Source organism: Miscanthus floridulus, chromosome 2, assembly GCF_019320115.1.
Source record: "Miscanthus floridulus cultivar M001 chromosome 2, ASM1932011v1, whole genome shotgun sequence".
In the NCBI taxonomy this organism is placed as follows: Eukaryota; Viridiplantae; Streptophyta; class Magnoliopsida; order Poales; family Poaceae; genus Miscanthus; species Miscanthus floridulus.
In genome coordinates this window covers 38,972,870-39,044,274 of record NC_089581.1, presented here as the reverse complement: position 1 = coordinate 39,044,274, position 71,405 = coordinate 38,972,870, and the positions used below count along the sequence as shown (strand labels likewise).

Sequence of the window (71,405 nt, the reverse complement as noted above, 5' to 3'; positions counted from 1 at the left end):
AGCAGTTCCATAAAAAAAATGGCAGGCAGCTGCTAGCCATGGCAGGATGAGGCAGCAGGCAGCAGGCAGCCACGGCCAGACGGACGCAGCCAGGGCGCTCGTGAACCCGGCTGTCTGCCGCTCTGATCAGATCGCGGGCACAGGCCAGAGGGAAAAGCCCCGGTCTAGAGTACTCGACTCTGATCGGATCGCTGGGTGCTGCTCTCCGCGAAGGCCAGGCCGTCTACGCCTCCACCGGCCTCCATGACAAGACCCCGGCGGCCAATCCCGGCGGCGGCAGCATGGATAACCCTACGAACGGCAAACCACCTGAATGCAGAAGTAGATCGATGGAGTTTACCTCTTGGTCGACGGCGGCGAAGATCCTCTGCCCTCGACGAACGTAGCAGTAGATCGATGGAGCCTGTGCTATGGCGCCATGGAGACGGTGCGGGAATTTATCGCGGAAAGCACGAGAAGGAGCGGGAACAAGGATATGCGTGCGACGGAGCAGCGCGTATTTTTACGCGCGGTCACGGTGATTTTGTGAAGTGCGGAAAGACGGGGAAAAGATTTGGGGAACTCTAGGAGACTAGTTTTTCTCTTTTTTCCTAAATTCCAAGAATAGAGAAGGGACGTGGGGCACTCTTGGAGATGCTCTTATTAAGTATCTAGCGTACCAAATTGGCTGTGTTTAGTTCGTGAATTTTAGAAATTTGGCTACTGTAGCACTTTCGTTTTTATTTGGCAATTAGTGTTCAATCATGGACTAATTAGGCTCAAAACGTTCTCCTCGCAATTTCCAACCAAACTGTGCAATTAGTTTTTTTTCGTCTACATTTAATGCTCCATACACGTATCGCAACATTCGATGTAATGACTACTATGGTACTTTTTGGAAATTTGGTTGGGAACTAAACACTAAACAGATAGGAGCAGCCGGCCGCACGCGGGATTGCCAATTCCGGAAACCGGCTGGAGGATCGCCCACTGCTCACCAGACCGGACAAGAAAACCACCCCCACCACCACCACTAGTACTGGACTAGAAGTAGCACTACTATTGTATTGTACTGGTACGGAGCATAGGAAGACTACTATATACTCCATATATATAATTCCACGTAGTGTGTGTTTCTTCGATCGGGCCATGAATCCAGTCGACTTACCGACTTGGTACATGTATTATTCATTCTGATGAGCGGCGGCCGGGCCGATAGCGAAATGTGTATTGTCGTTGCTTCCGTTTTCCAAGCAAAAGCTCAGGTCGATAGCGAAATGCCACGCTAGATAGCTACGTATATACTACTATTATTACTCTGCCTGCCAAATCCAGTCGGGTTTCATGGTGAACGTACGCAAAGCAGCAGATATATATATAACTACTACTCTATAGCTGGCTACAAAATAATTTATTTTGTAGCCACTCTGAGTTACGATAATTACTATATTAATTTATAAGATTATAGTAACTCCTTACTAATTAGTTTACTATAACGTTATAATAAATATCCCCATGTGTTATAGTAACCCAACTATCGTAAATATGTATTGACATTATCGTAAATTAGTATATATAAAATTGTCGTAAATAGAGGTGGCTACAAAATAAGTTATTTTGTAACTGGCCACTGAATATACTCTCCCTATATATACACTACTAGATTCAGGTTCTTTGCGAAGTGCCTGAGGCACTCGGCAAAGGCCAAATTCCACTTGGCAAAGCCTTTGTCGAGTGCGGCACTCAACAAAGAACACACGACAAAAAATTGATCGGCAAAGTCCTCTTTGTCGAGTGTCTTTTATCGGGCACTCGGCACAGGCTTTGCCGAGAGCCCCGGGGGCACTCGGCAAAGAAAAATGATCGTCACGGCGCCGGCTCCGTTGACGGTCGCTTTGCTGAGTGCCAACCCTGTAGGCACTCGGCAAAGATTTTTTATTTTTTTTAAAAAAAATTCTTTGCCGAGTGCCCTCTGTTCGGCCCTCAGCAAAGATGTTTTATTTTTTTTCTAAAAATTCTTTGCCGAGTGCCCCCTGGCCGGCGCTCGACAAAGTTTGAATTTTTTTAAAAAAATTCTTTGCCGAGTGCCATCTGGTCGACACTCGGCAAAGTTTGAATTTTTTTTTAAAAAAAATTCTTTGTCGAGTACCATGGTCATGGCACTCGGCAAAGCTAGAAAAATGATTTTCTGAGCGCCCATTTTTCCAGCTTTGCCGAGTGCTGTGACCATGCCACTCGGCAATGGGGTCCTTTGCCGAGTGCAACACTCGGCAAAGTGACCCAAAACGACAATTTTTATTTTTATTTTACATTCCATCATGACAAATAAATTCATACAAACATATATCACATATATATCTCATTCATCACATATATATCTCATCCATCCACACATCCATCATAATATATCACATATATAATAATAAGTGCTCAAGTCCATCCAAATAAATCCACAAGTCCATCAAAGTCCATAAGTGCATCACAAGTATATCACAAGTCCATCACCAAGTGAACAACAAATGAAAAAAATACAACGTGCACTCATCTCGGCCACTGCGACTGTGGTGAAGACCTATCTCCATCATTTGGAGGTGCATGAGGTGGATTATTCGAACCACCGTCAGATGGAGACTGCACAAAGGAGAAAAGATTGCATGTGAGACAAGATTATTTGGATAGCTAATCTAGTAAGGTAGAGACCATACAAGCAAAGCACAAGCGAAAGTAAAAAACTTTCATACTCACAGGAGCAGCTGCAGCTGCAGGACGCGAAGGCGGAGGTAGAACCAACAGCCCAGCTGGCAGAGAGAAGCCCACACGTTGCCCAAGCCCTTGTAGGAACTCCGTAATGTCCGTCAGCCTCTGCGCCTGGGCCTACCGCTTGGCCCGCTCGGCCTCCAACTGGGCCGCCATCCTCTGCTACCCAGTCTCTAGCTCCTGACGTTGTCTCATTTCTTGTTCCAGCTGGGCCTATAATATTTTACTCCAATGTTTCAGTAATGCAAAGCTAATTAAGGTGTGTAAAGATCAATGTATGACGAGTAAAAATAGAAATAACCTCGAGTGCGTCGACCTGGTGTTGTGCAGCGGTCGGCCGTGTGTGAATGGTCGGGCTCTCACTCGTGCTCCGTGCTCGGATCTAGGATAACAAAGACGGGCCAACATGTGTATGGGGCAGCCATCAGTCTATAAGGATTGAACCCATCTGTTGCTAGTGCGACACGTATATTACGAGCCTCATCTACTTTGTCACGATGTTTGTCATTAAAGCGGATCCAAGCTTCACCATCAGATGGATGTACCATCTTGTCAGGATTGTACCGTTTACCATTTTTGTGCCATGTCATCTATTTCGCGGATTTCTTGGTCATGTATAGTCATTGGATCCTCGGTAGGAACGGAAGGTACCATAGGATTTTCACGGGGATCGTAAGTTGCCTCTTCTAGCCATCATCAGAGTCTACCTCCAGGTACCTAGGGGGATTTACACTTTAGACAGAACTTTGTATGCTCGTGTTCTTTCCTAAATAGGACGCACCCATTCAGATAAGCATGTATCTGCTCATACGGCATCTTAAGTGCACGAAGGAGTTTCTGTGACTCGTATATGCCCTTTGGCAGAATGTGGCCCTCCGGAAGCAGGATGCCAATCACGGCCAACATCTTATCGAAGCCTTCTCGACTCAAGTTTAACTCGGACTTCAACCCCATCAAGCGTCCAATGGCATCCAGTTGAGACACTGTTGACCGATCGTGAAGGGGTTTCTATGCCGAGTCCATCATGTCATAGAACGCCTGTGCGGCTGCCTCCATCTCCTCCTTCTCACGTCCCTCATCGAACTGTCCTTGGTGAAAGTCATCTAACATGTCTGCTACCCCCACATCAGTATCAAAAGCCTCCACCCGTGGTCTCACCACCTCCTTTCTCATCTGATGGGCTTCACCATGGTGGACCCACCGGGTGTAGTCCGGCGTAAATCCAGTCTTCACAAGATGTTTACCCATTTCCATCTTGTTTACCCTTCTCCTGTTTCCACATTTGCTGCAGGGACACAAAACTAGGCAATGTCCTTAAGCAGCCTTGCCAAATGCACTATTTAAGAAAGCATCGGTCTTGTTCATTCATTCTATGGTGTAATCACTCTAACTTCTCCAACCCGTGTACATCCACTGACGGTTATCCATCCTCTAACATATGTATCAGCGAGTAATGTAACCATCAATTGCATCTACATGGTGTTTCTACTGTCTAATAGGTGAGGATAGGTCCTAATCCCACTCGCGGATGCGTAGATAAGGTTAGTTTCCATGCTCTACTCCTATCCGAGATAGAATTTCAGCAGCACCTTCCCGCTGTTCTTCAGATACACGTCTTGCCGAAGAAGAGTGCGTATCCGAAGAACAACAGGGAGGTGATGCCAAAACTCTGTCTCGGACCGAAGCAGACCATGGAAACTAACCCATCTACGCATCCGCGGGCTGTCCAAAAAACATGAACAATCCAAAACAGATACGGTCATAGATATGTAAAGATCTGCATACCTCCAACCGTATCTCTTTCGAACGGGAGACGCCTAACTGGGTTACGCGATTTACGACCATGATACGGAAAGAGGGGTTATACCAAGGGTGGCGGCGGAGTCAGGCTAGCGGGGCCGTGGCGGGTCGGTGCAGTGGCGAGGCAACGCGGTGTAGGTAGACCGGCACGGCGACGGAAACTCCAACTCGGCTCCGACGGGCTCTTCTCTACAAAAATGAAACAAAATACTGTCATTTAAAAAAAATTCGGCAGAACCTCCCGTGCACGGTGAGGTTTCCAAAACCTGCAAAAAACAACGGCACGATGGCCGACAAGCACATATGTCTCAAGAGAAGCCATGTAGTTTGGATATCAATCCATGTAGAAGAATATATCCAAGTAGTACCACTACTTCTACTACTACTTCCACTATTGCTACTACTACTACCACTAGTTCTACTACTACTACCACTACCACTATTGCTACTACTACTACCACTAGTTCTACTACTACTACTACCACTACTTCTACTACTACTATCACTAGTTCTACTACTACTACCACTACTTCTAATACTACTACTACCACTAGCACTACTACTACAACTAATACTACTACAACTATCACTACCACGACAACAAGAGAGAGGGCATACCTGACGGGCGTCGGGGGTAGGGGCAGGCGGCGTCGGGGTCGGGGTCGGGGTCGCCGGAGTCAGGAACGGGGTCAGGCACGGGAGGCGTCAGGGCGGGCGGTCCACGGGGCGTGGCCGGGGGCAGGGCCGGCTCCTACTCCTCCTCCTTCTCCTCCTTCTCCTCCTCCTCCTCGCCTCCTCCTCCCCCTCCTCCTCCTCCTCCCCTCCTCCACCCGCCGGCGTTGGTGGGCCGGCGTGGGCGAGCTGGCCACGCTCGGCCACACGCGGGCATGGGGGCGGGGGCTAGCGGGGGCGGGGGCAGGCGCTGGCGCGCGGCGCGGGGAAGGGCGGCGGCGCGCGGTGGCGGGCGCGGGGGCGGCCGCGGGCGTGGCGCACAGGGAGGGGAGGGCGGCGCGCGGCGCGGGGGCGGGCCGACGTTGGCGGGCGGCGGCGTTGGCCGGGAGCGGTGCGTATGGGGGCTGTCTGTCTGTATGGCTTGGACTGCCTGACCGAATTCGCCTAAGTGCCCCCACCCGCCCCTTTGCCGAGCGCCGGATCAGGGAGGCACTCGGCAAAGAAGGCAACTTTGCCGAGTGCCCCGATGCGGCCGTCAGCATAGATTTTTTTTTGAAATGTGCCCCTATGAAGGCACTCGGCAAAGAGAAAATTTCTAAAAAAAATTCAAAAAACCTCTTTGCCGAGCGCCTTATTCTTGGCACTCGGCAAAGACCCCTTTGTCGAGTGCCATGCCTCGGCGCTCGGCAAAGTTTTTTTTTGTTTTTTGCCTCCAAATTTTTTGTGCAGCCCTTTTTAAGTACTAGGAACTCCTCGTTAGAATTTGGGGATTTTTTGTGTCTTTTTTATATATTTAGTTACTTTATTTCGTTTACTTGAATTTTTTTGAAAAATATAAATTTGAACTGCACGTGGTACGAATAATGGAATTTAATGATTCAAAAAATGATAGTCATGTTACTGAGTGTAGTGTGAGGCCGTATCCAGGAACGGACCCGAAATTTCAGACATCTTGTTCACGAAATATGACCGTGAACTTGCGTGCGAAGTGTTTTTAAATTCTATAAAAAGTAAACGAAGTCCGAAAATCATGAAACTTGTTGAGATGTCGTGATATCGTATGTGGAGGCTATGATAAAAATTTCAGAAGATTTCGTTTACGTTGTCACATACGATGCTTACAAACCAGGGCATCTCTGCATGTGACACGCTGCATGTGACACATACGATACACGAGAGAAAAGAGAAAAGGAGCGTGCAACACAAGACGCAAGCAAGAAAGAAAAGAGAGAAGGAGCGTGCAACACAAGATGCAGTCCACGGCTCCGTGAGCGCTCCGCGTGCTGCGCTCAGCCGCTCGGCCGTTCGGCGTGCGGTGGGTGTCAGCAGCCGGTCCAGCGAGAAGTGCGTGCCCAGACGGTGGCGGTGGCGGATGAGGAGAGGCCCTCGTGCGACCTCCTGCGCGCCGCGCTGGAGTGGCCCGCCGGCCGGCTTGCGGACGAGGTTGAGGAGTCGGCACCGGGCTCAGTCGGGAGAAGACGTGCGGGGGCAGAGAAAGGCGGCGGCATCGCCACCGGGAAGGACGACGGTGGGTGCACAGGATCCAGTGGGAATAGATGGAAACGATGGTGCTATCTTCAGCGCGGACTCGGAGACTCGTATCGGTAGGGATTGGGCGCGCGGAATTTGACAGAGGCGATGGGGACTCCGTGATGAAACCGGGCGGGCGATCAGCGAGGGCGCGCGCACAACGCCCGTAGGACGAAACCCGTCGATATTCAAATCCAGTCAGGTTTCGTGGTGAACGTACGCAAAGCAGCAGTCATATATGGAGAGTATATTCAGTAGCCAGCTACAAAATAAGTTATTTTATAGCCATCTCCATTTACGATAATTTTATATACTAATTTACGATAATGTCAATACATATTTACGATAGTGGGGTTACTATAACACATGGCGATATTTATCGTAACGTTATAATAAATCACTTGGTAAAGAGTTACTATAATCTCATAAATTAACATAGTAATTATCGTAACTCAAAGTGGCTACAGAATAAGTTATTCTATAGCCAGATGTAGAGTAGTAGTTCTATATATATATATATATATATATATATATATATATATATATATATATATATATATATATATATATATATATATATATATATATATGGAGAGGCTATTCAGTAGCCGGCTACAAAATAAGTTATTCTGTAGCCACCTCCATTTACTATAATTTTATATACTAATTTACCATAATATAAATACATATTTACGATAGTTGGGTTACTATAACACATGGGGATATTTACCATAACGTTATATTAAACCACTTAGTAAGGAGTTACTATAATCTCGTAAAATATATATATATATATATATATATATATATATATATATATATATATATATATATATATATATATATATATATATATATATATATATATATATATATATAGAACAACTACTCTATAGCTGGCTACAAAATAACCTATTCTGTAGCCACCTTGAGTTACTATAATTACTATGTTAATTTATGAGATTATAGTAACTCCTTACTAAGTGGTTTACTATAACGTTATGGTAAATATCCCTATGTGTTATAGTAACCCAACTATAGTAAATATATATTGACATTATCGTAAATTAGTATATAAAATTATGGTAAATGGAGGTGGCTACAGAATAACTTATTCTGTAGCTGGCTACTGAATAGCCTCTCCCTATATATATATATATATATATATATATATATATATATATATATATATATATAGTGAAGAGCGTCGTTTGCGTACGAATACACATTTCGCTATCTAGCGTGGAATATATATGTCGACGCTCTTCACTTGTACAATTCAGAGTGGAAAACGGATACATCAGAGTTGGTTCCTTTAACTGTTCGGCCTTCGGAGGACTTCAGCGTTGCGAGCATGGTTCAATGTAATAGGGCATAGTCTTTATCCTTAGATTTGCTTATGCCTCGTCCATGCATGCATGTCTCATGTCTGCCACCGCCCACCGTTATCGACATAGACAGAATTATGCATGTCGATCAGCGACATTATTCCCTCAAATCCGGCCGCCACCACCTCTCATGACCACATCTAAAGCCTTAGAAGAGGTATCCAGTGCAGAGAGGACCGATAGAGACCGGCCACGGACTGCGCCATGAACCGGATCAACGATAAAAGGAAAACGAGTGCTGGTGGACACGCACTCTGAATTCTGAAACGTACACTCGTGTATCCATTAGCTCGTCCGCTGTCGGTCGACCCGGACATGACATTTGCACACGCCACACATCTTCCCAACAGCTAGCTGCACGGAGGGACATTTTGCAGTTTTGAACACGCTACACATGCATGCATGCATCTGTGCTGCATATATGTACATCACTAACTACTAGTATCTCTCATGGTCCCTGCTGCCAAGAGTCAACTGAAGGCCGCTTCTTCCACAGGATCGGAGGGCCCCTATACGGCACCTCGTACATCTGCAGCTCCTTGGGCTTGCGCGTCTCCAGCAGCCACCCCAGACGCGGCTTCTGCTCATCATCCGTGGCAGCAGGGACGACGTCGCCGTCCCCGGCGGCCTCATCTGCGCTCGAAAGATGCATACATATAAATAACCGAGGTTATAATATATGTACTATATATATGCATGTTAGCGAATCGGTTCAAATCTCTATAGTTCAGATTGATTATGATGTTTGTGATGATATCAGGTAGGAGCAGCAGCAGGAAGTAGTTGCATTATATTACTACCTGCATCGTCGTCGCGATGATGATGGCGGTATGGCAAGTCCTGGTAGTAGGTGCAGTCCCGGTCCCCGGAGTAGGGCGGGCCGAGGACGTCGAGGACCGCGCACACCGTGGCGGCGGCGAACCGGTGCATGTTCCCGCCGGACTCGGGGAACAGCACCAGGGCGTCGCACGGCGCGCTCAGGTCGGCGTCCACCACCCGCTTCGCCAGCCTCAGTACTACGGGCATATGCAGCCAGTAGCTAGGCAGTCAGTAACTCAGTATATATACAGCACAACCAACTGATCAGGCCTGGTAGACAGAAGAAATTAAACTTACGGCGATCGCCGCCGCCGCCGACGGCGGCGGGAGGGCCGTCTTCTGCGTCGACCCAGTCGTACGACGTGACGTTCAGCGAGCCGAGGAGAAGCTTGCTGAACACCGTCATCCCGGGGTGGTCGTGCAGAGGGATCACCGCGCCTGGGGGCAGCAAGAAGACGACGATCTGCATGCAGATATCACAAGCATGATGGCCAAGAAATACTCCTGTTTATCAGTAGGCTCGTGAAGTTAACGCATGCATTTCAGTTCAGCTGGATGATCGTATCCCGTACCGAGAAGTTTTTGCATTTGTAAATGGTGGTTCGTGTGATGATAGGATTAGGATGTGTTCGAGGGAAGGAAGCCGCGGCGGCCTTGGTGACAGCTCTCAGGTGCACATCTTCTGCTCCCATCTTGTCTGCAAAGGAAAGGACATGCATGATGATTGGCAAACTGAACAAGGCAGACTCATATTGATTGTTGGTAATTTGGTATTCCTATATAGAAGCCCGATCGAAATGCACAATACAGGCCGGCCGAAGCCGAATTGAAGGCTGATGACGAGGGCGTCGATAAGATCGATGTTCCTTTCGAGTAAGAACAAGATTACTAGCCGTGTCGGCTGATAATAAGGTTTACACATCTCGCATGCACAGATCAGAGATTTCACACCTTTCAATCTGCACAGCTTTTAGCTTGAAGTGCCAGAGACTGCTACTGATGGCAATTACAGCTTATACCGAGCATCATGCAATGCGATGGCTAATGATGAGGGCGGGGCGGCGTACGTACCGAGGATGTCTCTGATGAGGGCGACGTCGTCGTGCGCCGGCACGGTCCCGGGGCCTCCGAACGCGCGGCGGCACGCGGCAAGCAGCCTCTGGAGCGGCGCTGGCGCGGTCGTCGTGTCCACCTGCACGCGCCGCCGCACGCTCACGCCGCCGCTCCGGCGCCTGCCAGGTGCATCCCTCCGCCGCCTCTTGACCGTGGCCGGCGGGGCGCCGCCGTTCCCTTCCACTGTCGTCTTCATCAACACGTTCGTACGTACAAGCCCCCAACAGCGAACAGCTTGTAGCAGCGGCAGCAAGAACCGATCAAGATCAAGATCTGCCTTTCCAGCAAATTAAATCCGGTGTTGCGGTGGCCGGTGGGGTTTAAATTGACGGCCGAGAGCTCCCTTTCCGTTGTCCACAGATCCCTCGCACCGACGAAAGCATTCAAGAACCGCGGCGCGGCCGGGAATGATCAGGAGCATGCGTGGGGTGGGGAGCAGAACCAGCACGTTAGTATAAAGGCAGCTAGTTCGGACTCGGGCAATCCCAGCGGGTGCCTGGGTGGGTGGTGTGGTGAAAAACCGCGGGCGATGGACATGCAGCCTGTTCGCTGGGTCGTAAACGATCATAAATTTTCTGTTAGAATAGTATTTTTCTCTCACACCAAACTAGTTAACAGTAATAATCCACGATTGTATACTATTATTTTAGCCCCAGGCGAACGGGCTGATGACGGAGGCGGGGCGGGGCTCGGCTGGAGGTCCACGACGACGCGGCGCGGTGATACCACCGGTGGATTTTCGAGGAACCGTGGACGTGGCCTCGGATTCCAGGTTCCAGGTTCCAGGACGGGCGACTGGACGATGGACGGAAGCTTTGGTTGGTTGTAAGGATGAAAACGGTACGGAAATATCCCGTACCGAGCCGTATCGTTTTTTACATTTAATCCGATCGAATTCGTATTTTCAGACAAATTCGAATTCGGTTCGAAATTCGGAACATCAAATTCAAAATCGGAACGAAAATGGTTTAGACATTTTTTTTTACCGTTTTCTACTTTTCTACTTTTAATTCGGAATATCCCGAATTCGAAATTCGGTTTGAACCAAATTTGGCCCACGACAAGTCCAACCTTAGAAAAATCATATCTTTTTCATACAATCTCGGATGAAGATGATTTTTGTATGAAAATTGTAGCTCTCGACGAGATCTACAACTTTTTAGTTCTTAGTTTTTTCATTTGATGTCTTGAAGATGTTCAAAAAAAATTAAACAAACTCAGCGATATATTAATCACGCACAAGCGCTTGTTGCTTTAAAAAAAATCATATCTTCCTTACATCGTGTCGAATGGAGATACTTTTTAAGAAAGTTATAGGACTTGTAAATTATTATGTACTTGTTAATTGTTATGCACTTGGTCCTACGGGTCAATATTCCGTATTAATTTTTCGTATACCGACCGTGTTCGATATAATTTCGCTCGAATTAGTTCGTTTTTGAAATTTTTGATATTCCGTAAATTCGTGTTCGTTTTTGTGTCCAGCTTTACCGCTTTCGTTTTCGTTTTCGTATTCAAATGTAGAAGTAGAAAACGGTTAAGAGGTTTTCCGACCGTTTCCGACGGTTTTCATCCCTATGGTTGTGCTGCGCTCTGCTCGCCCGGGCGGCCGCCTCGTTTTCGCGGGGAAACCGCTCAAGCGGCTTGGTGGACCCGATGACTGGATCGACGGTCAGGATGCGCTCAGCTGGTGCGATGTGGAGACTGTAGTGAGGGACCGACGAGCGGCGGAAGCAATGAGTCTGTCGTCTTGACATGTGAACGCTACCGACCAACTTTGTTTTTTTTTTACACAGCGGTAGGAGCTCTGTCCATTAAATAAAATAATAAAATTATTTTAGTTTACAAAGTCTAAAAACTTTAGAGTCGCATAATTTATTAAAGGGAAAACTAATAAAAAATTTAAACACGACAATACAGACGATTAACTCTAAGCAACCCATCACTTACACACAAGATGACACACAACCAACGAAGTTCACTGCATATCACCGGTGTCGAGCTTATCACAAGTTCAAGTGATAAACAATTCCGACTTCCTATGTCAAATATCAGCCAAAGCCTCTAACACGCTGCTAATCACTTGCAACAAGCCACGACCTCTAGAGAAGGAAAACACAATATGTCATCGTTGTCTAACTTTGTTGCACTACGCAACCAAAGCAGGAGAACCAAAGATGTGCCGCAAGCCCACAACAAAGTAGCGAACTAGAGAGAGCCTGGCCACGTCAAAAACTCAATCAAGTCTTACTTACGAGCATTAACGTCCCACGCGGACCAACAAAACCATCAATGCAGTGCAGGATCTTCTAGGTGACACCAGAAAGGACACGATGTTGAGCGTCGTCGTCGCCTGTCTAAGAACCTAGATGGAGTTTCCTCAGGGGCTGTCTAGTTCCCCTCTAAAACGCTAAATTTTTCAAGATTCCCCGTCACATCGAATCTTTAGACACATGCACGAAGCATTAAATATAAATAAAAAATAAAACTAATTACACAATTTAGACGAAATCAACGAGACGAATCTTTTAAGCCTAATTAGACTATGATGGGACACTAATTGCCAAATAACAACGAAAATGCTACAGTGTCATTTTGCCAAAATTTTCGGCAACTAAACTGGGCCTCAGAAGAACCCACAGGACTAGTAGAGGTGCCTCGACGATACAAAAAAAAAAGGAATGGCAACCAATATACATCCTATTCGATTGTCTTATAAGTCATATTTTTTAGCCAATGAACAATATTTTTTTCATAATAAATCAGCCAACAACACATTTAGTCATGGTTTATCAGCCAAGCGAACATAGCAATAATGTGTTGCCATCATCGGCTCTGGATAACTCTACAAGTGGCTCCATCAATACAATTGTTGTTTGTTTTGCAAATGATTACGGAGAAAATGTACTCAAAGTTGTATTTAAAAAAATGTGACAGCAATAAATATTTCACTTACATGTGTACTCCCTCTGTCCCAAAATAGATGTCATTCTCCTTTCTCGAGAAGTCAATTTTTTAAAACTTTGACCTATTATATATAAAAGAATATTAATATTTATAATGCATAATTAGTATCATTAGATAGATCGTTGAATATATTTTCATAATAAACTTATTTAAATATATAAATATTGCACATATTTTTTACAAACCTAGTTAAAGTTGAGAAAGTTTGATATGCACGCATCCCATAACATCATCTATTCTGGGACAGATGGAGTATTGTAACATGGTGGATGCTAAGACCATTCTTAGTAGAGTGTTTTATAGCATTGTTTACAAGAATACCATATAAGATAGAATGTAACAAAATATGGATAAAAGCAACTACTCTCAATGCATGGTTTTATTATGTAGTTTCACAGATATATATTTTTTCATGAGTCATCTAGAGTTCAAAACTGAGCCAAGAGAGTTTCATCTACACGAAACCCAATTTTTCTCTCTTTTTTAAAATGTTATCATATCATCATAAATGCTTATGTGGTAACCTACTATTAAATATTAATGAAAGTCGGAACTCCAATAGCCTAATTCCCTTACTTTTTTCTCGGACAATGCTCAACGAACCTCATTTCTATTACAGTCATAACAAGTCCATTTCTTACTAACTACTATTGTCGAGTCCAATTCAGGCTATATATCAAACTCGAAAACCAAATATACATGACCATCCAACTAACAAATCCAGTACCTTGCTTTTTAAAATGTAATTATCTAGTTATTTATTCTTATTATTTCTTCTTGTTTGTAGTTTTTTATTACTAGTAGTCTTAATCATTATTTAATTGAATTATGATTTTAAGCTTTTACTTTATTTTTAATTCCATTACATTTGAGATTCTGTTTTGTATGAAACCTATTACCCAATCAATCCATCAAAGTAAAGTGCTAACCATATAATAACTACTCTCTTTGTCCTAAAATATTTGACGTGTTTGATTTAGACATGGAAATTGCAACACCCTCGGTGTTACACCTTAAATCATCTACTAAAACATGTCATGAGCATCATGTTTATGTGTTAATGCATGTGATAGAATGTGTAGATAAATTTCTTATAACTTCAAATGACTAATAAAAATGTTAAACGAAAGTTGATTCAATAGTTCATGTATATCAAGTAGGGTTTAAAACTAATTTTTATTAAGCGAAAATGCTATAGAACATGTGTGTGATACTTAAATAAAGTTTGAAGTACAAACTTTGTAGATGACAGTTAAATACTTGCTATCGAAAAATAATATTACTAGCTAATATTTCTACTAGCCTACAAATTACAAATTGAAATCAAGTTCAGCTAAAAGACTTAGAAAATTTCCAAGTCTGTCAACAGCTAAACATTGCTATGCTTAGTAAATTATTTTGAGAGATTGGGTTAAGGGATGGTGTAGTGTTATGGCTTTGATTTGGTAGTCTCATATGCCATCTTGAGCATGGTGAAGAGGGTTTGGCTCCTGAAGCAACCGTTTAGTTGTTTTAGGCGCTTTAAAATTCGTGCACGACTCAGTCTTGGACTAGTTGGCCGCGTGGGCGTGGTCACCACGCTCGAGCCCTCGGCGTCGCCGCGTTGGTCGCGCGTGCGCGCGCTGCCACGCGCAGTCGGCCGTGGCTGCCTTTAGCCTGGCTGTGGATCGGCTGCCACTAGCCCACCGCGCAAAGCTGCTGTCGTCCGCCCCGCACCACGACGAAGCCACTACCGGTACTATCACCATGTTGTCACGTCCGTGCACTGCTGCCTCGTCGCGCTGCCAACCCGCCTCGCACCGCGACGCTCCCGCTGCCGTCACATCGTCGTCACGTCCGTGCCTATCCGATGTACCCTCTGCGCCGCTGCCGGTCAGTGCGATGCCGCCTCTGCCGCGCGCACGTGGCCAAGCTCGCTGTCGCCTTGTCATTTAAGACACTGCGGCCGCGCAGGCCATGCCGGTCGAGGACGCGTGCGCTTGTCCATAGCGTCTGCGCGCGTGCCTCCACGTTCACGCCGACCGAATCCCACCAAGGCAAGGACGAGCCAAGCCCACTTGTCGTGCCCCGTCTCCCTCTCTTTCTCTTTCTCCCTCTATTGTCGCCATGAGCCATGCCATTCAGTTTACCCAGTGAACGATCATCTCCATTCAATTCAGTGTATCCACGGCTTCGCCATCATGTCCTCTGGTTACCTGACCCCGCCCAGCCTTGAACCGTGCCCGGCCGAGCTCCAATTTGGAGTTTTGCTCGCCGCCGTGCCAATAAGGCCGCGTTAGGCCGTGGACGAGGGAATTCCTCCTACCGTCCCTCCTGAACCAAGTCACTTCCACCACTAACTTGCCTTTGCCTCCCTTTCCACCCTGCGCACCTTAGCCAAACCGCTACTGCCTTCTCGTCGTCGCTGACGCGACCGTGCCGCCGTGGTGCGCTGCCGCACGTCTCGAGCGCAGTGGCTAGCCCTTCTCTATCATCCTCCACCCTAACCGTCACTTCGGCTAGGTCCACAGTAGTATACAAATGCTCCCTCGCTAGCTAGTAAGGTTCTTAGGTGCTCTAGATCGTCGGGGCAGCTGCGCCGCCGTAGCGGACGATCACGCGTCGCTACAGCTCGCTCCAGCGCATCCCGCCACTCCTCGCCGCCGCTTAGCGTAGCCACTCAGGTCAGAGATAGTGATCGACCTGTTAGGTGGGCCCGCGTAGGTCCTAGGTGGCCGGCGTAGGCGCTCAGTGCCACCGCTCCCCATGGCGCCGTGCACTGAGTTACCGGGATGCGCGCGGGTGAATTAGGGAAAAATCAGGGGTTAAGTGAGAAGGTTTGAGAGAGGGGGAAATATTGTTAGTACTTAGTTGTAATTCAGGAGAAGTTCGAGGTCTCTTTTGCAAAGTCGTCGACGCGCGCGGGATTTCCCCGCTGCGGGCTGGCCTCGCGTGGGCCGCGCCTACGGGCCGTCGTGCGCGCTGTGTCACGTGGGCCGCGCGGGAGAATCCATTTTTCTTTTTCATAAGGAATTAGAAATAGTTTTCTAATTTAATTTTTAAGCTGATCTTTGGTAAATCATATAAAATCATGTATGTGTCCAAAAATTATAAAACAAATTTGGTTAGGTTCCTAAAATTGTGTTATATCTGTTAGTGTATTTAGTTCATATATATACATATTGATACTAGGAGCTATTAAATCATTTGAGAGTGCTCAATATTATTAAGTTAATTATTATAGGAATTTTTGCGGTAAATTGGTGATAGCTTTAGCCCTAAAAATTTATAGCAGCATCATGGTATTATTATATGCTCACTATAATTTTTGTAGCTTTAGAATAGACTAAACATTAGGGTAGTTAAATGCTCTTTGTTTCAATATACATTAAATCATTAGTACAAATAAAGATATATTCTTCATTGTAAAGCTAGGTGTTTGTTAGTTGAATCCAACACCTTACTTGATGAAAATGATAGTTAGCTTAGAACCTTAGTCATTAGAGCTAGCTTAGTAGCTTAGTATACGTATTCTTATTTTAAGAGTTGTTGTTGTATAAAGGCTAAGTGTTGCATCATCATCGCATGCATGTAGAGAACGAGTTGACGGAGATCATGACCACCGGCGATCACAAGTTCGAGGAGATCGTCGAGGAGTACGAGAAGCAGATTCTCGTGCAGGAGGAGGTCTCGGAGCCGCCACTGACTAACTCAGCTGACACCGTGCCTGCCCAAGGCAAGCACCGGTGCATAACCCTTATTTTTTATAATCACTGAATATATATATATATATGTGTGTGTGTGTGTGTGATATGCATTTATGTTACAGGAATTTTATGAAAACCACATGCATAGATATAACTGTCCTATGAGTCCTACTAATACAGGTTTGAGTAGCTGCTATGCTTAGGTTTTCAATAGCGTGAGTAACCTACCGTTACTCACAATAGGTGATTATTATAATTACCCTCATGATAAAAAGAGTGAAAGGAAAAATGGAGACAACGCAGGGATATGGTATGGATATTGGTGGGTGTAACAGGTTGTGTCCCGCGGCCAACGGGGCTTAGCTTGGTTACACTGTTTTTCCAGTTCGTGTCGATTAAGGATCGTCTGTTGCTGTGGATGGTAGTCAGGTCACAAACTTATTATCCTGAGCACATACTTGCTTATAGGAGTGGGAAGGCTTATTACGCTCTTGTCGTGGGTCTGGTTCTTTCCAGACCGACTGATTGGAGGCGGGGAAAGGTGGAGGTCTAAGCACCATACTGAGATCGGGTCTCCAGTGTGGGGGCTTGGAGTCTAAGTTTGGACGGAGACCTGGACCCCTCGACAGGAGTGGAATGGGTTGGTCTTGTTTGTGCCTGGGGTACAAACGGGACGTGTGTTTCGAGGTACCTAGCTGGGATACAATGGTTTGTGAATCGCCGTTTCCGTGAGACGGTACGACTTGGCTATGGTCTAGCATCGTTGTAAGAACTGGAAGATGAAAGATGGTGAAATGGTTCTGATTGCTTAACCCTTGTTTGAAAGTAGAACCGGTGCTTGCCTAGAATGGTTAGCTAACGAAGTAATCATTACTGCTAATAAAACTTGACTGTAAGGATTAACTATTAGTAATGTTTTTCGTAAACAAAAAGAAAACATCAAATCCATATTTCCTATCATATTGCTTGGAGTCAGAAAACTATTCCCACTAGTCGGGTAAGTCTTGCGAGTACATTGTTTACTCAGGGTTTATTTTACCCCTATTGTAGGTGCAGCTTGAGGAGTAGCTCTTGTGTGGAGGATTCTTCTGGTGGGCACAGACGGATCCTTGTATCGTTTTCGCTAGATGCTTATTTTTATTCCGTTGTTTAATTATCGCACTCTGAACTCTTGTATTATAATAAATAATTTCTAAGAACTCTTGTTATATGAAATAGACTAAGCATTATAAGCTCGTACTCATTATTGGATCCTGGCGGTAAAACGTGGATTGTTTCGAGTTCTTCCCTGAGGGCGGGCTCGACGGACCTGTCCGATGTAGCTAACTTTCGGGGTGCTTAGTGTCTAGTGAAAAACAAGCGTCTCCGAAAGCGTGTTATTTCGGACGGTTGTGCCATAGAAATTAAGAATGGGTGAAAATGTGTGGTGCACAGAAAGTAAGAGTAGAGAGACAGAGAGACATAGATGTATTGAAAAAAGAAAAAAAAGTGTATTGAGAGAAGAGAATGGTGCATTGAAAAATGAGAATGACAACTATTTTTTGACAAAATTTGATTGTTACAGTTTTGGGATGGAGGGGGTACCTATGATCTCTATATGGAAGAGCATGGCACAATGTAAGATTAGTGTCACCTTCAACATTTTCCATATACCCGGCCTGTTCGCTGGTTGGTTTCTGGGCTGGTTTGGGCTGGCTGGTGCTGGTTTTTTGTGAGAGGAAAACACTGTTGGCTGGCTGGTTTGGGCTGGCTGAAACCAACAAGCCTGCATCCTGCTGATCAGAACCTTGGACCGTAGTCATTGTCATTGATCATTCAAGAAAGGTGGCAACCATCTCCTAGATGAGATCAACCGTTGTTTCTCAATGAATCCTCTTACAGTGATGTTCGTATACATAACTAAAACAATAAGGGCTTGGATTTCAACCATGAGTCAGCCCAGAAGAAAAAAGTGGACTGGCCGCTTTTTTAACCTAATAACCTCAACATGTCACCCTTTTGGTGGTGAAAGACTAAAAAACCGTCGTCCCTAACGAGGAACATATGCTAGACACAAATATTTTCTCAGTTACATCTGAAACTTCAGGTCTCACAGGTTTGCGGTATTTTTGTGTTATTCAACTGCAGGCTTGGTAGGGTTATGCTATTGAGATGCTATTTCATTCCTGTAGTTCACATGTATTCAGATGAGCACGTTCCCATTCGTGTGCTACGAATACAATATTTCGTACAGAAATAATACAGCGCCATTTCTCTTCTGTATCCGGCAAAAGCTTGTGTACTTACATGAAAGTCGTAGCAATAGACTACACAGCGGCAAGCATACAAAGGAATTTGAATATTTAACCCACTTGGGGGCCGGCATTGGTTTTGTAAAGATGCCGTGAAGAATCTGCTTTTACATATGAGGCCATCAACTATGCTAGCGAAGGACCGGCGAGGCAAACCTGAACTGGTCCACGACCAGCGAAAAATCTGCACCGTGTGAATCTGCCCCGTTTCCCACATTTGCACATTGTACATATCATATCTCGTATAGAAATATGTAACAAACACAGCCCGGCACTAATGCGTTAACCGCCAAAATGCAATCATCACCACTATGGTGATGATCATACCAGCATACGCGATCCACTTGTCCACACGGTGCCGCCTCTCGATAAGCTTCAAAACAGAGTTTGATAGACCAACAGTGTTCAGGACATCCAAAGCTTTCCTTTGAGCACTCTGCAATGCAGTGAAGATGGCTATTAGCAGGCACAAGTTATTAGACCATTATGAGCCATTAGGATTGATCATATTCAGTAATCCTCTGTCCACAGTTCAACTTCAAACTGATGCTTTATCGTGAATGAACAATATGCGTTACCTTCAGTCGATCCCTCTGGTCAGCGTACTTGTGAAGGATAGCCACTCCTGTCTCATAAGCTTCTTCAAGCATTCGTGAGGAGTTACGAGCTGATTGCTTTGCTTGGGCTTCGTCGTCAAATATTCGGAGAACATGTGAAGATTCACCATTCTGCGTCAACAAATTTTCAGTTCTTTAACTAAACAATGAAATCATATCGGGGAAAGAAAAAGACCATATTATTGCTCAAAGGAATTATTACAGCTCTCTCAAATAGCTCAGCCCTTTCTTTTGCTTCCAGAATTCGTTTTTTCTGACGCAAACAATGCTTATCAAGGGTTTCCTTCAATGAATCAACCTCTTCAGACAGTTGCTCCACTTTTCTGCAAAGACACAAAAAATAATGTGTCATAAACTCCTATTCCTAGCCCACACAAACTATGGACTTTCTACATTGAAGTGGAACTCACAGCCTAATGCATATACAAAAACATTTCTCTCATATCCACCACGTGAAATGGCTACCTCTAAAAAAAGATCACATGTCCACACAGCAAACAGCATGATGCGTGCCAGCAGCCAGCCTGCTGACGCTTGAGCTTTTTGGTTTTGAGGAAGTGCACAGGTTGCACTAGAGAGTGCCGAGATCATGTTCTCCCACAAGAATGTTAATGGGTTATGGAGAACTTTCATGACAATAACACTGTTTTTTACTAATTTCAGGGCCAACGTTATGAACAATTTGGACGATCCATGCAGCATTGCAAAGCACGAGTCTTACAGACCTAAGCATGCCAGTTTCATATAAATCCTTGAAGTTACTAGTGCTATTCGAACTAAACGACAGAGAGACAGAAACTGCTATCTATATCTATGCCCGTGGAACCAGAAATTGTTAACCTAAAAGGTAAGAGTCAGGCTTCAAGAAACAGATACAAGAAAGAACAGATTCCTGTGATTCAATGTGTACAAGTCATACGCCAAATTATTTAAAGTACTACTCGCTCCATTCCAAATTGTAAGATGCTTTGGCTTTTCTAGATACATAGTTTTTGCTATGCACTTAGATATACACTATGTCTAGATACATAGTAAAAGCAATGTGTCTTAAAAAGCCAAAACGTCTTACAGTTTGGAATGGAGGGAGTACAAGATCTGGTAAAGGGACAATCACCCACATGCAATTCAAGGTCAATTGGTTCTATTTGCAATCAAGGGCTAAATGGTTAATTCAACATCTCCAGGGACTCAATGATGTATTTGTGCATGGTTACAGCATTTGATTGCACCCTGAAGGTGAATAAGTGAATACACAAAGATAAGAACTGCTAATCAATTAGAAATAATGAGTAGGAAATGAAGATCGTAAGTGCATGTTTGCATAGTTGCTTGTTCCAATTCTTGTGAGAACTCCTTCCATCTCAAAAAAAATTCTTGTGAGAATTGCTAACTTTACTAGTAAATCGAAGTGCATCAAAATATTTTCGCTTACTGATTAATCTGTGAAAGAATCAAACTAAGAACACATAATTTTCTATACGGCCATGCACGCCTGTACTGCAGAGTTAAATTGCTAGTCCTAGACTCCTAGTTAATTCTAAGTGAAGCTTCAGTTTGCACTATTCATACTAGCGTTAAATGCAAAATAGCTGACTTTATATCCTTAATTTCACACATATCTACTTCTTACTCAGTATTTAGAATGAGACCCAATAAAAGTTCTGCACGGAAACAAATAGCATGTTCTTGGAATGTGGCTCTCTCTTGCTCTGGATCCGCGCTATAGTAACCGGAGGAGACACAAACCGTGGCCTTACTGGCTCCCCATTGTTTTGAGGAGAGAGGAAAACAGCTTCATGAACAGTGCAGCTACAATGGCACATCAGCCAGAGCCAGAGCCATGAAGACTCGTACCAAACGGGCCTAAATACTCACAAAGCAAGTCCACTTCAACTTTTTGGCTCATGAATAAAGAAGACTACGGCGCTCGGAGGTTCAATGAGAGTACATGTACCTCATCAATACTACTAGTTAGTTCATATTGTCCACTGCCCAGCCCCTATTATCGACCACATGTGCGAAACCAAAATTGAGACTGATCATAATGGCAAAACTAACTAGTTAATGGTCAGTCAATGAAAGCAGTAAACTTGACATGCTAAAAATGTATTCAACATGCGAATTGTTTCATTGATGCTTATCCATGCATGCCAAAACCTTATAAGCTGCACGAAAGTCTAACAGCAGAAAACCGAGAAATACTCTACCAGTCACAGATTCACAGAAGCAAATTCCCAATGCTATAGTAAATTCAGTTCGGTTACTCCTTGGCTCCTTGACACAAAATTCACGTCCTACCAACTGAACTGGCAAATATCACCAAGTTCACGACAAAGCTGGCTAAGATAGTAAGATAAAGCTATGGTCTGCGGCGCAAGCGGTGCGAGATCTCTGACCTCTCATCTCATTACCAACTCAAGATCGGCATAATCAATTGTAACCGAGCAGCTAAAAGGAATCAGAGATCTAAGGAGGATCCTCACCTCTTCCAGAGGTCCCGCTGGCCCTTGGCGGGGATAGATCGCCATAGTCGGTCCATCTGTGCGCACAGCCCCTGGATCTGCGCCACCTCTCGCCGCACCTCCTCAGCGACCGCGGGGTCCCCCGCAGCGCCGCCCCCTACGAGCGGCGCCGAGGAGTAGGAGGACGAAGTGGGCGCCGAGGCGAGGCGCTCGACGCGGGCCACGCCGTCGCGCGCCGAGAGTAGCAGCCGCCGCGCGCTCTGGTACATCTCCGACAGCGTCGCACCGCCGCCTGAGTACTCCATCGCCGCGGCGCTCGGCGTCGTCGGGATCGAAGAGGAAGGAAAGGGGGTTTCTACCTTTTTTTTTCTCGTTGCCCCCTCTATTGTTTTGTTTTTCACAAAATGAATTTCAATTTTGAAGGATGGGAAAGTAAAGTAGCGATCTTGAGGTGGGACCCCCAGCGGGACTGTGACGTGGACGGTAACATGTGGCAGGTTACTATTGGACAGCCGCTGGGATGGTGATTTTGGCACTGCCTGCCTTCCTCTCGAAGGCATGGGCTGGGCTGGGTTGCCATTAGGTGCGGGTAAAGAGGTGCTTCTTAAAAATTAAAATTAAAACTTTGCAGCGGTTATTATTAGATGGCTAGGCATCACTTGGTGAGCTTCCTAGGTTGTCAAAAGCCATAAAAAATTTGTGAGGGTTTCGATCTTGCCTCCAAGAAGAAAAGAGATCAAACTAGTGAAATAGAGAAATTTGTTGTAAGACACTTAACTATAGCTTTGACATTCAGTGATTGCTCATGGCTTCCTCAACGAAGGTGCACTTAATCTTCGTTGAGAAAGCCATGAGCAACTACTGAATGTCAAAGCTATAGTTAAGTGTCTTCCAACGAATTTCCCTATTTCACTAGTTTGATCTCTTTTCTTCTTAGAGGCAAGATCGAAACTCTCACAAACTTTCCTATGGCTTTTGACAACATAGGAAGCTTACCAGATGATGCCTAGCCATCTAGGAGGCTTGAGATCTAAGAAGATTTTGGCTTGCATTCTTTTGATCAGTAAATTAGTCTCTTTTAACCCAATACTTGGGTATAGAAAGAATCACACAATCTCATGTAGAGTGGGTTGAGGAGATTTCTCACAAGGATTAGAATGATTCTAAGTATGTTAGGAACCAGCAATCCTTTAAAGAGAGGCCGAGAGGTATAAATACCCACTCAAGAAAAACTAGTTGTTACATGTATCGGTTAAAACTTGGTAACTTGGTTTTACAAGCCAAGTCACTTGATTTCTAGACCTACTAGCCGTTAGAGACAAAGCCTTCTTAGGCCTTCGAAATTCTGAGCATCCCAAAAATTCCAATCCAAAACGATAAAGATTCTTACTTAGAGAACATCTCAAAATTTCCAGAAAATCAAGCTCGGCGGTGCTTTGCGACCATGGCGGCGACGGCGACGACGCAATATGGCCTCACTTGAGCTCGAGGAGCGCTACTAGCGGTCGATGATGTAGCACACGAAGCAGCAGAGCTAGGGGCGCGACGAATCAAATGGTGGGGCTACGATGGTGGCGTGCTCGACCGACGAAGGCACAACGGCGACGCTTCTGCTGGCTCTAGCGCGCGTGAGGGAGAGAGGATGAGAGTAAGGGCGAGAGTGAGCATGGTGAGGTCATGCCGGCTCGTTCTTCCTCTAGACACGACGACGCGGGGACATGGCGAGCGCGCGATGCCATGTGGCGGCGACGGCTTGTGGCCGGCCCCAACTAGTGCCTCTTCGACCTCCCTCTCCCTCGGTTTGTCTTCGCCGTAGGTCCTAGAAGCTAGTGCCGCTACCATTTTGTTGGCACCAAAACATGTGTTCATGCCGTGCGCGCCCGCCATAGCTATGAGCATGAGCTCACCACGACCAAACCTAATCGGTCCCTCTTCTCTCCCTCTTGTGCTCGTTTCCACACCGACTTGAGCCCTAGTACCTTAACCCTAAGATGAATGCATGTCGTAGGTAGTCATCTCGTCCGAACGACAAGCACCGTCACCGTGCACTGGGCCCGTCCAGCTCCGCGCATGCGGCCGGACCTCACCGCCGCTCCACCGTAGCCCTGTGCCCTAACCCTAGCTTCCTTAGGATTCACTGGAGCCTCAACCGAGCTCAGGCGAGCTCGGCATTGCCGGAGACGGCAATGACGTCGTAGCGCACCTCCACTGTCCGCCGTGGCCATCATCGAGCTAGCTCTGAAGAGCCCCTGGCCGACCGACCCTTCAGTAGATGCGCACGGAGGTGGACAGCAAGATGGTGATGACCATGTCGTCGGAGACCTCGCCGTCGGCAAGCTACGGCCGGTCAACCGCCGCCTCTGCTCCGTGTGTGTATGACATGTGGGGTCCATTGACCCCGGGTCCTAGCTGTCAACACCTCTGGGTGCATTGCACTGGGTGCGCGCATCGATTTCGGATTTGAATGTTTTTCTTTATTTGTTTTTAAGAATTGAATACAAAATTCAAAAATTCATATCTAGAGCTAGGAGTGTCCAAGTTAAGTGAACCAAATTTTGTTGGATTCATCTTGATGAGTACTACCTATTAAAAATATGAAACTTGGTATGTGCTATAGTTTATACCCTGTTTAAATTATTTTGTTTATTCTTATTAATCTTAAAAAATACATAACTTGAGTTTTGGAGATGCTAAAAATGTGATTTCAATTTTGTTAGTCTTATTTTGTCATGCTAGAGCTAGGAAAATTGTTAAACTTACAGTTGACATGCTTGGAAAATAAATTCTTATTTTGGCTTAATTAAATGCTAGTTCTTGTGAAATTAATTATGGTAGATTTATGTAACTTATGGGCATGAAATAATTTCTACAGTGTTCTGGTAGTATAGGGAATGTAAGAAAAATAGTAAATCTGTTGTTTGACACTTTTTACTATGCTAAGTATATTTAAGCGGCTATAAAGCATGTAACTTATCATTTTTGTAGAGGTTGTTATACTTGTCCAAATGACATGAAATTTTAACAAAAGTATCTTGTGAGCATGTATGAGCTGCTGTAATTTTTCCAAAATTTTCTGTGTACTATAAGTAGCAGTTCCAATTTTCATCTAAATTAAATAAAATAATAAAGACTTATATACAATTGATTTAGGTCCAACCATTATACTTTTCAATATGTTGTTGATGTATATAATATGTTGGTATAATTGGTTGTGATGCATTTTGATTGGGTGTATGCAATTATATATTTATTGCTCTATAATTCAATTGTATCTAGTTCTTGAATTGTTTGCTTTGTATGAGCATGATGCTTGTTGAATTAGATGATTAGGCTAATTAAGAGAAGTTGCTAGCTGCAGGTGATAGACATCTTAATGATGATGAGCAACTCTATCTTAAGTTGCTAAAACAAGGTGAGTATATGTTACTTTACTAGAGAAGAGATATGTACCTACTTAGTAAACTAAAAAAATTATCTACTAGAGATGAGATATGCGCTTACTCAAATAAAGCAAAGTAATACATATAGGATCGCCTAAGGGAATAACATTGTTGAAATTCAAGGCGGTGGAAGAAGAGGACCAGGAGGCATTGCATCAAGTAGCTCTAGAAAGCGAAGAGCAGGCCTAGAGGAATTACCGGAGTGCTCAGATCATAGGCCTATATCCTTTCTAAAAGGCAAGCCCCGAAGCATTCTAAGCCTCCCATGTTTTTATAAAAATCACTTGAGTCCTTTATGTTTGATGCATTAGGTTATAACAGTTGATTGAAAACACTTGATGCATAGAACTACCTTGTCTAGAAATATACCTTGAACCATATGTAAGTCCAGAGTCGAACATATGCTTAGCTCGGTAGAAGTCGGTGATTTCCTATCACCTGCGAGATATAGGTGGATACCGGAGCACGATTGGCTATATTTACTCACTGTTTGCCTAAACGGTCGTTTAGCCTATTTACACACCGTTTAAACGCTACACAGTGGTACACCGTTTCCGTTTAATCGGTTGTTTTGACCGTTTAAACGACTATTTTCCCGTTTAAACACCCGTTTTGCTCGAATAATAGGCTAAACGGTAGGTGACCGACTGTTTACCGTTTAGTGTTTAGGATAACACTGTATTTACTATTGTGGAAAATAACCATGGGGTATTTTCTAAGTAGAGACCGGGCAGGATTTTATATGCAAATGGTGTTGGGTTGGCTATGTTGATCCCGTCTGTGTCGATTAAGGACTGTACCATTGTTGGCACTTCTGTCGAGATTGAACGTATGTCTCTCACTTAGCTGGTCAGATAACTTGTTTCAACCATAAAATCGAGTAGCTCAACTTAGGTCAAGCCCCATTCTATAAAAGTGTACACTCTGGATGGTAGTAAGGATGTGCGGGGAGCCAAACGTGAGCCCAAGGGCAGGCTGGGCCTGACCGTTCTGGTAGCTGGTTGTCCCTGATTATGCGGCGCTGATCAAACCCGCGATATGTGCGCACTCTCCCGGATAGTGAGAAACTCGACTAGCTCCATCATCGTAGTAACTGGACTATGGAATTTGATGGTTATGATGAACATGGGAATGTTACATCGGCTATGGTTATTATTGTTATGCGACATAATTATATATCACATGTTTAGCACAGGTTAGATGCTAATCTAGAGATGAATAACTACAATTAACTAGGGATCGAATTATAAAATGTATAGCTCAACTAGTGGCTTTTTATGCAAAATATTGTTAAACTAGCTCTACTTATAAAGTATTGCATGATCATTGGTGTCACTTTATTTTTGGTTTATGACAAGTAAGTTTAGCTGAGTACCTTCTCGTACTCAGGGTTTATTTTTCCACTTGTTGCAGATGGTACTGTATACCATGGGTACTGCAAGAATTGCTTCTCTCCCATCGTGGAAGAGGATTAAGGCCGCGGGCAAGGCTCTTCTATGTTGTCTTACCTATGATGCTTTTGTTGGACTCGATCACAAACTGGCATGTATTTGAACAAAGGTGTGTGATGTTAGTTTTAAAACTATATTGCTTCCATGACTACATTTGAACTTGGATTGTAATAACTCTTTTCGTACTCCGATGTATGTTAAACTACTTGTGAACTTATGTAACATATGACTTGTATGTTGAATCATGTATGATCTTAGTTGTATGCTGGATTATTTGAGATCCTTCGTGATACTCGACGGACTACCGGGTTTATATGGCTCAAGTATGATAGTGCGATCGCTCCGGTGGTTACTATTGTACTTGTGCTCTTATAAATTGGTCGGTTCTGCCACAGCTGATATCGGAGCAAACTCTGCCCACTAAGTTAAAAACATGAGATTAGGTGTCACTCAATATCACTTAGGTATTCTCGACCACTAGATGCTTGTCAAATCAATACATGTTGAGTCCATCTCGAACGCTAGTGCGGCACCTGTATACTACATGCCACCACTTGGTCTTCATCTCCTCTCTCCCTCAAAGACCCCAACTTAGTATATTCCTTCACCTCATCTTCTCATATTGTAACCTTAGCTCTATCCACATTTGAAATTCAACAATCTTTCCTTAGTAACCATGTTCAAATCATATATCTCTAATACCTATCCAACATAATACTTAACTTGGTTTGACTTCACTTTGATTCAATGATACTCTCAGATATAAAGATTATATATAAAAAAACAATCAGAACACAATTTTAAATAGACCAATGACAAATTTTACCCTAGGCTAGTGATGGAAAAGGAAAATTTATTCACTAGTGGATCTGAACAAATATATATAATTATTAGTGACAAGTTATGATAATGAAAAAAAGTTAAACAAAAACAGAAAAAGGAAGAAGAACCAAATGTCATGGCTAAAGAAGAAAAAAAAGGAAAAACGGAGAAAGACCGAGCCAGTTTAATGGGCTGCTTTCTCCAATGAACGAGCCTAGCCAGGCGCGTGTACCTACTGAAATCGGCCCAGTAGCGGGCGCGAAGAAGCAAGCTGTAAACAGACCCGGAGAACTGCTTGTCCTGCGTTCACACCCGATAGCTGTTTGTAAATCTTTTATCTTTTATATCTATAATAGTTTTTTAGGCGTTTCCTCTAAAAAAGGCTGTTTTTCGTTCTCATTTCACCTCGCGTGCGCGACAACTAGGTCGACTGCCGCCGCCCTACGGCCAGTTGCCCATGTCTTCGTCGGGCGCTTTGCCGGCGACGGGAATCCAGCACATCGGGTATGCCTGCCCCATCTTTTCCCTTCCTGCTGTGCAAAATTGAGCACCCGAACCCTAACTTGAGCTATTTGTATTCGTATCCGTTCTAATCAATGTGTAATACATTTATCGTGACTACGCCATTTCTTTGGAATGCAGCCGCCAACCTGAGGTTTTGTGGGCTCAGCGCTCCGAGAAGATCTACTTGACTATCTCATTGCCAGATACGAAAGATGTTGTGTTAAAGACTGATGCTAAGGGCCTCTTTACCTTCTCTGCTGTTGCCCATGGGGAACCTTTTAGCTTCACTTTGGAGCTTTTTGATTCAGTACTGCCAGAGGTAAGTAATTGCTGGTTACTGTCCTGGATTTCAATATGGGCTCAGATTCAACAAATGAGTAATGAGATTAGATGCTTATCTTTAGTGTTTCTTGCTGCTTCATAATTTCCCAGCCAGTATTGGTCAAAGATAGCACCAATTTCTTATGTGAATGGTTAATAGTGGGCTCACCATATTTTTTTTTGATCTATAGGGAAGTAAAACGAAGACAAAGATGGGCCTGCGAAACATAATCTGTTCAATCCAGAAAGAAAAGAAAGGTTGGTGGAAGCGCTTGCTGAAGTCAGAGGAAAAGCATCCATACATCAAAGTTGACTGGAACAAATGGTGTGATGAGGATGAAGAGTCTGGTATGTGCTAATGATATACATCCCCAGATATATGCAATTGTTTTGGGTCTAGAGGCATTCTGAATTCAGTATGAATAAAGGGTTGTAAAAAAGAAAGCCAGGTTGGAATTCAGTAGTTTAAATTGATGAAATGTGTATTCTTTTGGATTTGTTGTGGGGGTGACCATGAAGTCCTTCATTTTAAACTAGTTTAATTTTGTTAACAAGCTACTGATCTATTTTGGATTACAAATTCAAATAATTTTTAAGGGTTGTTTCTTTTTTACATTTCTACTAGTATCCAGTTCTGGCAGGTCCTGATTTTATCACATTAATGCTATGGGTAGACGAGGAATTCTGGAGGAATCTGGATGAATCTGGAGGAATTTGTGAGAGGAAAACACTGTTCCGGATGAAAAAAGAAGTGGATCAAGCCGAGTTTAAGGGCACGCGAACGGTTCGCGTGCCCTTAAACTCGGCTTGATCCACTTCTTTTTTCATCCGGAATAGTGTTTTCCTCTCACAAATTCCTCCAGATTCATCCAGATTCCTCCAGAATTCCTCCAAGCGAACATTGTGTCTGAGAATCTAGTCCATAGTACATAATCTCAGTTTGCTTAGGCGATAGGCACATGACAATAGATGAGCATTTTGGTCACAAACTAATTCAGTTTTAAATGTTCCATTCTTCTCAAGTAGTAGTAGTTAATGTTAAATACATGTCTACATAACCACTGTATTACTGATATTATGCCTTTATTTCAGTGGCTAGAGCACACCCTTGTATGTTGCAGCTTCTAGTTTTTTGTTCCACTTTTATCTATACATTAGTTACAAATGTTGCATTCTTTGTCTATCCATTTGTACCTAACAAGCAATTTCTTGCAGAGGTCTCTGGGGATTCAGATGATGGCTTTGATGAGGTATATGAAATATAGTCAATTTTTTTGTTGGTTTGAATACATTTGTAGCACTTGTACGGCTGCCTCAAGATGCTCATTGCTATCTTCACATTGTTGCAGGCAAACGAAGGCGATGAAAGTGATGATGACAACGGGATGCTTTGTGAGTGCCCATCTTGTACTTTGCACCTCTTGCTATCTCTTGCTACCTTTTGATATCAATTTTAAGCCAGATTCTTAGTGAACAAGATTATCTACTCATAAAGTCTAACGACTAGGCCATTAGGCTTAAAATGCATGCCTTGCTCATCTGAATATAGAAGCTAATTCAAGGCTTCCATTTCAATTGGACATTTGTATCCTTTTCACACTCTACTGGTTTTCTTATTCATACCACTGTTCTTTTGATATTCTGCTGTTCTGCATGGTAGCAGTAGCAGGCCATCTCTGTTTATTAAGTTAATGAATTTTCGCAATAAAAAAAGTTAATGAATTTTTGAAGTTCTCTTTCAGTGCCTATGGGCACTTTCAGAGTTAAAGAATAAAGCTACTCAAACTTTACTGACTTACACCATGACCCCAAACATTTTGACACGTGCCTAGTAAACAAACTGACAACCACCTATTAACAGCTTTGTTTGTTTGGCAGATCTCCCTGACCTTGAAAATCTAAGGGGCAAGTGATCTGGCTGCTTCGGTGAAGGGAGTAGGTTTGCTGTAAGCTACCATTGACGTGACAGAGTAGGCTCATCATTGACGTAGTTGGTGTTACTTGCTAAGCATCTGCGATGGCTCGAGACTTTTGGCATGATCCTTCCTTGGCATGTCTTTGATCTCCTGAGTACTCTTTCGGTCTTTTCCTGATCAGTGAGCTAGTTCTCTGAATGACTGAATGTAGTTATGAGCTGTCCCCATTTTCAACTGACTCTTTAACGCCAGTGGAATGACCGAATGACCTAATTCTACTATCACAATGTGCCTTATGGATTCTGTGGTCTGTCTTTGCGGTTAAGTGGATCTTGGCATGGATTTCCGTTGGGCAGGCCAGGCCGGACGGCCGGTGTGATTTACAGGTCACTTTGTTTATGCCATTGAATTGCACTAAGCATGAGCTGTTTGCTTTCAACTGCTTGGGCTAGTCATTTAGGCCCTGTTCGTTTCGCCTGGAAAAAGAAGCCAAAACTACTGTTCTGGCTGATTGTAGTGAGAGAAAACACTGTTCCGGCTTGGAAAAAGAAGTCAAAAGAAGCCAGATTATAAGAGAAGCGAACAGGGCCTGAGCACTATGAAACGGTCTAATATGAAATGTGCTGCCTTTTGAGATTATTGCATATTTTGAGGTTCAAGATGGGGAGTGCTTATACCATTTTATAAGAATTTTTTCCCATGCGACATCAGATTTAGGATTGCACGAATACTCTAGACTAAGACTTGTCTGTTGCTGCTGGCATGCCATCCACATTGAAATACTGATGCCCTGCTCGCCCGCTTGTCTGGCAGCAGCCAATCAACCAACCGGTCAGTAGATGCGCATGTGGATCTGTAAAAAATCACAGCACGGTGATTTCGCACGTGTAATTGCCATTATCCTTTCCGGCAAGAGTGTAACTGCGAGTAATTTCGTGCCTGCATCGCAGCCGCATGTCTCGTTATCGCTTTGTGTCGTTCGTTGTGGAAACGGTAACATGTCGAGTGCCAGATCCAGATGACATGCGCATCCCTGAGCCCTGCATGTTCCGCCGCGCTCGGGCGAAACCAACGATTCGGTTTGATTTCTTCCTTTTTTTTTATTCAAGTTTGATTTCTTTCTACAATTGTGCTAAGGCCCTGTTTAGTTGCCAAAAAATTTTGCATAGTAACTGTCACATCGAATCTTGCGGCACATGCATGGAGTACTAAATGTAGACGAAAAAAAAACTAATTACACAGTTGGTCGAGAAATCGCGAGACGAAACTTTTAAACCTAATTAGTCCATAATTAGACACTAATTACCAAATACAAACGAAATACTACAGTGAGCCAAAATCCAAAAATTTTTGGATCTAAACGCACCCTAAGTCAATAGGCAAGCGACGTCAAGATCAGATTGCTAGGATCCCGATAGTCTGAAAGAAATATCAGGCATTGATGATGCACGGACAACCACAGAACAAACAATCGCCCAGTTCGTTCAGGCTTGTTTGGCTTATAAGTCATGGCTGAAAATACCGTTGGTTGGTTTAGTGTGAGAGAAAAATACCGTTCGTTGACTGATAAGCCATGACTTATAAACCAAATACAACCAAGCGAAGAGGCTGAATACAATCACATTCTCGCCCCAACTAAAATAAAAGTTCTCGTGTTTGTCGCTTATGTAAACTCCATCGTGCACTTTTTAATTATGAGTCAAAGTATGTATAAATATATTTTATCGGATCTATTATTTCTTTAGTATGATAAACATAAATATATTTTTATATAAATTTAATCAAAGTTTCGAATCATTTATTCTAATACTCGTGATCCAAAAAAAAAATACATTTGTCAGAGGTTATGCAGTAAGAAATCACGTGATCCAAAAAAAATTATCGTCATAGGTGACGTCGATCCGATCCGTCCCTCCAAACATTTGTTTGCCACACGAAGAATAGGGTGTGGCTCGCATGGTTAATCGGAAGCTCGTCGGTAAATGATTGTAGGCGAGCGACAGGGATTGAATGAATAAAGGTCGCGTGTTATTATTGTCATGCTAACGTCGTACGCCTCCCACGCTGATGCTCCACGAGCAAATAAATAAATGATGATTAGCCTGGCTAAAATTTACCCTATACTATATAGCGTGTCCGTGCGTTGCTACTAAGAACTTGTTTGATCGGGCTCCGAGCGGCTCCGGCTTCGGCTCCTCTGACTCCTCCCCCGTTCATCTCCTGTAGCGACACTGTTCACCGGAGCCGTTTTCCCCCCTCCTCCTTTTCTCTCTCACTGACAATGCCGAAGCCGGAGAAGCTCGTTTTTTTGCTCCTCCGACTCCAGCTCCTGCGCGCTACAGTGAGGGAGCCAGAGCCGGCGGGAGCCCGGCCAAACGCGCTCTAACAATTTATACTAAAAACACACGGATCGCACGATAAGATAACAATAATGTTAAATTAAATACCAACGTTAAAGTGATATTTAATCCAAAAAGCAAAGTTTATAAATTTAACACAGTCACGGAGTGCGCGGCGTCATAGGCTCACAAACTCTAGAGCTTTCAGAGATCGAGTCAAATCCAACCTAGAGCCTCGGAACCCTACATCTTTTTCTGGACGGGCTTCACTTTGGATACGTCGATAGCAATATCAACGATCTCCAGTCGATGGACCAAGTCATATGAATCCCCATATAATGGCTCAAACATGTAGATTTTTTTCTCCTTATACTTTGGATACACTTGTTCCACTGAAGCTTTTATTGAAATGTTTAGACATTAATAGTGTTTGATCACCGATGTCCCTCACCCTAGACTACTCCAGCGTACGGTCGTTGAGGTTGTACTTATAGATCGTGCTGCTGTAGGTGAAGCTCTGTGTCTCGTGGAACATGCTCACCATGGCACCCATAATGTACAACTCACCGTTTGATTCCAGGTAGCTGCGGTGGTAGAGCCCCGCAGGTGGCGACAGCGATGGCAGCAGCGTCACAATTGGAGTAGCGCCGGCGGCGTTGCTGCTGTAGACGGAGATTTCTCCAGTGCAGTCGATCGCCAAGAACTTGTCTTGGCAGTAGACGATGGATCCCACGGAGAACTCCAGTTTGGTGTCGAGCAGCGTCCATGCACTGTCGACTCTAACCCGGCAGAACGCGACCTCCGTGGAGCACCCAAGCATGGCCATGGCCACGCACTCGCGGTCGACGACGTTAGGCGGCGCTGAGAGCACGATCTCACGGAAGAACACGTCCCTCGTGTTTTCTAGCTTGATGGCTCTACCTGCAGCATCCGTGTCCCCGTAGCCATTGGTGGGATGGAGGACCCACCGACCGTGGACCCTAGACACGCGTTCCGATGAAGACGCCACCGCGACGTGTTCGCCTGCTGGCGGGAGCTCAACGCGGGGGCACGGGCACCGACAAATAGATTCAGCAGCGTCACGGACGCCGCCTCATCCATGAGCGCTAGCCACCCACACGAGGAGCCACACGCCACCTTGCCGCGCATGTCAGGCAGGGTCTTGGACAAGACTTTCTTCTCTGAGACACAGTAGAAGTCGACGCGGTCTGAGTCGAGGTCAAATAGGAGCAGTAGGAGCGGCCCAAAGGTCGCGAACGAGACGACGGCGTGCTATGGGGAGCAAGCGGATCAGAAGGACGCCACGTCGTGGCCTGACGCGAGACGCTGCCCGATGGACTCGAGGAGATCCTCTGGTAGGTCAGATCTCTAGTCAGAGAGAGGTAGGGACCTTTTCTTGGGATTGGGAGGCTGAGCCATGAAAGACAAATGACATCAACTATGGTTCACGCAAGAAACAATAAACGAGGGCGATGGAACACGTGAGCGTGAAATCAAATGAAAGGAGAAAAATGTTGAACCTTTTGCAAATGCAAAGAGGGGAAGTAATTAAATGTAGGCAGATTTGACAAGGTTCTCAGAAATACAAAGATGTTCCTTTTTTCTTAATTCTCTTTCTTTCTGTGTTAATTCTCTTTCCTTTTACTCATTGCCATGTATGCTGGTGCATGCAAACATGTAATGTGTATATAGATAGCACAATAATTTTTTACTTCCTATTTTGCCGTGATTCCTCTATTACATGATAGACAATATTTAATCAAGGAGAATGGCACGATCAATCAGTAATTAAGATGTCGTGGGATCGCAGGTGTGGGCAGACGGACGAACCAAAATAAATATCGTACCAAAAAATATCGCATCAAGCATCAGTGTATCAATGCCAACCATTGACTCATCCTCTAGAGTTTACAAATGTAAACCATGGCAATAAATTGCAACAATTCAGGGCAAGTCCAGTGAGAAATCCCTCTTTTTCAAGGTTTAACTTCAGTGAGAAATCATCATTCTTTTTCTTGCTTGCCTACATTAGATTGTTCAAAAATAAACAAAGATCAATCCACAGACATTTTGTAACACCCTCGGTGTTATATTGTACTGTTCTTGCTAAAACATTGCATGAGCATCTTACTTATGTGCAAATGTGTATAATAGGAAGTATAAATGAATGTATGGCACTTGAAACATTTATATGAAATAAGAAATCAATGTTACGTTTCATGTCACATAATATTGTTAAGTATTTTAACCGAATTTTTATCGAACAAAAATGCTATAGAACGATTATGCGAACTTTGATAGAGTTGGTAGTACGTACTTCGTAGGCGACGATGAAATATGTGCGGTCAAGGATGAGGTTCGCTAGCTAGCATATCAGGAGGCTCAGAAATTGAATTCGATGCGAAACCATCGCGGTTTGTTCGTTTCGCATTAAGTCCGTAATTGGGTTGACGAAGCCACCTTTGGCAATTTTTATAGAGTGATCGGCTTAGGAAGAGGCACGATGTCCTGGCTTTGGTTGATAGCCCTACGTACCCTATTGCATATAGATGATTTAGTTTGGCGTTTGGACCATCAGGTAGGAATTGGCAACAGCTTTAAAAAGCGTGCCCATCACATGGTTCAGCTAAGCCGGCACCGGTCGCAGTCACCGCCTCTGCCTAGCGTTGCTACTGCCGCTGCTGGCCGTCAGCTAGACCTGCCGAGCCAGCTATGTCACCACTACTATGCTCGTGCGAGCACACAACATGCGAGCAGCTGCACTGGTCGTCCCGGTCGCTGCCTTGCCTTGGCTACGCTGCGCTGCTGTGCTGGCGCGCCGCGAGCGTCTTCAAGCCAGCCACCGTCGCGTCTGCGCACGTGCACCCATGTGTTGGCCTGGCACTATCGGTTTGGGTCCCTGCTGTCTGCGTTGGCATGGCGCGCGCTTGGCCCAGCTATGACTGGCGGCTCTGCTTCCCCTTCTGTGTCTGCCGTGGCTGCTGCTCGTGTCGCGTCGCCCGCATCGCACGCTATCTGGCGCTGTCGTTCGGGTACTGCTCCTGTTGACGATGGTAGTGTGCGCGCGTGGGCGTGTTTGGCTTGTCACGTTCTCACGCCTGCGCTGAAGGCCACGCCAGGGGCGCCGGTCATTTCGCCTGCAAGGTCATTGGCTGGCCGAGCCACGCCAAGCAACCAAATCAAGGCGCTGCCCCTTGTCTGTGTTTCATGCACGTGTGGTGGTCATGGAAGGATAGTGTCACGCCAAATCAGTCTCTGTGGCAGAGGTACAAAGGAAGGACGCCATTTTTGGAATTCTATTGCCGCCGGTCACCATAAGTCTTTAGAGCATGCCACTAAAAATTGGCATCAACAACTCCACCGTTTTCCAATTAATCGTGCCCTCTACTAGCCCAAATAGTTGTTGTGTGAGTGAAGCTACCCCAGCTTTTGTTTGGCCTTTAGTGAGGTGAGACGTGGCGTTTCCCTCGCGGTGGTCAGCCATGGCCGCCAGAGCGGGTGCACAGCCAGGGCATCATGGGGTGCTTTGTTGTTTCATTTAGGTCGTGCTGTGAGTAATAGTTGACTGGGTATCATGATCGTGTAGTGGTTTTGTCGGTGGAGCAGCGAGTCACCGGAGACACCATCACTGTGCTCGCCAGGAACTAGCGTAACCCCCTGTTCATGGCCAATTGTCTTGCTGAGTCTCATGCCTTCGCCTAGTCCATCCGTCACACCACTGGTGAGGTTCTTTCACTCCTAGAGTAGCTGGTCGACTTGATTAGGGCAGAAGTTCACCGACGCGCATGGCTGTCCCTAGTGGACATCAGTAGATGCCATTTTCGTGGCTGACGCGATTGAAGGTAGTGGCAAACCAATTAGGACTGCTACTTTGTTTAATGCAGCCTACTGGTGGTCCCCAAGTAGCAATTGAGGCATTTGAGTAGGTGGTTTCGCCAGCATTGGGCTACCGCGGCCAGTCACCGCCGTGGCATGTGGCCACGCCTGCGTGGCACGCCATTTTGGGCGTATGTTACCTCAATCCACTTCGCGTACCATGAGGAAGCTTGTGGGGTTGCTAGGGTGAAAGGTCCTAATATGGCTAGAGGGGGGGTGAATAGCCTATTTAAAAATCTATAAATCAACTAGAGCAATTTGATTAGTATGACAAATAGCGTAATGCAAACTTGCTCTAGCTCTACAAGGGTTGCAAGCCACCTATCCAACAATTCTAGTTGCAATGATTACTTAGGCCCACAAACTTGCTATGTAATTACTCACTAAGAGCTCTCAACCTTGCTACTCTAAAAAGCTCAACTAGATGAATGTAAATAATAAAGCAAGCTCTCAATTTTAATTATACTAAAGAGCTTGTATCAACTAGTTTGCAAGAATGTAAATGAGTGAGTAGAGTGATTATACCGACGTGTAGGGGATGAACCAATCACAAGATGAATATATAGCCAATCACTGGGAGAATGCCAAAGAAGAGAGACAATCGATTTTCTCCCGAGGTTCACATGCTTGCCAACACGCTACGTCCTCGTTGTGTCGACCAACACTTGGTGGTTCAGTGGCTAAGAGGTGTTTCACAAACCTCGTCCACATGATTGGACACCGCAAGAACCGACCCACAAGTGAGGTAACTCAATGACACGAGCAATTTACTAGAGTTACCTTTTGGCACTCCGCCAGGGAAGGTACAACTCCCCTCACAATCACTAGAGATAGCCACGAACAATCATCAACTCATGCCGTTCCTCCACCGCTGCACCGAGCTGTCTAGGTGGTGGCAACCACCAAGAGTAACAAGCGAAATCCGCAGCGCAACACGAATACCAAGTGCCTCTAGATGTAATCACTCAAGCAATGCACTTGGATTCTCTCCCAATCTCACAAAGATGATGAATCAATGATGGAGATGAGTGAGAGGACTTTGGCTAAGCTCACAAGGTTGTTATGTCAATGAAAATGTGCAAGTGAGTGAGCTTGAGCTGGCCATGGGGCTTAAATAGAAGCCCCCACGAAATAGAGCTGTTGTACCCCTTCACTGCACTGAATACGGGCCGACCGGACGCTTCGGTCATATTGACCGGATGCTGGACCTCAGCGTCCGGTCGTGCGATGTGCGCCACGTGTCATCGGCTTCAAACGCTGTTCGTCAGATTTCAACGGCCACGAAGCTGACCGGACGCTCCGGCAAAACTGACTGAACGCTGAACCACCAGCGTCCGGTCGTTTATAGTAAGGGTCGAAATCCAGTTTTCTTCGATCGGACGCATCCGGTCCACCTTGACCGAACACAGACCAACGTTCGGTGCTAAACCCTAGTCACTGTGTCACCATGTCAGTTTGATCGGACGTAGAAACCAGCGTTCGGTGCATCTCAGGTCCAGCGTCCGGTCAGTTGACCGACGCCAGCGTCTTCGCGATCAACTCGTTTTCACTTCTAACTTCTTCACCCTTGCTCCAATGAGCCAACCACAAGAATTTGCATCAAGCGCAATAGAAAATAGGCATTTTATTTTCCGAAAAGCGCCGAGCAATTCACTAGAGTACCTTTTGGCGCTCCACCGGGGAAAGGTCAAGAACCCCTCACAATCACCGCGATCAGAGCCAGAGACAATCACCACCTCCGCTCGACGATCCTCGCTGCTCTAAGCTGTCTAGGTGGTGGCAACCACCAAGAGTAACAAGCGAAATCCGTAGCGAAACATGAACACCAAGTGACTCTAGATGCAATCACTCAAGCAATGCACTTGGATCACTCCCAATCTCACCATGATGATGAATCAATGATGTAGATGAGTGGGAGGGCTTTGGCTTAGCTCACAAGGTTGCTATGTCAATGAAAATGGCCAAAGATATGAGCCACAGCCGGCCATGGGGCTTAAATAGAAGCCCCCACGAAATAGAGCCGTTGTACCCCTTCACTGGGTACTCTGCGCTCTGACCGGACGCTTCGGTCCACCTGACTGAACCCTGGACCAGCGTCTAGTCCACAGATGGACGCCATGCGTCATCAACTTCAAACTGATTCTAACGGCTATGAAGTTGACCAGACACTCCGGTGAAATTGACCAGACGCTGGAGCCTCAGCGTCTGGTCGAGTACAGTAAGAGTCGAAACCTGGTTTTCCTCGACTGGACGCGTCCGGTCCACCTTGACCAGACACAGTCTAGCGTCCGGTGGTAAACCCTAGTCACTGTACCGATAGTCAACATGACCGGACGCAGGCAGTCAGCGTCCGGTGCTCCTGGATCCAGCGTACGGTCACTGGACCAACGCTGGCATCAGCTCTTTTTTCACTTCTATCTTCTCCACCCTTGCTCCAATGTGCCAACCACAAGAATTTGCATCCGACGCAATAGAAAATAGGCATTCCATTTTCCTAAAAGCGCCAAATCTCGCCAAGCTTGCTCAGTGGGAGGGAGAGAGGGACCCAAACCCATCTCAACCCTGCAAACACCACCTCCTTTGTAGATGTGCCAACACCACCAAGTGTATCACCTTTGTGCACAAGTGTTAGCATATTTTCACAAACATTTTCAAGAGTGTTAGCACTCCACTAGATCCTAAATGCATATGCAATGAGTTAGAGCATCTAGTGGCACTTTGATAACCGCATTTCGATACGAGTTTCACCCCTCTTAATAGTACGACTATCAAACCTAAATGTGATCACACTCTCTAAGTGTCTTGATCACCAAAACAAAATAGCTCCTACAAAATATACCTTTGCCTTGAGCTTTTTGTTTTTCTCTTTCTTCTTTCCAAGTCGAAGCACTTGATCATCACCATGCCATCATTATCATCATGCTATGATCTTCATTGGCTTCTCCACTTGTAGTGTGCTACCTATCTCATGATCACTTGATAAACTAGGTTAGCACTTAGGGTTTCATCAATTCACCAAAACCAAACTAGAGCTTTCATGGGGTGTGCCAGCAGGGTCGGTGCTCGCTGACATCTGGTCGAGAGGTCGTGGCTCTGTTTAGTCCGGCCAAGGGCGTCGCTATGTGAATTTGGAGTAAGCGAAGGGGTTAAGTGCGAGAGTCAATGAGAGGATGGAATAGTGGAATGGACCGCGTTGTCATTTGATGAGAACCCAAGGACTATTTTGCAAATTGTGGCACGCGCACGGGTCTGCTTTCCCATGGGCCGCTGGCGCGCGTGGACCACGCCTAGCTGGGCCATGCCGGTGTCTTCGCGCGCGCGCAGGTGGGAATTTGGTTTGGGCCGAGCCGACGCTAGGTGGGCCGCGAGCTCGAAAGTGGTTTCATTTTTCCCAGCGAATTTGGTAACGTTTATTCAATTAAGTTTTCAAGCCAAGCTTTGATAATTTATAGTAAATTGTGTAGTGGCCCAAAAATAGTAAAACCAATTTTGTTAGGTTTGTAAAATTATCATCTACTTGTTAGTATAGTTCGGTTACAATTAGCTGTGACGATGGTAGTTTCATAAATTCAAACTGAAGGTCTTAGTATTATGTAGATTAATAATTGTAGGAATTCTTGTGGTAAATTAGTAATAGTTTTAGCTATAAAAATTTTATGGTAGACTCACTAGGTTGGTACATACTTGCTGTAAATTTCATAGTCCTAGAGTCGGATGCTAGATTGAGTAGCTATTACCCTTGTTTTATCATATATAGCGTAAATCGGTATTAGGAGTAAGAATACCTGTAGTTGCTATAATAATAATAATGTCATATTTCAAACTTGTTATCGGTAATAATAGGTAGCTTAGCACCGTAGTCGGTATCACTAGTTTAGTAGTTAAATCGACGTATTTTTATTTTAAGAGTTACTGTTGGCATATCATTCAGTATGGCATCATCATTTCATGTAGATCGCGAGCTGGTAGAATTCGTGCCCATTGACAAACAGGAGTACGATGAGGTGATTAAGGAGTACGAGGAGGAGATCCTCATTCAAGAGGGAGCCCCAGAGCCTGCTAGTGCTGACCCTGCTGACCTATCGCCTACCCAAGGCAAGCCCCGGTGCATAACCCCTATTTTAAATGAGCACTAAATATATATCTATGATATGCATTTAAGTTATAGGCATTTTATAGAAACTACATGCATAAATATATCTATCTATGAGTTCTACTAGTACAGGTCGAGTAGCTGCTATGATTAGGATATCGGTAGTGTGAGTAACCTGCCATTACTCGCAAGTAGATGATAAACATGATCACTCATGATAAAATGGTAAAGGTAAATGGTGACCGGGTAGAGATATGATTTGGGTATTGGTGGGTGTAAGGGGTGTGTCCTATGGCCATCAAGGCATAGCTTAGTTACACTTTTTCTCTGTTTGTGTTGATTAAGGATCGGTCGTTGCATATGACTCTAGGCAAGTCACAGATTTATTGTCCCGAGCGCATACTTGGGTATGGGCGCAGGGAAGATGGTGGAGGTCCTTGCACCACACTGAGTCCAGGACTCAGGAGTGGGAGCTTAGAGTCCAAGTTTGGACGAGGACCTGGACACCCAGGACAGGAGAGTGATGGGTTAGTCCTGCTTATGCCAGGGGTATAAGCAGGGCGTGTGTTTTTGGGGCACCCAGCTAGGCACATTGATTCACGAATCACTAGGAAATCCGGTAAAGTTTGTCTACGATTTAGCACCATAGTAAGAACTGAAAGTTGGAAGGAGAAGAAATGGAACTGATTGTTCAACTCTTGCTTGAAAGTAAAACATGTGCTTATATAGACGGGCTAGATGATAACTTAATACGGCTCATAATAGTACATAATTAAGGACTCACTATTAGTATTGCTTTCTGCCAAAAGAAACTAGCAAACCATAAAGCTTATCATATTTCTTGGAGTTGAGAAATTATTTCCACTAGTTGGATAAGTCTTGCGAGTACATTTGGTACTCAGGGTTTATTTTACCCCTGTTGCAGGTGATGCATAAGAAGTACCTTGTGTGGAGGATTCTTCTGGTGGGCTCAGACGGATCCTCGTCCCTATCGCTAGATGTATATTTTTAAATTCCACTGTTTATCATTCCGCACTCTGATACATGGTATTGTAATAATATACTTTTTAAGAAACTCTGATGTATGAAAATGGACAAGTATTGTAACTCATTCTCATTATTGGATCCTTGGGAAAAATGTGGATCTTTCGGGTCCTCTCTTGGGGTGTGGCCGACGAATACCGCACGCTGTAGCTTGCTTTCGGGGTGCTTAGTGTCTGGTGGAAGACGAGTGCCTCCATAAGTGTGCTATTTTGGGCGGTTCTACCATAGTTGGTATCAGAGCCAATAATGGTCACGAGTTTCATCACTCTTTTTCAAAACTAAAAATTTGACCAACAAAAGCTTTGTGAAAAGTAGGATGCGATTAGGTTAAGTTAAATAAGTATGAGCTCTAGCAATATGGTCTATCTAGGATAGCGGCACTGGTTTTATCTAATCAATTTTCTACAGGTACACTAACTTACGTTGCGTAAGAAATCACTTAGTATACGGAAAGTGAGTGTGCGATGTGCTAAAAAGTTTTATGAATGCCGCTATATTTTGGCTTGAGTGAACGTATAGGCCGAAGCATGCATCATGATAATATCATCTTACTTCAACTAAAATCCTCCTTCACATATAATTGAATTAGTAAATTGATAGGACTAACTCACGGAATGCTTTAATAAATGTGCTGTCATTTCTCTAATCCCTTGATTCTGATCAGGAGGGTGTTTTAATGGATGGTACTCTATGGATGTGTGTAGATTATCGCCCTTTTAATGCGGTAACTGAAACGACCTGATTTTCGCGAAGGGAAATCCACAGAGTCAAAGTGTATTATGATCGTTGTAGATCATATTACCCAAATTCCAGTCGAATACCACATCCATACAACAATAATATCAGAGTATATAAAGTGCAAAATTACATAAATTATTACATCGCCACATTGGCGGAATCAAAGGTAGCATTCATCCAGAACAACTTGGAGATAAGATCGCCAAAACTCGAGCATAGGAACGAACCCCTCAACCGTCAAACTCCTCTGAGCTATACTCTTCAGCAGAACCTATGTGCCAAAGTTTATTAGTACGATTTGTACTAGCCACTCCCACCTTATGGGCAATGCTTTGTGGAAATTGGATGCAAGTTGGTTATAATCAAAGGAATGTATAAGGCTGGGGTTTCCTATGTATTAGCATATTAAGTATATAGTAGTAGTTGGTCAAGTTTTTAACACCATTCTCACACACATTCCACCCCCTTTTTCTGTCTAGAGCCAGGTTTTGATCCTAGGATCGATATACCACCATCTCTATATCATCACCATACAATCGCTTAGTCGACAGGCCAACTCCCTCTCAGCACTATCTCATGGCCTATAGCCCCTGGCTACGACCGACACTCTCTCACAGGGGGAAGAAGAGAAGGACTCATCTCACTATCTAGTTTAAGCGAAACCTAGGAAAGGTCCATAGCCGACTAGTAGGCATATGTATCGATCGATCAACCATACACTCTGCAGAGGTTTTACATAACCACAAGATCTGCCTTCTTCGCTGACCGTCGTCAACTGGGCTGATTCCAGCCGCTTGCTAGCCTAGGATAATGCCACTCTACCATTTAGCCCTGGTACACCCCAAGTCTAGTCTGGGGTGGCTGAAACTATGAGTTATGAGCTGAGTCCACAAGGTCTCCATGAAGTCTCAGAAGGGTGTGGGGGAAATTCTTCACGCCCCGTACCTCCTTGCACTATCTGCTATCAACCTAGCAGTAGTGGCAATATCCTACCAAGTAGTCTGGCCGTCTCGCACCATATAGGGTGAGTGGTACGTAAGGCTTCCTAGTGAGTCTGAGTACTAGTAAGTCCTTAGAGATGACCAAGCCAGAATGTCCTCATTAGGGTTTTACCGTGCCACCACAGCACCTCCACCCCGGGCTCCTCCCATCACAGGTTCACACCTAGGGCCACCTTATATCACCATTTACCCACCACAGGTATCCATTCTAGGGGTGCCCAGGTAGCACCCTAAGGCAAGACTTACCCTAGGCTCGTTGTATACTCCAACTTGATCAACACAACCCTCACCCTCCACACACCCAAGTCACACACGCAGCACTCTCCCCAAAGTCTAGATAACTCCAGTTTCCACCACGCATCAATATAGTATATATAAGCATAGTAGAAATAATAAGCAGTGAAATATAGCAGCGAGCGTGTGACTAGCCTAACAGTAGGGTGAGCAGGGGTAAGGTTGCGTCAAGGTAAAGGCCAACAAGAAAGCTTACTACCATGCAAATCTTATCATAGTGTGATTATAACAATAAAGTAAAGCAATAGTAGCTCTATATTAGCCATGCGTAATAGGTGCTACGAGATTAGGTGGGATGTGGCACCTTCTGTGTAGTCATCTCCGTACTCCTCACGGTACTCTTGGTCCTCATCCGTCTGGTTCTCCTCCGAGTCTACAAACGATCGTATTATAGTCGCGTTAGCAACGTCTATAGAATAGCACAAAGAAGCAGTGAAAATTCAAAAGAGCCAAATGCACACAAACATGGGTCCATTGCGTAGACCTCGATTTTAGATGAATTTTGGTCTAGGTTTCATATTTTTTCGAGTTCGTATGAATTAGTTATGAATTTCCGAAGTTTAAATCATTTCCAAAAATGGAAAAAGGCTGAATTAATCCTGGGCTGACGTGTGTCACACTGTGACTGGTTCACGTGGCATGCTGACGCATGCATGACATCAGCATGGGGTCATCATCTCGGTTCTGAGCTGACAGGTGGGGTCCAGCTGACGTCAGCTTGACGTCATCAATGTCATCAATTCCGACAGGTGGGACCGGTGCTCTTGGGTCACTGTCATGTGGGTCCGGTCAAAGTCAATCGTCAAGTCAATGGGTGAGTCAACGGTCATCGGATCATAGTCATAGACAGGTGGGGCCAGAGCTGCTGACGTCAGCAGTTGATGTCATCGTGACATCAACATGACGCCACCTCGGCTGTGTTTGTTACAGACAGGTGGGACCCGCATGATGTCATCATGACGTCACCTACTGACAAGTGGGTCTAGAGTCTCTATGTCGCTGACATGTGGGCCCGGTCAATCGGTCAATGTTGACTGGTCAACGGTCAACACAGGCCAGGCCTCGACTAGGCTGATTGGGCTGGATATGGGCCATGCTTGGCCCGCCATGTGGTGCTCACTGGTGAGGCCACGTCACCCCTATGGGCTTTTACTAGGCCTGGATCCACGGAATCGGTTCATGGTGGACCGTGTGGTGTTGGTTCATGGACCGTAGACACGGTCTACGTAGTTCGGGTCCACCTCTCCTTCTCCTCTGTTTGGTTCACCATGATCGGGTGCACGCGTGCGTGAACCAGGTGGGGAGAATTCCCCATCGTCCCCGACGCTCTCGCCGGCGGTGAGCTCATCGGTGAGCCCCTCCAGCGGCGTGGGTGTGCAATTAAGGTGGGCAAAAGCTTGGCCTCGCCATGGCGGGTGCCCCGGTGAAGTTAACGTGGTGGCCGAGCGACTCCAGTTAGCTGGCCACAGTGGCGACGGAGTGGTGGCTGTGGCGGTGGTACCGGAGATTGGTGGTGCGCATGAGCTCCCTGACGCTGGTACGGCCATGGCGAGCCGATCGAAGGGGCTCTGGGAGCTCTCAACGCCTTCGGCCATGGTGACGGTGGCTTGGTCATGGCAGCGCTCCAGTGACAGTGCCGCATGGTCAAAAGCAGGGCTGCGGTGGTCTTCTTGCTCACTAAGCATGCACGTGGCATGTCCCGCGGAACGGCGGAGCTTGGCGTGATGTTAACGGCGGTGTGTCCACGGTGGGGTGGCCAAGGTGGCCTCACCATGGCCGTGCTCTAGGCCATGGTGAGCGCGCCCGAGCGTGTCTGCATGCGTGCCCCACGTGCGTGTGTCCAGTGGCCGTGTCTTTGAGCAGCGCGTGCATGCGCGTCGACCAGTGCATGTGAGCGTGGGTGCTTATGTGCGCAAAGAGAGTGGCGGTGTGCGGTGTGCTCGAGCAGGGACGGCCTGATGTCGACATGACATTTGTAAGCTCGTGCTTGTGCATGCGGTGTGTAGTTGGCCATGGCTTGACCTCAAATTGGCTTAGCATAGCACCGCAAGGCTCAAGAGGATGATCATGGAGGTCTTTTGGTGGCAGTTTGGCTAGGCCAAAGCTTGGCTTGAGCTTCGGCGTGGTTTATTCATGGCGGCTAGGGGCTTGGAGTTGGTATTAGTCATAGGAGGCTTACCACGGTGTTCTTGATGGTGTGGTGCGGCGGTGCAGTGAGATTGTGTGGCCGTGTAGCTCCGGAAGCAGTGTAGTGCGATGTCGCTCGCTCCGACTCCAGCAAGCTCCTCCCCACAGCGGCTTCCTTCTCCTCCTTGCTTCTCCCTCCTCCTTCTCTCTCGGCTTGACGCTGTGTGGTGTTGTGCCACCAGCGGCGGCAGCGGCGAACAGGCTGAGGGTTAGGGCTCATGGACGTTGGCTTTTATAGCCGAGCTCCAAGGGCTCCAATGGTGGACGGTGATCGAGCGGTGGTGATGCGTGTGGCGCATCCGATGGCCCGCGTGCGGTAGTGTAAGTGTGGCGCAAGGGGGAAAATAGGGTCATGCTTCTCGCGTGACCCCCTTGGCCCATGCCTACCACGCTGGTCGGCCCCCAGTCGTGTGGGGAGAATGCGTGGGCAAGGGGAAGAAGACGCTACTGTGCTGACAAGCGGGGTCGGGTCATCAGGCGTTTGGCGCGATGTGGCTGCGTGCGGCGTGTGATGGCTGACGAGTGGGCCTGGCTTGTCAGCGGCTGTGCGTGTGTGGGCGGCGATGCTGGGCCAGCTTCATGGGCTACGCACGTGAAAGGGTAGGCGAGGCTCGACTGGGCTAGCTGGGCCGGTCGAGGCAGGCTAGGCTAAGCTGCTGCCTCCCCCTTTTCTTTTCCATTCTTCTTTTTCTTTTGTTTTTCTTTTCTTTATTTGCTTCAAATTGATTTGGAGTTTGAACCATCTAGCTTCACACACTTATACATGGTATATGTAACTTGTCCAAGGGTTTGAATGGTGGCCTAGACTCATCCCATATATTTGGGATTTATTGGCTATTTTTGCTATACCGAAATTTGTTATAGTTTTCTATTTTATGTATTTTATCCTTTGAGTTGAGTATTAATTGTTTGAAAGTTTATTAATTATTAAAGGAGTTAGTCAAGTATCATATAAAGCAATGAAAATCCAAATCACATGTTACAATAATAATTATGCATGCATGGTCTTACGTGTTGGGGATTTAAACACTCATATATGACATGTGTCATGATATGGTTATGAAAATGACTACTTAGGTTATGCTTACATGCAATACTTAGGGTTGGCTCCTACACATGGCACTCAACATTGCATGGGGTTTTGAAGAAAAAATTTTGTAGTTGGGATTTTTGGTGTGTGGATTTTTGGGTTGTTACAGTAACAGTTAAGAACAAGTATCCTCTACCCCGCATAGATACTTTGTTCGACCAATTAGCTGGTGCCAAGGTGTTCTCGAAGATAGATCTCCGATCAGGCTATCATCAGATCAAGATCAGGCCACATGATATACCAAATACAACTTTCTCTACTAGGTATGGGCTGTATAAGTACCTAGTGATATCTTTTGGTCTTACCAATGCTCCTGCCTTCTTTATGTACCTGATGAATTTAGTTTTTATGCCGGAGCTGGATAAGTTTGTGGTAGTTTTCTTTGATGACATCCTGATTTATTCCAAGAATGATGAAGAGCATGCTCGACACCTTCAAATAGTACTAACTCAACTAAGGGAGCACAAGCTGTATGCTAAATTCAACAAGTGCGATTTTTGGTTAGATCGAGTGTAGTTTTTGGGGTATGTGTCGACACCTAAAGGCGTTTTTGTAGATCCCAGCAAGGTGTAAGATGTATTAGATTGGAAGTCTCCTAAGTCTATGCATCAGATTCGTCAGTTTCTTAGTCTGGCTGGATACTATCAGCGTTTCATTCCTGATTTCTCTAAGATAGTCCAGCCAATGACCAAGCTGCTCCAAAAAGAAGCTAAGTTTGACTAGAGCCCAGCTTGTGAAGAAGCTTTCCAAACTCTGAAGACATTCCTGACCACTGCTCCTATATTGGCCCAACTAGATATTGATAGGCCCTTTGATGTATACTATGATGCCTTGAAGATAGGGTTGGGGTATGTGCTTATGCAAGATAAGCGTGTGATAGCTTATGCTTCGCGCCAACTGAAAAAGCACGAGGTGAATTACCCTACCCATGACTTAGAGCTAGCTACTGTGGCCCACGCTCTGAAGATTTGGAGGCACTATCTGTTGGGCAACTAAGTGCATATCTTTATAGATCACATGAGCTTGAAGCATATTTTCACCCAATCTGAGCTAAACATGAGGCAACGGAGATGGTTAGAATTAATAAAGGATTATAACTTGGAAGTCCATTATCATCCAGGAAAGGCCAATGTAGTGGCCGATGCTTTGAGTCGAAAGTCACATCAGGTTAAGGAAACAATTTTGTCTCTCGACCATGCTGAAGTGTTGGCTCATATTGCATTGACCTTAGAATTGCTGGAGCAGATTATTCGGGAGCAAAAGGAAGACCCTGAAGAGATTCCTCACATCAGAAAGTTGATGGCTGAAGGGTGTGGCCCTCACTTTAGTGTTGATGAACATGGAGTGGTGAGATATAAGGATAGATTGGTGGTTCCATCCAATGAAGAGCTGAAAAGAAAGATTTTGAATGAAGCTCACCATTCAAAACTGTCTATTCATCCTGGCAGTAACAAGATGTATCATGATCTACGCCACTTGTATTGGTGGTCTAACATGAAGCAGGACATCACCCGACATATTATGGAGTGCGACACTTGTGGTAGGGTTAAAGGAGATCATATGCGTACCCTAGGATATTTGCAGCCCTTGCCCATTCCTGTTTAAAAATGGGAGGATATTTCCATGGATTTCATTGTGGGTTTACCCCGCACCTCCACGGGCTTTGATTCTATTTGGGTCATTATGGATCGTCTCACCAAGTCTACCTATTTTATCCTGGTGGACACTAGATATACAGCCAAGAAGTATGCTGAGATATATTTCAATCAGATTGTGACCCTTCAGGGAATTCCCCTTACTATCATCTCTGATAGAGGGTCAATCTTTGTCTCTTGTTTCTGGGAGCAACTACAGCACTGTCTAGGGACTCATCTTCTTAGAAGCTCAGCATACCACCCACAAACGGATGGTCAAACTGAAAGGGCGAACCAGGTGCTCGAGGACATGTTGAGGGCTTGTGCCATCTCTTTTCCTGAGAAGTGGGATAAGTGCTTGAAGTTAGCTGAATTTTCTTACAATAACAGCTACCAATAAAGCATCTGCATGGCACCATTTGAGGTTTTATATGGGCATAAGTGTAGAACGTCACTGAACTGGGTTGAAGTGGGAGACCATGGGTACTTTGGGCCTAATTTCATAAAAGAGGCTCGAGAGAAGGTAAACATTATTCGAAGCCACTTGAAGGCAGCTCAAAGCCGACAAAAGTCTTACGCAGACAAGCAAAGGAGGCCTTTGGAGTTTGTATCTGGGGACTATGTGTACCTCAAAGTGTCTCCTATGAGAGGGGTGCATAGGTTTGGTGTCCATGGCAAGCTAGCCCCTCGGTATGTGGGCCCGTACCAGGTGTTGCAACAGTGTGGCCCCGTTGCTTATCGTCTTCAGCTTCCTGATATTTTATCTGTGGTACATAATGTGTTTCATGTATTATAATTAAAGAAATGTCTATGTGTTCCTGATGAAGTTGTGGAAATTGAAGAGCTTCCTCTCCAGCCAGATTTGACTTATGTGGAGCACCCTATAAAAATCTTGGATGAGAAGGAGAGAGTGACCAGGAACAGAGTAGTAAAGTTCTACAAGGTGTAGTGGCAAAACCATTCCGAGGATGAAGCCACCTGGGAACAAGAGAGTTACCTATTGCAGCATTACCCCCACCTCCTTTCTGGTTCTGATCGTTAGTTGCTGCGCCAAAAATGTATTCCCTATCTCTTCCTCACACAAGGCACATGAAATCTCGGGTCGAGATTTTGTTTTAGGGGGGGGTAGATTTGTAATGCCCTCGGTGTTACATTGTACTATTCTTGCTAAAACACTGCATGAGCATCTTACTTATGTGCAAATATGTATAACAGGAAGTATAAATCAATGTACGGCACTTGAAACATTTATATGAAACAAGAAATCAATGTTACGTTTCATGTCATATAATATTGTTTAGTATTTTAACCGAATTTTTATCGAACAAAAATGCTATAGAATGATTATGCGAACTTTGATAGAGTTGGTAGTACATACTTCGTAGGCGATGATGAAATATGTGCGGTCGAGGACGAGGTTCGCTAGCTAGCATATTAGGAGGCTCGGAAATTGAATTCGACGCGAAACCATCGCGGTTTGTTCATTTCGCGTTAAGTTCGTAATTGGGTCGACGAAGCCACATTTGGCAATTTTTGTAGAGCGATCGGCTTAGGAAGTGGCGCGATGTCCTGGCTTCGATCGATAGCCCTACGTACCCTCTTGCGTATAGATGATTTGGTTTGGCATTTGGACCATCGGGTAGGAATTAGCAACAGCTTTAAAAAGCGTGCCCGTCACATGGTTTAGCTAAGCCGGCGTCGGCTGCAGTCACCGCCTCTGCCTGGCGTTGCTGCTGCCGCTGCTGGCCGCCAGCTAGACCTACCGAGCCGGCCACGTTGCCACTGCTGTGCTTGTGCGAGCATGCCGTGCGTGAGCCACTGCACTGGTCATCCCGACCGCTGCCTTGCCTTGGCTGCACTGCGCTGCTGCGTTGGCGCGCCGCGAGCGTCTCCGAGCTGGCCGCCGTCGTGTCTGCGCGCGTGCACCTACGCGTTGGCCTGGCACTATCGGTTTGGGTCCCTACTGTCTGCGTTGGCATGGCGTGCGCTTGGCCCAGCCATGACTGGCGGCTCTGCTTCCCCTTCTACGTCCGCTGTGGCTGCTGCTCGTGTCGCGTCGCGTCGCCCACATCATGCGCTGTCTGGCGCTGCTGTCTGGGTACTGCTCCCGTTGACGATGGCAGTGCGCGCGCGTGGGCGTGTCCGGCTTGTCGCGTTCTCACACCTGCGCTCAAGGCCACGCTAGGGGCGCCGGACATTTCGCCTGCAAGGTCATCGGCCGGCCGAGCCATGCCAAGCAACCAAATCGAGGCGCTACCCCTTGTCCGTGTTTCGTGCACGTGTGGTGGTCGTGGAAGGATAGCGTCGTGCCAAATCGGTCTCTGTGGCAGAGGTAAAAGGAAGGACATCATTTTTGGAATTCTGTCGCCGTCGGCCACCATAATTCTTTAGAGCATGCCACTGAAATTGGCCTCAACCACTCCACCGTTTTCCAATTAACCGTGCCCTCTACTAGCCCAAATAGTTGTCGTGTGAGTGAAGCCGCCTCGGCTTTCGTTCGGCCTTCAGTGAGGTGAGACGGGGTGTTTCCCTCCCGGTGGTCCGCCATGGCCGCCAGAGCGGGCGCATGGCCAGGGCGTCGTGGGGCGCTTCATTGTTTCATTTGGGCCGTGCCGTGAGTAATAGTTGACTGGGTATCGCGATCGTGCAGTGGTTTCGTCGGTGGAGCAGCGGGTCACCGGAGACGCCGTCGCTGTGCTCGCCGGGAACCAGCGTGACCCCCTGTTCGTGGCCAACCGTCTTGCCGAGTCTCGCGCCTTCGCCCAGTCCGTCCGTCACACCGCTGGTGAGGTTCTTTCACTCCTAGAGTAGCTGGTCGACTCGATTAGGGCAGAAGTTCGCCGTCGCGCGTGGCCGTCCTCGGCGGACGTCAGTAGATGCCGTTTTCGTGGCCGACGCGATTGAAGGTAGTGGCGGACCAATTAGGACTGCTACTTTGTTTAACGCAACCTACTGGTGGTCCCCGAGTAGCAATTGAGGCATTCGAGTAGGTGGTTTCGCCGGCGTCGGGCTACCGCGGCCAATCACCGTCGCGGCATGTGGGCACGCCTGCGTGGCACGCCATTTTGGGCATATGTTACCTCAATCCACTTCGCGTAGCACGAGGAAGCTTGTGGGGTTGCTGGGGTGTGCCGGCGGGGTCGGTGCTCGCCGGCGTCTGGCCAGGAGGTCGTGGCTCTGTTTAATCTGGCCAGGGGCGTCGCTATGTGAATTTGGAGTAAGCGAAGGGGTTAAGTGCTAGAGTCAGTGAGAGGAGGGAATAGTGGAATGGACTGCGTTGTCATTTGATGAGAACCCGAGGACTCTTTTGCATATTGTGGCGCGCGCACGGGCAAGCCAGCGACTCAGCGATGATGGACATCACAGGAATACGTGATGAGTAAAATGAACCGTACAAAAAAAGACTTAACAAGCACACTTAAACGCTAATAAACAAGTTCTGTATGGCTAACCTTTCTTGTTGGTCAGCTTTTGCTGAAAGAAGCAGTAGGCATCGCTGGAGGCAGCGTCAAGCGAACGGTGGTGGATGGACACGTATCTTTAACAATGAAATTGTTTCATATCCAAGTCCATAGACTTTACTAATGTCGACGTGGCATCAGATTCTATACCGCAATCAGTAAGGGGCCGTTTGTTTCCGCGACGTCGTATCGCGCGCCAAGGCCGTGTTTTGGGAATCGCCGAGCCGCGTTTATTTTCTGCTGCGAAATGTGCAAGTGCCGCAGACCGTTCGGCTGGATTTTCTGCGCATCTCAGTCGCCAACGCGTTTATGAGCGGAAACAAACGGACCCTAAGTGTGGTCGTGTGGAGATATGGGGCGAAGGGATCATCGTCTTTTTACGGCCTGTTCGCTTGCTCTTATACGATCGTGGATTATAAGCTAGAATAGTATTTTTCTTTCATATCAAACCAGCCAGCAGTAAATAATCCACGATCGTTTATGACGAAATGAACAAGCTGTCGGTGGGAACCACGTTCCAGATTTAATTTCCTAAGTTCCCAAGACTGCGATGCGATGCCAGAACATACTAAGCGCCAGTCCAATCATAGTGCGACTGAAATTTTGCTTCCAAATGTGCACCCTTATTTTCGAACATTAAATTTTTGGATCGGCTAAATTTAATTGATCTTATTGGAAAGAGGTTTTGCGTAACCATTTCAGTAAGAAACAAGAGTTTAGTATTAGTGGACGAAAATAAGGCACGGCTTCTCTTTTTCCTACTTGTCGGTGTGATTACTCGTTTATGGTTACTACAGTGCTCGCTGTATTTATTTTTAGTAGTGCTAGCCCCTGGACGTCTGGATAGACGCTCGTGTCTAGACGGCCGCGTCTACACGTACCTCGTTCCGACACACGCAGCCTTGTCGCCCCATGCCCATCCCGCTCAAGTCGAGCTCGATCTGCCAAAACGAGATGAAGGGAAGGGAAGGGAAGGGAGAGGAGGGGAGCGCGAGACGCGCCGTGCGAGAAAGGCGGTCCGCTCTCCGCCAGCCATCGGCATTATTGCAGCACGTGCAACACTCGATCTATTTTTGAAACATTCAGATAAAACATATGCAACATACGTCTGAAAACACTCGAAACACAGTGTTACTGGCGGCCATGGCCTACTTGGTGGGAAACTGCGGTAGCCTGCAAGCTCGGGTCAGGGGGACATCAACAACCCAGCGTACACCCAGGCGCAAACCTCCCCTTCCTACCGACGGCACGAGAGGATGGGGGCACAGGTGCATGCCTTCCCCAGGCATAGGCGCAGGCTTCCCTGCCTCCCCTTCCGCGACGGGCGAGGTGGATGGGGTCGTGGCGCGGAGCAGCGTGGGATGGAGTCAAATACGGCGCCGCCGCGCTGGAGAGGCCGCGGCAAGTGGTTTCGCGTTGCTTGCAGCGAGGAGCCTTGCGCGCTGGAGAAGGGAGCAACATTGTCTTTTTTTGGAGAAGCGGACTGGCGAGCGTCGCCTGGATAAGGCAGAGTGCGGGTGTGCGGCGTCGAGATGGACGGACGCCCGCGTCATATCATTACTGATTTATTTTCACAAGGCGTATTAGGATTTAGGAAACTGTTTAGAAGATTTCTTTGACCACCAAATAATCTTATAATATATCATCAATTGTTATAGAAAATCAATTTACATTAAAAGATACGTGAAATATCCTAGGCATGCATATGATTTGAGTAATTCGTGGTCAATATTTTCAAAGTTTGACTTTCTTTTAGTTTTACTACGCCTCCTTATACTTTGAAGAGCACGACGTAATACTCCCTCCGTCCACAAAGAATGCAATTATTACTTTTCGAGAAGTTAATCAGTTTGAACTTGGACCAAAATTATACAAAAAATACTAACATTCCTGATACAAAATTAGTATCATTAGATTAGTTATAGAATATATTTTAATAATAAATTTATTTGGAGACATAAATATTAATAATATTTGCTATAAACTTGTTCAAACTTGAGCTATTTGACCGGCACGGATCCCATAATTGTATTCTTTTCTGGACGGAGGAGTACCATGGTATCCTAATTTGGCTTGGGGTGCTATTCAGCTCTCTAAACTTCTAAAATACTTGTCCAAGTCCATAAACTTACTAATCTTGCCACATGAGATCTAAATCGCCCTTTCATTAAAAAAAGATCTAAATCGCCCTAATTTAGGCTAATCCTCTACTGCATGTGGCACGGTGATCGACCTTTACAATGACACGGCCTCATCTACTATCTCCCAACTGGCATGTGGGTCCTATGTCTCGGTGCTGTGCGACCATGCGATCGGCGTGCCACGCAAACGGGTTAATACAAGTTATGATGATTTGAATCCCACGGGACATAGTTGGGAATTTTAGGTGCCTGAATGTATATTTTGAAAATTCAGAACCTAGACTTCGAAACAGGGGACATTTTGTTTGTTTCAGGGAAAAGCTAAAGGCTGCTCGATTGTTTTGGAGCCATGCAGCACCCGGGTTTTGATTGCACCCTCTTGCTTTTTATCATCCCACAAAGGAGCGATCGCACCCGCACCTCGCAATCGCCCAGGGGTTCCGCGGTCCACCTGCCTCCACGGCTGCTCCTGGATGGCGTTTCCCGTCGCAATCGCCCAGCGCAGCACCCGCGTCCACTCGCTGCTGCCGACAGTGCCGTCGGATTCCACGCGGCGCACGTCGCCGGATCGCTAGCACCGTGGATAATGCCCACTTGTCGCCCGCCGACCTCACCTCACGCTCACGCTGTCTTCCCTATCACACGCATTACTGAACACACCATGTGTCCTCTTGCACTCTCCAATCTCGATCGTATGCACTTCAGCACTTGCCTCATATTGACTTTGCCCGCTAATCTTGCAAGAGGCCCATCTATCTAGGGAAAACTTTGAAGTACCGGAGTGGCACCAAGGGGCAAGGGATGAAACTTGGAAGAGTTGATTGCAAATCAGTAGCACTGGGCGCAATAAAATAAAAAATAAAATCAAAGGAAATTGAGGATAAGCAGTGGAGATCTAAGCAGAAGATAACAACTATGAAGAAGGTTTAGAAGCCAAAACAAGTAGTTTCCACCTCTATTTAAGTTTGGTCAAGGATTACGTCTGATAATATAATTATCGTCCAGAAAAAAATATGGCCGATCAATTGTTGATGATCATCGTCCTTAGATAAGATTTTCTTTTTGTCATGCAAGTTTTCAAAAAAAGGAGGCATGTGTTCACGGTCACACACACTGGACAGTCCAGTGTGTTACGCCTGTGTGCTTCGGACTGTCCGGTGTGTCTATCCAAGTCGGGTTCAAGAAGGACTCAAATTCTATGTTTATTTTGGGTTGATTTCCGTGATGTATGTGGACTTTACCTTGGGATAGACCTTCCACCCTATAAACATAAGGCCAGTCTCAGTGGGGTTTCATCTCCTAGTTTTCAACACACCCATATTTTGAAAACAGTGCAGAAGAGTTTCATCCCCATAAAACTCTTTCTACTCCCATGAAACTTTTATCTTCTCTCTCTTCATCAAGACAGTGCCATGGCAGCATATTTAATGTCCATGAAACTCTATGAAATCCCCATTGAGACTGGCCTAAATGACCATGGCCAATTAAGGGATCCAATCAATTAATCAATACAACTTTATCTTTTATGTTTTTACCTTTTACTCTCTCTTTTCCTTAATCTCCTCCAAACCCTAGATTGCTGTTCTTTCTTTATATCTACGACGTTTGAAGGCGTCCTGTGCCGGTGCTAGACAGCCCGAAGTGCGCTTGCCCTGACAGGGTCTCTCCCGAGGTAATGTTCATTGGCCTTCACGACAAAACAAAGAGCACCAGAAGACGATCCTCCATGTGCGTTTCATCGATCTACAACCCATGCGTTTGAGTGTTGCGAGGTGAACTGTCCAGTGCGTGGAATTTAGCCAGCGCTAGAGTACTGTCCTTTGCATGTAACTGCGCCAAGGGTATTCAACACCGGGCGATGGAATGTCCAGTGTGTGTAATTACACCACCGCCGGACTGTTCGGTGTGTAGATTTTCATGGTCGCCTCGACAATCCACTACCCACGCATTCTAGCATTATGACGTGTGGCTATTTTTTTTTGCCAACAATAGTCAATGCTAAAAGAATCAAGGCAATTTGAACGCAAATCTATTGATGTTAGCTTTATGCTTTAAACTTGCATAAAATTTTGACTAATTGTTGATTAAAATTTATAATATTTGTCTTTTCCTCGGTCAAATATGATTATCATTTCTAAACGTAGTGAGGGCCTGTTTGGTGCAGCTTCTCTGCACACGCTCTGTGGCCGGAGTCAGAGTCCTAGGAGTGAAGCCAGTTTTTGCGGCTCCGCATCTGTACGCTAAAATGGTTCGGCTCCATATTTTACCAGCTAGAAGCCCTCCTCCATGCGAGGGCAATTGGTGTGGCTCCGCCTGCTTCGCATGCGGAGCAGCCAAACACGCCTGAGTATATGAGGGGAAAAAGTGAATGTGGGTCGCAAAAGAAAAAAAATGAATGCTGCTGGCATTTCTGTGGAGCAAAAGGTTGGTACAGAAGTTGGTAAGCAAAGCAATTGGTATCTTTGATTTATGTTTTCTCCTTTATTTAGTGCCATCACGTCCTTCTTATCCGATTGGCCTTCCATTTCTTCACACACCCCACCGCAAGCCTCGGAGTACCTAGCTAGCCCTCCCCCTTCTATAAATACCGGCGCCGAAGAGCCAACCAAGATCACCGACGCCGCATAGCATTCCAATCCCAGTTCCATTGCTGTTTCCCTTTTCTTGAGCCAAGACAAAGGAGAAGTAGTCACCACCATGTCTGGCATCATCCACAAGATCGAGGAGACGCTCCACATGGGGGGCGACCACAAGAAAGAGGAGCACAAGAAGGAGGAGCACAAGAAGGCCGAGGAGCACCACAAGAAGGACGGGGAGCACAAGGAGGGCATCGTGGAGAAGATCAAGGACAAGATCACCGGCGAGAAGTCCGGCGAGCACAAGGACAAGGACCACAAGGAGAAGAAGGACAAGAAGAAGAAGGAGAAGAAGCACGGCGAGGGCCACGACCATGACGGCCACAGCAGCAGCAGCAGCGACAGCGACTGATGTCGCCTCGCCCGTGCGCCGTGCTTCCATTAGCATATATGCACTCAGGTAATTTAGGCTGGCCAAACTACATGCGCATACCGGACAAAGATTATTGCTCTAGAATCTTCTGAATAAAGAGGTTCCTTTTGTTTTCTTTTCTGTATTTATTGTGTTGATCTTTGCTGGATCTGAAGACGTTGATGTTGGCTTGAATGCAGGTGTAACAGATGCTTGCAGGATACATATACCAGATGCTGATGTAATGTTTCACGGGTGTCATGCATGTATGTGCTATATGATCAAGGGGGAAAATGATGAAAAAGAAATAACAGAGTCAGAGATAGCATGTATGGTTTGTTTGCCATGTGATGTACTCCTACTAAAATAATGGTTGCACGGTGCTAGCTTGTAATAAAATGTTAATGCAGAAATTGATCTGCCTGCTTGTGTCTTTGCCACGCATTTATCAAGGCGCGTTTTATTTCTGTGCTATCGTTTACGCTAACGCGTCTCGCTCGGGAAGCTGGATTGAGGAGATCCACATCTTTATTTATGCCTTCTGGTTGTGCCATGTGACTCCACTTTCTAGATCTAGCTGCTGCACGTTGGATGTCCTGTTGGGGAGAAAATTTGGGCGATCAAAGAACGGCAAAGTCAACATGAACATGCACCGGTATCACTGTTTGTCTCTTTGCCACTGTTTTGGGCGAAGACTATCAAAAACTTTGGCCCGCACCAGAAATTTTAGATGAAGATCAGACAAGTTTTGGAGTAAATAGGTTTTCGAGAAAAAAAAGTTTTAGTGTAATCAAATTTGTTTGGCGCCCCGCACGCGCAATAGATGTACTCCCTTCGTCCAGAAAAGAATGCAATTATGGGATCCGCGCCGGTCAAAGTAGCTCAAGTTTGACCAAGTTTATAGCAAATAATATTAATATTTATGTCTCCAAATAAATTTATTACGAAAACATATTCTATGAATAATCAAATGATACTAATTTTGCATCAGGAATATTAGTATTTTTTATATAATTTTGGTCAAAGTTAAAATTGATTGACTTCTCGAGAAGCAAGAATTGCATTCTTTTGTGGACGGAGGGAGTATATAAGCTTTGAAATAATTTGGGCGTGTAAAATGAATTAGAGACTGATAAAGTGGAGCATCAGTAAATTTTAACTGCAAACCAAACAATATAACCAAATTTGGTAGAAGTTGTGAAAACTTTATAAGGCAAACTTTTTGCTCTCACTAGAAGTTGCAAAAATTCTGAGAAATCAAACATGCTCCTATATAGTTCATGATGAGCCAAAAGCTACCTCGCTCGGTAGGACGTCTCACTCAGATTCCGATTGCATTTTAGGCACAGAGGAAAAATACTTTTTTTTAGGAGAACAGAGGAAAAATACTTTTTTTTAGCAAAGTGTCACCCTTCTTTATTCATCAGGATAATTGGTACAAACTCCATCGGGATGAGCAACAAACCAAATATATCTTTGATAGGGGCATTTGAGGAGAACAGAGGAAAAATACTTTTTTTTTGAGGAGAACAGAGGAAAAATACTTAACCTCTGATTGTTTTAGGCTAAGACAAATTCATTGAAGAAACAGTCAGCCCATCGTTGGGCTTTTATGTTTCACCGTTACATCTGATAGGGGCATTTGGGCCATAATCATCTGAAAAAACAGTCGGCCCATCACGATTTGCCATAACTTAAAAGATTGGACGACGTATCACACGTTTCCAGCTTAAAACGCTATGCATTGTGAGAAAAGCAATATTGGACTACATACTCTTAAGTTATTAACCTATGGAGCATACGTTCAATCAATGATGAAATAAGAGACGAGAAAAAAGAATCGAACTTCGGCTATGCCGACTTGCCGAGGATGGTAAACATATAACGCAGCAATAGTTACTCTCTATCCATACTTATGGTGATACTTGAATGCATCTTTGGCTAACAGTTCTATGTTGACGAGTAATGGTAAACGTATACTTCTGTGAAAGAATTCCAGTTGCCCAGGCACGTCCTCGAAAAAAGAGAGAATTTCAGAAGGCAAATCTAGTACTAGTAGTATGATTTCCGTATGATAAATCTTGGGAGACTAAAGACGATATCTATGGCCAAACTTTGGAAGTTTGAGAGCATGCAGCATGCAGAATTATAGGATGAGCAGAAAACGAACAGAGGTATATATATGTCTCTTGCCATGGGTGTCATTGCCCCTGAACAATGCAGTGCTCTCACGTGCCGTGGCACCTCATTTGTTTAGTGGACAAAGTCCTCTTGCTGAATCGAGCGTGACATTTGGAGCGCGTGTGCATTCCAGGACTCCAAAATCTGCGCAGCAGCTAGCTAGCTGAAGCCGGTCAGCACAACCACGCTCTCGCCCAGTTTCTACCTCCAAATGTAAGGCAACCAGCCATGCGTTGGCATCAGCATCCTTGCACCTGAACGTCTGAACTGAACTGAGATCCTCGCCGATGATTGATGCATCTCAGCATCTGCGCTACAGCTACCAGCAAGGAACAAGCAGCGCATGATCGATTGTTCTTGGGCGTTACGCCGTCTCGTGGCTGAATGATTTGCTTGGACATGACATGACTGTCTCGACGCTTGAGGGTGGACCGGTGCACTGTCATTTTCAGAGAAAAAAAAACAGAGGAGCTCGCGTTCGGTAATGTACGGAGGCTTCAGCACTCCAGGCCCTGAATGGTGAAGTAGCTCCATTTGTCAGAATTGGTTAGCCTTCGATCTAGTGATGATGAATACAGCTCTCAAGATGTAGCTTAAACTGACCTTGGCTTATATATACAATGACTAGGAGCCATAGAACAACGACGCAGATAAAAAAATTGTATTTGAAGTACAATTTTCTTCGGCCTTAGCTGTAGGGCTTAGGCAAGGCAAGTATTCCTTCCTGTACGGCAGGGCCAAGATGCAACTGATCAGGAGCAAGGTGTAACACCGATGGCTAACAGCTGAGCTGCTGAAAGCCATAGCAATGCCAGCAGTCAGCAAGTACAAAATATATAAGGTCAGCGACTGAGAAATGGCAAGCCAGCGACTCAAAATGGCAAGCCAGCGACTGAGAAAGATGCATGGAAAAGAAATGGTACCACTGACCGACTCAATATACAAGTCAATCTGTATGAACGCCAGGAAGCTTGATTATCTCAGTTTGCAGCGTGCGCTGGTGATCCGTGATTCCGTTCTTTATTCAACTGTGGGCTTAATTCCTTATTGTTGACGTCACACTGGAGCCATTAGCAATACCTTAGTGGTGTTTGTTCAGTCATTCAGATTGATATCCTAATTCTCATAGACCTATGCGTCTCTTCAGTCATTCAGGATTAGTACATTAAGATTAGGTGTTTGTCACTATTCATTCTTTAGAGATCAAAAGTTGTTGTTTCTTGATATGGTCATTAACTTGTTGAGACATAAATAAGTAGGCAGGCAAATTGCTGCTCTATGAATTGTTACCCCATTCAGAACGAAACAATCAGCCTGTTCGTTTGCTCGTATACGATCGTGGATTATAAGCTGGAACAATATTTTTCTCTCACACCAAACCAGCCAGCAGTAAATAATCCACGATCGTTTACGACGAAACGAACAGGCTGAATGACGGGTAAACAGGTAAATATATGAATTTTAAGAATTTTTGCAGAAAATTTCTAGCACCATTTATGTTCTGATTAGAGTACTAAATGTTGAAAGACTTCTTTTTCGGAAAAAACGACTTTACGTGTATTTCATTAAGAAGAAGAGAGTGATGAATTACACGACGCAGCTATGGGAGAACCCATAGCGCAGCTTACAGAAGCACAGAGGTAGTGGTTAAGAGCGTAGAACACAAGAGAAAGGAAAAGGCGCGGCAAGGAGAGGGCCCTCCGCAACAACCTAACTGAGGGGACCTGAAAGGAAAATAACAACAACGCAGGGGCTGCCAACAGAAGAGATGAAGCCGCGTGGCAAAGCATCCACCGAATAGAGATGATTATGGTGGCAAAGTATCTGCCCAAACAAGATCAACAAGCAGCATGGCGGCAAAGCATCTGCCAGAGACCACGCGGCAAAGTATCCACAAGATTGGAGCGACATTGGTGGCAAAGTATTCGTCCAGGCAGCAACGACGGCAAAGCATCCGTCGAGAAGAGCGCAAGCGGCCAAGTAATCGCTGCGAAGAACCAGACGACAGCGGCAACACCAAACATCCAAGCTGGACAGACCAAAGCGAAGAAAGAGCTGAAGCACACACTGGCGCAACACAGCTAGGAGCAACTCCGGTGAGAGAGGCGGGATGGCGGCAGAAGTGCTCCATCGAAGCCTCCAAGAAAGGGATGACATCTACAGACACGAACAACATTGAACCATAAATCTTGTACTCCTAGCTAGTGTGATTTCTCGTATGATAAATCTTGGGAGACTAAAGACGACATCTATGGCCAAACTTTGGAAGTTTGAGAGCATGATGAATTATAGGATGAATAGAAGACGAACAGAGGTATATATATGTCTCTTGCCATGGGTGGCATTTCCCATGAGCAATTCAGTGCTCTCACGTGCCGTGGCCCCTCATTTGTTTAGTGGACAAAGTCCCTCTTGTTGAATCGAGTGTGACATTTGGAGCGCGTGTGCATTTCAGTTTCAGGACTCCAAAACCTGCGCAGCAGCTAGCTAGTTGAAGCCTGAAGGTAGTAGGATCAGAGCCCGGTCAGCATAACCACGCTCTCGCGGTCTCGCCCAGTTTCTACCTCCAAATGTAAGGCAGCTACATGCGTTGGCATCAGCTTCCTTGCAACTGAACGTCTGAACTGAACTGAGATCCTCGCCAATGAGGTAATGATTGGTGCATCTGCACTACAGCTACCAGCAAGGAACAAGCAGCGCGTGATCGATTGTGCTTGGGCGTGGCGTAACTGTCTCGTGGCTGAATGATTTGCTTGTACATGACATGACTGTCTCGACGCTTGAGGCTGGACCGGTGGGTGTCATTTTCAGAAAAGAACAGAGGAGCTCGCGTTCAGTAATGTACGGAAGCTTCAGCGCTCCAGGCCTTGAACGAAGTCGCTCCATTTGTCAGATTTGGTTAGTCTTCGATCTAGTGATGATGAATACAGCTCTCAAGATGTAGCTTAAACTGACCTTATATATATACAATGATTAGGAGCCAAGATAAAAAAAAAGTATTTGAAGTACAATTTTCTTCGGCCTTAGCTGTAGCCCTGTAGGTCTCAGGCAAGTACTCCTTCTGTACGGCAGGGCCAAGCTGCAACTGATCAGGAGCAAGGTGTAACACCAATGGCTAACAGCTGAGCTGCTGAAAGCCATAGCAATGTCAGCAGTCAGCAAGTACAAAATATACGGAATCCCCTCGAGTTCAGGATGCTCCTACTCTGGAAATGGCAAGCTAGCGATTGTGAAAGATGCATGGAAAAGAAACGGTACCACTCAACCATTGACCGACTTGTATGAACGCCAGGCAGCTTGGTTATCTCAGTTTGCAGCTTGATTATTCAACTGCGAACTTAATTGTTGAGGTCACACTGGGGCCATTAGCAATACCTTAGTGTGTTTGTTCAGTCATTCATATGATATCCTAATTCTCATAGACCTATGCGTCTGTTCAGTCATTGAGGATTAGTATATTATATTAAGATTAGGTATTTGTCACTTTTCATTCTCTAGACCATGTAGTTGTTTCTTGATTGGGTCTTTAACTTGTTGAGACATCTCTGTAAATAAGTAGTCAGGCAAGTTGCTGCTCTATGAATTTTTACCCCATTCAGGACGAAATAATGACAGGGTAAATAGGTAAATATATGAATTTTAAGAATATATTTGCAGAAAATTTCTAGCACCATTCTATTTTCTGATTGAAGTACTACATGTCGAAAGACTGAATACTCACTGAATTGCAGCTTCTCCAGTTACATGCATGTGGACCAATCCAACATTGTTGCAGGCCTGTTAAACATGATCTCACCAGATTAACCAGTTACCAGCAGATAGTGGAACAACCAAATGGTTTAAAGAAATGTAATGTAAGTCCAACTAATAATACAACACATACCTTGTTCGGTTACTCTCAGAAAGAGAAGAAATTCTTGACTAAGAGGATGCCAAAACATGTAATCTTTCTTTTTATCCTGATATCTTTTCATAAGACATCCGAGATAATACAGCTAACAATGACAAGAAAATATTGCATGTACATGACAACCAAGGTTAAGTTCAGATGGACAGATGATGACCATGAAGTGAAAGATGATCCAATAACTTTGCCTTGTAAATGCACCGGAGAGAAGATTAGAAAATATTGTTCACCATTCCAAATCTTCACCATCGCGCTGAATATCAAACGTTGGTGACACTAGCAATGGCTTAGCTCTTTCATCATATACTAAACAATTACATGTATGCAAAAACAAAACAGACAAGCACCCACTGTTGACCTGTCCACATATGTTTAAATTAAATGGTTGTTTAATATGACAAAAGCAATGCATTTTTTTTTATCTAAAACAGGCCGTGCTGTCATATGCGGAAACTTTCATAGGGACAAAGGACATCTTTTTAAATTTTCTTGTCACTTGCCAAGCAAAAGCCAAGACCCATTTGTCCAGCAAATCCCTTCCACAATCCTGCAGCTGCCGTCGTTAGAAAATACATGACGGGTTACCGGAGAACAAATCACGATGCAAAACGAACATTAGAAGCCACAAAATGAACAGTAGAGTCATGTTTTTTTTTTCTCATTCCAAGTTCTGGGTGATAAAAAAGGGTACTGTATACTTTCCAACCTTCAATTTGTATGGTAGTCTGATTTCAACTTTAAACTATGGATAAAGTATAATTTTCAATCTCCAAGATGCACATCAGTCCAACTTTCAACCTTGAATTACAAAACTAGGTAACGGTCAAAACCGGACAAATTTAAATTTCAAAGGCGATTTTCTATTTTCTAAAAATATAAATTCAGGTTTGATCTCTAAAAAATAAAATATATGGAACCAGTACATTTTTCTACTAAAAATGTTATCTAGATGTAGGTGGTCTATTTAGAGTTATTTGGATCATATTTGTTCTAAATAAATATAGAGCATGACTATGAGCAATAACGCAATAAGAATAAAAATAAATCAATTTCAAACAACTTTATATATATATCATAAGCATGTAGATAAAATATTTGAAAAAAAACGATACTAGCTTCATATTTTTTATCTAATGAATTATTTATGATTTTTAGATAGTAAACCTGATTTTTATTACTTTTATAAAATAGAAAACCAGTAGGAAGACTAAATTTGTCGAGTTTCAACAGTCAAATGCTGCCTGTTACCCAATTTCCTAGGTTGCGTTTGGATTGCTCCGCTCTGTTTTTAGCCAAACAAGTATAGCTCCACAAACCCTGTTTCAGAAAAAAGGTGGAGTTGTGAGAGCTAAATGGGTGCTCTAGAAACTCCAGATTTTTGTGGACCTGCTCCACGCTTGAGTTTATGGTGTAGAGTTGGTGGAGCAGTCCCAAACAGACCTATAGTTTTAAGGGTTGAAGTACATTTTTCAACCTGTAAGTTGCATGTCAGTCTGATTTTCAACTTTGAACTACAAACCGAGTAGGAGGCACACTCTAACTGTCAAAGCCAGATAAATTTAGTCCTCTAACTAGTTTGAAAGGTGGTTTTCTATTTTCTTAAATGAAGCCCCCCCCCCCCCCCCCCCCCCCTGACTCACACGTGTCTCCCTTCCACCGTGATGCACATTAGTCGTTGATTGCCTCACTCACCCACCCCCTCGCTAGGAAGACCAGAGACCTGACGCCATACTTCCTGTGATGGTGATGTGATGACCAGTGGAGGAGGAGGATGACGACCAGAGTACCACATCTACCTCCGATGCCATGCTGCTACTGTGGGTAGGTAAGGGACATCTTCATCCAATAGGCCGGTTAATTAAGTTCAACTAAGTGTTAAAGTGTAGGTGTTTATGTGTTCGGCTAATCACAATCCTAAACAAATACTAAGTTTAATCACTAGCCTAACCCATGTACCCTAGTTGTCAACTTTAAGTATTAGTTGTTTTCAATTAAGCCTTAATTACACTCAATAAACCCTAATTGCCCTTTATTAGGGCTAATTTCTCTAGATTAATGGTATAATTATCCCTTTTTAGTCAAAATCAGCATGATTTTTATGTTAGTTATTGTCACAATTAGTTGGGCTAGCAAGCTAGGGTTTCGGTGAAGATAGAAGAAGTAGAATCAAGTAAAAATGCACGCCTAAGTCAAAATTCCCCCAGAGTTTTTTTTCCCAAACCAGAAACCTTAGTGAAAGGATCTAATTGCTAGAGAGGGGTGAATAGCCTATTGAAAATTTTTTACAACTCTTAGCAAAGATGTTAGACAATTAAACGGCGAAGCGAATGTTATGCTAGCCTACTAAAAATACAAGCCACCTACCACAATTCTAGTGACTATGATCTCTAAAAACACAATTGGCTAAGTCACTACACTAAGTTAGTGAACTCTCAAAGACTAGCTAAAGAGCCTCACTAACCACTAGACCCGACACAAGCTTGCTCTCAAAACTAATTACACTAAAGAGTGAAGCAACACTAGAAATGTAAATGCACAAGAGAGGGTGGTGATGATTATACCGCCGTGTCGAGGAATTGAGCCAATCATAAGATGATCGCAATCAATCACAATGAATACCAAGAATCTTCGGACAAGATGATACAAGATTTTTTTACCGAGGTTCACTTGCTTGTCGGCAAGCTAGTCCTCGTTATGGCGATTCACTCACTTAGAGGTTCACGCGCTAATTGGCGTCACACGCCAAACCAGCAATCGGCTGCCGCACAACCAACACAAGATAAGGATCACACAAGCCACGGGCAATCCACTAGAGTACCTTTTGGCTCTCCACTGGAGAAACGTCAAGAACCTCTCACAATCACCACGATCGGAGCCAGAGACAAGCACCTTCCTCCGCATGACGATCCTCACTGCACCAAGCCGTCTAGGTGGCGGCAATCACCAAAAGTAACAAGTGAATCCCACAGCGAAACACGAACACCAAGTGCCTCTAGATGTAAACACTCAAGCAATGCACTTGGATTCACTCCCAATCTCACAAAGATGATGAATCATTGATGGAGATGAGTAGGAGAGCTTTGACTAAGCTCACAAGGTTGCTATGTCAATGCAAATGGCCAAGAGAGTGAGCTTGAGCTGGCCAAGGGAGCTTAAATAGAAAGCTGCCACGAATAGAGCCGTTGGGCTCACGAAGCAGCCCACTGCGCATCGACCGAACGCACCAAGCCAGCGTCTGGTCAACGGATGCGCGCCATGTGTCCCTGCCTTTGAAATGTGCCCGTCGATCACCAACGACTAGTTAGCCTCGCGCCAAGCGTTAAGTCATGACAGGACATGCCGTCCCGAAGACTGGATGTGCCAGTGCCAAGTCAGCCCACGGGCGCACACCACTGCCACACCTTGACCAGACGCGTTGCTCCCCGTGAGATCCCAGCGTCATGTCACTTACAGAGAGCATATAGAGCCACAAAACTATGACCGGACGTGTCAGATGCATCATGACCGGACCTAGGCTAGCGTCCGGTCAGTTCTTCTCCGTTTGCTCCCCAAACCGAGTGACTAACATCAGCATACGTCATCCCCTGACCGGACGCAGGCCCTGTGTGTCTGGTCACTTTCACTATGCCACGTCCGGTCACAAGACCGAGGGCAGCCCTCACTGCAACACTGACCGGATGTAGGGAGGCTAAGTCTGGTCACTCCTGAGACAGCGTCCGGTCACCCCGGGACAGCTCCTCCACTTCACTAACTTCTCCACCCTTGCTCAAATGTGCCAACCACCAAGTGTTTCACCTTGTGCACGTGTGTTAGCATATTTTCACAAACATTTTTAAGAGTGTTAGCACTCCACTAGATCTAAATGCATATGTAATGTGTTAGAACATCTAGTGGCACTTTGATAACTGTATTTCGATACGAGTTTCACCTCTCTTAATAGTATGGCTATCGATCTTAAATGTGACCACACTCGCTAAGTGTCTCGATCACCAAACAAAAAAGCTCCTATCAAATTTTACCTTTGCTTTGAGCTTTTTGTTTTTCTCTTTCTTCTTTTCCATGTCCAAGCACTTGATCATCGTGTCCACACCATCATCATGATCTTCACCAATTGATCCATTACTTGGAATAGTGCTACCTATCTCATGATCACTTTGATAAACTATGTTAGCACTTAGGGTTTCATCAATTCACCAAAACTAAACTTGAGCTTCCAATCTCCCCCTTTTTTTATAATTGATGACAACCCTTTCACAAAGATATAAATTGAAATTAATTTGAATCCATGTTGCTTGCCCAAGCATATTTACCATGTGTAAAAGGATATGGACAAGTTTCATGAACCCTAAATGGTAGCATTAGCTCTCCCTATATATGTGCTAAGAGTTTGGGTTGAAGCTTGCACATATGCATAGATTGGAAATATGGGAGGGCAATGTCTATGAAACGATGCTATGGTATAAGAGATGGACCTTTGAAGTGTGATACCAATCGGAGTGCACCAAATATACTATCCTTAGAACCATTGTACACTAGTAGAGAACAGACCTTTGATCCTCGACCAAAATGGGCTCTAGTCCCGGGATTTTTTGCGCCCAGGACTAGAGATACCTTTAGTCCCGGTTGGTGGATCCAACCGGGACTAAAGGTCCCTGCCCAACGGCTACTGCGCCAGACAGAGGTGGCAGGGACCTTTAGTCCCGGTTGGAGCCACCAACCGAGACTAAAGATATACTTTTACTCCCGGTTGGTGGCTCCAACCGGGAGTAAAGGTCTACTCCCGGGCCGTGGCTGCGCTCAGGGTTGGAAAGTTACCTTTAGTCCCGGTTGGATCCATCAACCGGGACTAAATGTTCTCCCTTTATAAATCGGCCGTCTCCTCCTTCCTCCCCGAGCCCGAGCTCAGCACATTTTGAAGCTCACTGCAGTAGTGTTCTTGCTTCCTCCCTCCCTCCATTGTTCCTCCATCCATTCTTCGATTCCTCCGTTGATTTCTTCGATTCCTCCGTCGATTCTTTAGTTGTAAAGGTTACCAATCTCATACTCTCATTTTTTACCATTTTCTTATGCCATTTTGTTCACTATATATATTTATGGTTCTTTATTGTGATTTTTTTTCATTTGTAAGCAATTTGAGCTCAAAATCACTTCAAGCTTGCATATTTACATGAAAGAAGGTTAAAGTATATATAAATATAAAGTTAGAAAATAGTTAGAAAATTATAGCAAATCCTTACTAGTTGAACTTGTGGACCGTGTTCAGGTCGGCGAGGATGTTCTCTGCCGAGCGGTAACGGACGTCAAGGAGGAGCTTTGATTCTACGAGGGAGAGCGACAACGGTCGTGGAAGACCGTGTTCCCTTCCTCGTAGAATCGGAGCTCTTCCTTGACCAAGTACGGTGCCGTCCGGTGGAGAAATGCTCGCCGAGCTGATCACGTAAGCAAGGTCAACTAGTACGGATGGTTATTTATTCACATGTCCCGATATCGTCGCAGTAGTCTGTCAATCACCGTACCTAAACGTAGTATATATAAATAAAAACTTAGAAAATAGTTAGAAAATTATAGAAAATCCGTACTAGTTGAACTTGCGGACCGTGTTCAGCTCGACAAGCATGTTCTCTGTCGAGCGGTAACGGACATCAAGGAGGAGCTTTGATTCTACGAGGGAGAGCGACAACAGTCGTGGGAGACCGTGTTCCCTTCCTCGTAGAATCGGAGCTCTTCCTTGACCAAGTACAGTGCCGTCCGGTGGAAAAATGCTCGCCGAGATGATCACGTAAGCAAGTTCAACTAGTACGGATGGTTATTTATTCACATGTCCCGATATCGTCGCAGTAGTCTGTCAATCACCATACTTTTTATTTTAACTTTTTATGAAATGAAAAACTTAGAAAATAGTTAGAAAATTATAGAAAATCCATACTAGTTGAACTAGCGGACCGTGTTCATTTCGGTGAGCATGTTCTCTGCCGAGCGGTAACGGACGTCAAGGAGGAGCTTTGATTCTACGAGGGAGAGCGGCAACGGTCATGGAAGACCGTGTTCCCTTCCTCGTAGAATTGGAGCTCTTCCGTGGCCAAGTACGGTGCCGTCCGGTGGAGAAATGCTCGCCGAGATGATCACATAAGCAAGGTCAACTAGTACGGATGGTTATTTATTCACACGTCCCGATATCATCGTAGTAGTCTGTTATGTGTGTACATTCCCATTCTTCTGTTAATTTGCGGAAATATCATATGAATTACTTACCTGCCGTAGTAAAAGACGAGAACACAATGACCATTAAAAATATCATTGTTTAGAGATCTAGATAATTTTATAGTTTGTTAATTTTATTTGATTATAAAAGGAGAAATTTATAGTGTATTAAAAAATGAGTATAGAGAGTAGATGACAACTGCTTCCGGGTCCTCGGCCTCTCATGGGTTTCCAAAGCGACTTAGGCCGGGCCTTCCTCTCATTCCATGCGGCAAGTGTCGTGATGAGACGAAGATTGTGATGAAGTACTGAGTGAAGAAGGAGGGTCCCAACAAGGATCGTATCTTCTACAAGTGTCCGGATCGCAATGTGAGTTATTTTATCGTATTTAATGATTATGGTTAGTTTATACCTATTTTCATGATGGTTGTGATTAAAGTTCTAATTTTTTGTTTTAATTTCAGTGGGATGGCAGTGGACGATGTTCAGGCTTCTACTGGGAGGAAGAGTATGTTGAACTCGTGCAAAAATATCTTGCACAACAGGCAGATACGGCGGCTAATGAGGCAGTGATCTAGCCGAAGAAGCCCAAAGATGTTGCACAATCGAGGGATCTGTCTGTTTTAGTTGAGATTGGTCGTGAAATCCTTGTGCTCCTGAAATGTATTTTAGCTTTAGTTCTTTTAGTGGTAGTTGGGATTGTCTATATTGTAGCGATGCTTTCATAAATTTGTATCTTTTGTGGTGGCACGCATGTTGTATAAATAATTAATTATGATCTAGGTTTTAATATGATATTTATGTCATGTAATGCAGATGAGCCGTCATTGGATGTATAATGCTGATTGCCGCTCCCAAGAGTTCATTGACGGCGTGCATTCTTTGTTACGTGCGGCCGAGGTAAACAAACGTGATGGTTTCATGTGCTGCCCATGTGCCATATGTAAGAATACGGTGGAATATCCTTGCTCAAGAATTCTTCATTCACACTTGTTCAAGTCAGGTTTCATGCCAAACTATATTTGTTGGACAAAGCACGGAGAAACCGGTGTTGTAATGGAAGAAGGTGAAGAAGAACAATGGGACGACAATGATATTATTCCTGATGGTGCGTGCTTCAATGATACTGCAATGGGAGAAGCTAAGGAAGAGGTAGCCGCAGAAGATGAGCTGGCTGATGATCTTTGTCAGGTCATTTGTGATGCACAAAGAGAATGTGAAAGTGAAAAGGAGAAGATCAAGTTCGAGCGGATGCTAGAAGATCACAAGAAATTGTTGTACCCAACTTGTGATGCAGGGCAGAAAAAGTTGGAAACCACACTAGAATTGCTACAATGGAAGGCAAAGAATGGTGTATCTGACAAGGGATTTGGAGAGTTACTAAAAATCCAAAAGAAGATGCTTCCGAAGTACAATGAATTGCCCGCCACTACCTACGAAGCAAAACAAGTTGTCTGTCCTATGGGGCTAGAAATAGAGAAGATATATGCATGTCCTAATGACTGCATCCTATACCGTGGCAAAGAGTATGAGAAATTGGATGCATGCCCGGTATGCCATGCGTCGCGGTATAAGATCAGGCGAGATGACCCTGGTGATGTTGAGGGCGAACGCCCGCGTAAGAAAATCCCTGCCAAGGTTATGTGGTATGCTCCTATAATACCACGCTTGAAACGTTTGTTTAGAAACAAAGAA

At 45.1% G+C, this 71,405-nt stretch overlaps 4 protein-coding genes across 4 annotated transcripts; 2 read left to right on the top strand and 2 right to left on the bottom strand.

The window, feature by feature from the left end:
- Window positions 1–8,464: 8,464 nt before the first annotated feature.
- On the bottom strand, window positions 8,465–10,396 carry LOC136538542 (plant cysteine oxidase 2-like). Its single transcript, XM_066530498.1, has 5 exons — window positions 10,017–10,396; window positions 9,518–9,642; window positions 9,243–9,408; window positions 8,927–9,142; window positions 8,465–8,759 (listed from the first exon to the last, which is right to left on the bottom strand). The coding sequence occupies exons 1-5, from the start codon at window positions 10,252–10,254 to the stop codon at window positions 8,575–8,577; spliced, it is 930 nt and encodes a 309-aa protein (XP_066386595.1). The 5' UTR covers window positions 10,255–10,396; the 3' UTR covers window positions 8,465–8,574.
- An 8,597-nt stretch (window positions 10,397–18,993) lies between these two features.
- On the bottom strand, window positions 18,994–22,466 carry LOC136538541 (membrin-11-like). Its single transcript, XM_066530497.1, has 4 exons — window positions 22,103–22,466; window positions 19,822–19,942; window positions 19,581–19,730; window positions 18,994–19,438 (listed from the first exon to the last, which is right to left on the bottom strand). The coding sequence occupies exons 1-4, from the start codon at window positions 22,384–22,386 to the stop codon at window positions 19,277–19,279; spliced, it is 717 nt and encodes a 238-aa protein (XP_066386594.1). The 5' UTR covers window positions 22,387–22,466; the 3' UTR covers window positions 18,994–19,276.
- Window positions 22,467–28,166: 5,700 nt separating this feature from the next.
- On the top strand, window positions 28,167–30,813 carry LOC136538540 (co-chaperone protein p23-2-like). Its single transcript, XM_066530496.1, has 6 exons — window positions 28,167–28,298; window positions 28,437–28,617; window positions 28,811–28,967; window positions 29,835–29,869; window positions 29,969–30,011; window positions 30,498–30,813. The coding sequence occupies exons 1-6, from the start codon at window positions 28,252–28,254 to the stop codon at window positions 30,530–30,532; spliced, it is 498 nt and encodes a 165-aa protein (XP_066386593.1). The 5' UTR covers window positions 28,167–28,251; the 3' UTR covers window positions 30,533–30,813.
- Window positions 30,814–56,944: 26,131 nt separating this feature from the next.
- Window positions 56,945–57,854, top strand: LOC136538539 (protein SRC1-like). Its single transcript, XM_066530495.1, has 2 exons — window positions 56,945–57,469; window positions 57,622–57,854. The coding sequence occupies exon 1, from the start codon at window positions 57,131–57,133 to the stop codon at window positions 57,419–57,421; it is 291 nt and encodes a 96-aa protein (XP_066386592.1). The 5' UTR covers window positions 56,945–57,130; the 3' UTR covers window positions 57,422–57,469; window positions 57,622–57,854.
- The last annotated feature ends 13,551 nt before the right edge of the window (window positions 57,855–71,405 follow it).

What these genes read in the sequence shown, in the direction of transcription:
- LOC136538539 (XM_066530495.1), top strand. Translation starts at nt 57,131, where the DNA reads ATGTCTGGCATCATCCACAAGATCGAGGAGACGCTCCACATGGGGGGC.
- LOC136538542 (XM_066530498.1), bottom strand. Translation starts at nt 10,254, where the DNA reads ATGAAGACGACAGTGGAAGGGAACGGCGGCGCCCCGCCGGCCACGGTC. An exon ending in CCTCATCAGAGACATCCTCG is followed by an intron (nt 9,643 to 10,016) that starts GTACGTACGCCG and finishes TTTCCTTTGCAG; the next exon opens with ACAAGATGGGAGCAGAAGAT. An exon ending in ACAAATGCAAAAACTTCTCG is followed by an intron (nt 9,409 to 9,517) that starts GTACGGGATACG and finishes ATCTGCATGCAG; the next exon opens with ATCGTCGTCTTCTTGCTGCC.
- LOC136538541 (XM_066530497.1), bottom strand. Translation starts at nt 22,386, where the DNA reads ATGGAGTACTCAGGCGGCGGTGCGACGCTGTCGGAGATGTACCAGAGC. An exon ending in CAGCGGGACCTCTGGAAGAG is followed by an intron (nt 19,943 to 22,102) that starts GTGAGGATCCTC and finishes GTGTCTTTGCAG; the next exon opens with AAAAGTGGAGCAACTGTCTG. An exon ending in CTGAGCTATTTGAGAGAGCT is followed by an intron (nt 19,731 to 19,821) that starts GTAATAATTCCT and finishes TTGTTGACGCAG; the next exon opens with AATGGTGAATCTTCACATGT.
- LOC136538540 (XM_066530496.1), top strand. Translation starts at nt 28,252, where the DNA reads ATGTCTTCGTCGGGCGCTTTGCCGGCGACGGGAATCCAGCACATCGG. An exon ending in ACGGGAATCCAGCACATCGG is followed by an intron (nt 28,299 to 28,436) that starts GTATGCCTGCCC and finishes TTTGGAATGCAG; the next exon opens with CCGCCAACCTGAGGTTTTGT. An exon ending in TGATGAGGATGAAGAGTCTG is followed by an intron (nt 28,968 to 29,834) that starts GTATGTGCTAAT and finishes AATTTCTTGCAG; the next exon opens with AGGTCTCTGGGGATTCAGAT.